Source organism: Dendropsophus ebraccatus, chromosome 5 (assembly GCF_027789765.1).
Source record: "Dendropsophus ebraccatus isolate aDenEbr1 chromosome 5, aDenEbr1.pat, whole genome shotgun sequence".
NCBI lineage: Eukaryota > Metazoa > Chordata > Amphibia > Anura > Hylidae > Dendropsophus > Dendropsophus ebraccatus.
In genome coordinates this window covers 150,895,261-150,945,996 of record NC_091458.1, presented here as the reverse complement: position 1 = coordinate 150,945,996, position 50,736 = coordinate 150,895,261, and the positions used below count along the sequence as shown (strand labels likewise).

Genomic DNA, 50,736 nt, shown 5'->3' with positions numbered 1-50,736 from the left:
GGTGGTATGGGGAGCAGTCTATGAGAGGAGTGGGTATGGGGAGCAGTCTATGAGAAAGGAGTGGGTAGGGGGAGCAGTCTATGACAAGGGTGTTAATATAGATAGCAGTCTATGAGAGAGCAGGTGGTATGGGAAGCAGTTTATTAGAGGAGTGGGTATGGAAAGCAGTCTATGAGAGGAGTGGATATGGGGAGCAGTCTATGGGAGGTGTGGGTATGGGGAGCAGTCTATGAGAGGAGTGGGTATGGGAAACAGTCTGTGAGAGCAGTGGGTATGGGGAGCAGTCTATGAGAGAGCAGTGGGTACGGGGAGCAGTCTGAGAGAGAGCAGTGGGTATGGGGAGCAGTCTGAGAGAGAGCAGTGGGTATGGGGAGCAGTCTGAGAGACAGCAGTGGGTATGGGGACCAGACTAGAAAAGAGCAGGTGGTATGAAGAGCAGTCTATGAGAGGAGTGGGTGTGGGGAGCAGTCTATGAGAGAGCGGTGGGTATGGGGCGCAGTCTATGAGAGGAGTGGGTGTGGGGAGCAGTCTATGAGAGAGCGGTGGGTATGGGGAGCAGTGGGTATAGGGAGCAGTCTGTGAGAGGAGTGGGTATGGGTAGCAGTCTATGAGGGGAGTGGGTATTGGGAACAGCCTATGAGAGAAGAGTGGGTATTGGAAGCTGTCTATGAGAGAGCAGTGGGTATATGGAGCAGTCTATGAGAGGGGAGTGGACATAGGGAGTAGTCTATGAGAGAGCAGTGGGTATGGGGAGCAGGCTACGAGAGAGCAGTGGGTACGGGGAGCAGTCTATGAGAGGGGAGTGGATATAGGGAACAGTCTTTGAGAGAGGAGTGGGTATGGGGATCTGTCTATAAGAGAGCAGTGGGTATGGGGAGCTGTTTATGAGAGAGCAGTGGGTATGGGGAGCAGTCAGTAAGAGAGAGCAGTATACCATTATATATATACATCCCAGCATACCATGGAGCCCTGCAGCCTGGATAGGTAATGTATTCCTTTTTGCATAACGTCAGCGTCAGCCGAGCATCGCTATTACACGTAGTGGTGCTCGGTCGGCGCCCAACGATAATAGGTCAGAACCAGGCCCGTATCTGCCATGAGGCGAAGTGAAGTCTTTGTCAGTTCTTGCCTTAGGCGACAGAAAAGCTAGAATCGGCCCTGGTCAGAACCTATATCAACGATCAGCCGATGACAACGATCATCGGCTGATCGTTGTCTTTATTACACGGAACGATAATCGGCCAGATAGGGCCGATTCGACCGATTATCGTTCCATGTAATAGACACCTTAGACTGGCCGAATCCACCATGAGCGTCAGGTTCAGACGACTAAAGTTTAAGGGCCCTATTAGATGGAGCAATTATCAGCTGAATCAGATATCATTCTATGTAGTAAAGGCAATGATCAGTCGAGGAGCCAATCGTTGGCTAATTGTTGTTTTTCAACATTTCTAAACATCATCATCCGGTGACCATGCAATAGTGATGCACAGCCAATGGCTTATAACAGTGTAAAGAAAATAATAAGTTTATACTTACCTGTCCAGGCTCCCCTGGTGTCCTGCTGCCTTTTCCCTACTTACCGCAGATGCCACTGAAGCCATCTCTGAAGTGACAGGGCACCAATAACTGGCTGTGGTGCTGTCCGCAGCGAGGTGGTTGGGGAGAAAGCAGCAGGGCACCGGAGGGGCCTGAATAGGTAAGTATAAGTTTTTTTTTATATATAAAGCAAGGGCTGCACAGACATTGCTAACAACGCTCATGCAGCTGTATAATAGGCTCTGTAAGCGAGCTCTGATCTAACAGATTGGCACCCGCTTACAACGATCATCTGGCCTTGTAATAGCACCCTAAGGTGTACGGGGACCGTTCACAAAGCGGCAGAGGGGTCCTGCTGATAAATGATGCAGGCTGCTGCTGGTGCTCCTTGCCTCCACCCAATAACACTATAGCATATGCAGGAGGCCTCCTGATGGATAGAGGCCTTGAGCATTTGCCCTGATTACCTCTTCCACCCCCCACCCACTTTCTTCATGCCGGCCATGTGTTCTTCTATATGTATCTCCTTGCCCTTAAATGTGGATGAACGCAACGGAGTTCACTTAACTCCCTGATTATAGCATTGGGGTCCACATGAAACTGCTTTGGTCCCCAGCCGCTTCCTAGTCTGGGATGGGGCTTGAAACGTGACGTTTCAAACTTGCTCAGCCATTTAGCGGCAGAGGCGGGAGCCCGTTACAGCTGCTGAATGGCTGAACTGGATTAAAACGTCATATCTCAGGCCCTGCCTCAACCTAGGGAGCGGCCAGGGACTGGAGTAGCATGATGCCGGCCCCAGTGCTGGGCCATAGATGTAAGTGTATGTTGTTGCTTTCATCCACCCCCTTCCCGGCCATAGTGAAAAAAGGTCTCCCGACCGAGTCGGAGTACCCCTTTAAGGCTAGAGCTACTCAGCAATTTTGGCCACAACAGCCCTTGCACAACCAAAAATCGCAGTGTTGCGAGTTCCAACCCAAGTCGTACTGTGCTCTTCCGGGATGTTGAAGGATGAGGTAGAATACCTGTCCTTGTGTATTGACCTTTGATTGTCTTCACACCACCTTATGCCGACTAGATTTGGGGGACCCGTCCTAGAGGGTGACACAGGCCCCAGACCTTGTTACCTGGGATGAGCGGAATGCTGAGGATTTCCTGCTGACAACCACTCTGTGAGATAGAGTTCCTAGGCTTATAGCAACTTTGCTCTATCTGGATCAGTTCCTAGCTTCTGTGGCTTTTGTGGATACTGCCCTGCTCTGTTACTCTCCTTGTCCATGGGGTGGGTTAAGGTTAACACTGCATAGTGTCGTGTAGCGTTACTGATAAGAAAACCGTTAGCTGAGTCCTGTCTTGCTTCCTACCCATACGGGGTTCTAGCTAAGGCTGACTTAGTTGGGCACCTGGCTGAGGGCCAGGGCCCACAGAGGACCACTGTGGAGAGCTATCTAGCTTGCGTCCTTCCTTCACAACGTCCAACACGAAAGAACACGCACACTTCCTGTACCCATGTGACTTTCTATCTCCCAGGGCATCTAACGTGCGCTGTGAGTGGGTGAAGAGTGCAACAGAAAAAGTAAAGAGAGAGCTGATAGGAGAGAAGAACAGGTTCCAATTGGTCTACAGATTGGTGTGACACACAAAGAAACAATAACCCTTTATACACTTCAACTGTGCAGCTTCCAGATAGAGTGGCATCTAGTGGCGACACTTCAGTACTACTTTCATCACCACACAAGTACAATAAGTACAGACATTTGCGAAGGGTGTATATAGCAGTAACACCCGTGATAGGACACCACACACGTTGCAGCAGTTGCTGCTACATTTGGGTCGCAGTGCATCCCTGTTAACTCACCTTAGGTGGGACACAGCACATGGCTATCTTTAGTCTTATGACCCCTGTTATGTTTAATACTCCGCCTGCCCCCAAACCCAAACCTCAATTCCCATCTACCCTTGCTCTCCCATCAATAACATGGTGTCCAACCTCACTGTCCTCTCCAAAGTCCCTGTGTGGTAGTTGCATCAAGACCTCAGCTATATATTATAGATGCCATAGGCTGTATCCATGTTTTCTAGGCAGTCCTCAGGCTGCATCCACCTTCTCCATCAGGTTGCTGATCTTTTGGGTTCATGCAAACCCGAACTTTTGGCAGGTTAGCTCATTTCTTCTATATATCAAAGCTGGCTCCTATTGCTGATCACATTGATCCAGCTTCTACACCCATGCCATGTGAGCTCTGTATATGTATGGCACTTTGCATTTGTTGCCTTCCTGCTGTCCTCGTTCTAGTGCCGGGTCCCAGATCGCGCCGCCCAGTACACCCGTCCGGCGGCCTCTTCCTGGTGTGAGCTGCCACATGAGACATGGCGTCTCAAGGCAGCTCAGCCATTCAGTGGCCGAGGCGGGAATTTGCTACGAGTGATCCGGGATCCTGCGCTGGAATGGGGTAGGTAAGTGACCTCCGCCCTCCATAACTGAAAAATACCCCCGGGCCGGAGTACCCCTTTAAGTGTTGATGAAGTGATGAAGTCTGTGTAAAGATTTATCTATTGTCTACAAAAGTGTATTGTATCACTAAAAGACTCTACCGTAAAGCTGTAATATTTTTATATCACTGGGACTCAGTCATCTCTTCCTCCGCACCAGCACCTGTACACACTAGCCATACACCTTGGGTTATTTCTCCCCTATCTGTAGGTGGCGGTACCGATAGTCCGGGTTGGTCAATTGCCGCTCAGGACTACTGTGACAAGAGCCCATGGGACCCGCAACAACCCGGCAGGTCACCGACCATTTGGGGAACACTACAGACCGGCCACACCAAAGCAAGTACCAACATCACACCTAGCACTGGCGTCACAACACTACCATCACTGGCCGAGTAGTGCACAGCAGTACAACCATCCAGCAGCTGCTGCACATAGTCACCACAGTAATGCTGGTTGGATACAAGGGCGGCCAGACGGGTGAAAGAGCTGTGTTTTTGGGCAGAGCGCCACATTACAGTATCTCTTTTTCCATATCCCGGATGCCTGCAGCTTGCTCTGCCCTTCTTACGGTCGCTACATACAGCGGGGATGTGGACGTTTTTAAGCCCCGCCACGGTATGAGGTGACTGCAGATTCTCATGTCAAGTTCTGAAGTTTTTCAGCACCCGCCCTATAAGATGACACTCGGCGTTTAAGACGACCCCTGACTTTTGAGAAGAATTAAAAAGTAGTCTTATAGGAAAATACAGTATGTCCTTGTAAAAGGGTAGGTGGTGTTTGAGTGGGCTAGGTGCGCTCTACTGTATCTTACTGTACTATGCTCAGTCAGCAGTTTTCCAATATCAGTGAAAAAAGGTATTTACAGTATAGAGTTTCACAGAAGGCTGCTTATTGTACGCTATAGCCGGGATGTCTGCCTCACATAACATAGACCCTATAACTATACATATCCTTGGTGATTGAACATAGATAGATAGATAGATAGATAGATAGATAGATAGGAGATAGATAGATAGATAGATAGATAGATAGATAGATAGATAGATAGATAGATAGATAGATAGGAGATAGATAGATAGATAGATAGATAGATAGGAGATAGATAGATAGATAGATAGATAGATAGGAGATAGATAGATAGATAGATAGATAGATAGGAGATAGATAGATAGATAGATAGATAGATAGATAGATAGATAGAGAGATAGATAGATAGATAGATAGATAGTAGATAGATAGATAGATAGGAGATAGATAGATAGGAGATAGATAGATAGATAGATAGATAGATAGATAGATAGATAGGAGATAGATAGATAGATAGATAGGAGATAGATAGATAGATAGATAGATAGATAGATAGATAGATAGATAGATAGGAGATAGATAGATAGATAATAGATAGATAGATGATATAAGATAGATAGATAGATAGATAGGAGATAGATAGATAGATAGATAGGAGATAGATAGATAGATAGATAGATAGGAGATAGATAGATAGATAGATAGGAGATAGATAGATAGATAGATAGATAGATAGATAGATAGATAGATAGATAGGAGATAGATATATAGGAGATAGATAGATAGATAATAGATAGATAGATAGATGATATAAGATAGATAGATAGATAGATAGATAGATAGATAGATAGATAGGAGATAGATAGATAGATAGATAGATAGATAGATAGATAGATAGGAGATAGATAGATAGATAGGAGATAGATAGATAGATAGATAGATAGATAGATAGGAGATAGATAGAGAGATAGATAGATGATAGATAGATGATAGATAGATAGATAGATAGATAGATAGATAGATAGATAGATAGATAGATAGATAGATAGGAGATAGATAGATGATAGATAGATAGATAGATAGATAGATAGATAGATAGATAGGAGATAGATAGATAGATAGATAGATAGATAGATAGATAGATAGGAGATAGATAGATAGATAGATAGATAGATAGATAGATAGATAGATAGGAGATAGATAGGAGATAGATAGACAGTAGAAAGCAATATAGATAAAAGGATGGATAGTCGTAGCCTAAGAAACTAGTTTCCATGGTAACCACAGCATGAAAAAGATTCAGAAAGACGGGTGCACGGCTAATGACACACGCATGGTGAAACAAAAAGGACCGGCTCAAGTGCTCAGCGATAAAGAACAGCAAACCAGCCCTGTGTGCTCGCATTAGGAAAAGGGGGAATATACAGCCATGCCGGAGTAGCTTATCACATATACTTCTGTATCTTATCACATATACTTCTGTATATTATTACATATACTTCTGCATCTTATTACATATACTTCTGTATATTATTACATATACTTCTGCATCTTATTACATATACTTCTGCATCTTATTACATATACTTCTGTATCTTATTACATATAATTCTGCATTTTATTACATATACTTCTGTAACTTATTACATATACTTCTATAGCTTATCACATATACTTCTGCATCTTATTACATATACTTCTGCATCTTATTACATATACTTCTGTAGCTTATTACATATACTTCTGTAACTTATTACATATACTTCTGCATCTTATTACATATACTTCTGTAACTTATTACATATACTTCTGCATCTTATTACATATACTTCTGCATCTTATCACATATACTTCTGTAGCTTATTACATATACTTCTGCATTTTATTACATATACTTCTGTAACTTATTACATATACTTCTGCATCTTATCACATATACTTCTGTAGCTTATTACATATACTTCTGCAATGACTGTATAGTTACATGAGACCTGTACATTTCTGTGTATACAAAGTTATGTTTCAATGAAAAAGAACTAATGGAGAGAAAAACTAAAAGACCCATCCTCTATCTTATTCACACACAGGGAAATATTACTAAAAGTTTGAATGAAAATAAAACACGTGAATAGGTGAAAAAATGGTAAAGAATAAGCATGTTAATTATTTGAATGGTCATAATAATTTACGCCGGTTATTGTATATGGTGTGTGCACTGCCGGACAATTTCCCATTCACTTCAATGGAAAGCATTATTATATTGGGGAAAATGTTTTTTTTTACTGCTTTTATTTCTCTGTGTGTGAACATAGCCTGAAAGTATAAAGAGAATCTCTACATATTAGGGGGTGGGAGTCCAATGGTAAAATTTGGTAAAACCATAAATTTGGCTACATTCCAGATATTATACAATGTGGCATTTTCTGCAATTGCAAACTATTTCCCATTTACCTCTATTGTAGGAAGAAAATAAAAAAGTTCAGACATGACCAACTCCTCTTTTGGCTATGCTCTGAATCAGGGCCATGTTACCAGCTGCTGCTGCCCTAGGCACTACACCTGTAGACGCCCCATCTTCACTCACCAAATACCATCAGGATTTTCTAGTTTGTGATCATCATAATGATATCTAATCAGCTGCGTCCCCACATTTACTGTACATCACCACATGCAGCAGATGCCAGACCCTCATGCGGTAACCAATAGGCGTATGGCCAATAATCCTGGTAACAGCATATGACTACTGGGGAAGAAATGGGAGCCTGGTTTTGGCCACATGCATTTCTCTATGTGTAGAAACATTGTCTGAATCACATTTTTCATGGTTTTTACCGGCTTAAATCATAAACAAATTTCCACATTGAATCAATGATTAGAGACGTCTGCATATTGTCTTAGGGAATTCTCACCACAGGATTGGTAGATTGGTAGGTAATGGCTCCAGGTGTCACATTTACCACCGCCACAAAAGACCTGACCAATACGGCCATACTGTGACTGGATAACACCACCATACCAGACCTGACCAATACCGCCATACTGTGACTGGATAAAACCACCATACCAGACCTGACTAATACCGCCACACTGTGACTGGATAAAACCACCATACCAGACCTGACTAATACCGCCACACTGTGACTGGATAACACCGCCACACCAGACCTGAACAATACCGCTATACTGTGACTGGATAACACCGCCACACCAGACATGACCAATACCGCCATACTGTGACTGGATAACAGTGCCATACCAGACCTGACCAATACCGCCATACTGTGACTGGATAACACTGCCACACCAGACCTGACCAATACGGCCACACTGTGACTGGATAACACCGCCACACCAGACCTGAACAATACCTCTATACTGTGACTGGATAACACCGCCACACCAGACATGACCAATACCGCCATACTGTGACTGGATAACACTGCCATACCAGACCTTACCAATACTACCATACTGTGACTGGAGAACACTGCCATACCAGACCTGACCAATACCTCCATACTGTGACTGGATAACACCGCCACACTATTTCTGTAAATGAGTGCTGCACACCTCTACCCACTGGGGTAGGCGCTCAGTGGTCAACAGGTTCTTCAACCAAGATATTGATGATAGTATTAAGACCACGGCACACTTGAAATCATGCGAATGGGAATATTTATTGTACAGTGACAAAATTATAAATTTTTACTCCAACCGTAGTAGGAAGAATAAGAGACCAAGAGACCGTATAAGCGGGCAACGTTTCGGTTCAGCCAGGACCTTCCTCAGGCCGTGAGGTCTCTGTTGTGCAGTAAGGAGGGAGATGAGCCATACTGTGACTGGATAACACGGCCATACCAGACCTGACCAATACCGCCATACTGTGACTGGATAACACCGCCACACCAGACCTGACCAATACCGCCATACTGTGACTGGATAACACCGCTATACCAGACCTGACCAATACCGCCATACTGTGATTGGATAAAAATCGCTATACCAGACCTGACCAATACCACCATACTGTGACTGGATAACAATCGCTATACCAGACCTGACCAATACCACCATACTGTGACTGGATAACACCGCCACACCAGACCTGACCAATACCACCATACTGTGACTGGATAATACCACCACACCAGACCTGACCAATACCACTGTACTGTGACTGGATAACACCCCCATACCAGACCTGACCAATACCACCATACTGTGACTGGATAACACTGCCATTCCAGACCTGACCAATACCAGCATACTGTGACTGGATAACACCGCCATACCAGACCTGACCAATAACCCAATACTGTGACTGGATAACACCGCCATACCAGACCTGACCAATAACCCAATACTGTGACTGGATAACACCGCCATACCAGACCTGACCAATAACCCAATACTGTGACTGGATAACACCACCACACCAGACCTGACTTGACCAATACCGCCATACTGTGACTGGATAACACCACCACACCAGACCTGACCTGACCAATACCGCCATACTGTGACTGGATAGTACCACCATACCAGACCTGACCAATACCACTGTACTGTGACTGGATAACACCCCCATACCAGACCTGACCAATACCACCATACTGTGACTGGATAACACTGCCACACCAGACCTGACCAATACCCCCATACCAGATACCAGACCTGACAAACACTGTCACACCAGACATGAACAATACCGCCATACTGTGACTGGATAACAACGCCATACCAGACCTAAACAATACCACCACACTGTGACTGGATAACACTGCCATACCAGACCTAAACAATACCACCACACTGTGACTGGATAACACTGCCACACCAGACCTTTCCAATACCGCCATACTGTGACTGGATAACACCGCCACACCAGACCTGACCAATACAACCATACACCCCCCTCCCCCTCCTCAAAAAGACCCCAGATTTACTGGCACGTCTGAACGGGAGGTGGGGGACAAATGAGAGCCCCCCTGCTCTGAATGAGGTATCCTTTATATCCCATGCCAAAATGACACACCATATAAAATAAGAGAGTATTCTTATAAATACTTTGTTTTATGGGTTTTAGGAATTAAAAAATCACATTGAAAGTGTGAAAGTGGCCAAGAAAATGTCCTTACTAAACTAAACAAAATTACTGTATTTTCCGTCGTAAAAGACGACTTTTTAACCCCGAAAAATCTTGTCAGAAGTCGGGGGTCGTCTTATATGCCGGGTATGGTCGCCCCATACGGTGGGGGGGCTCAAAAATGGCCCTATCCCCACCGTATGGGGCGACCATTTAAAAAAAAAAAACTGTTAACTCACCCGGGCCCGTTCTCGGCCTCCGCGCGTATTCTTCTCTTCAGGGCTGCGGTCAGGCAGGGGTTAACATTTTCTGGCGTATAAGGCGAATCCCTGACAATCTGATTAAAAGTCAGGGGTCGTCTTATTCATCCAGTCACCTTGTACGCCGGAAAATACGGTACCTCACAAAGTGGGATGGGTTCTCTATCTCTTTTTCTAGAGGCTCTAGGACTTTTCTAGAGCAATACGTTCTGATATTTCGCTTAGTATTTTGTCTGTATTGTGATTAAAAACAACTTTCCAACATTTTGGAGAAATCGTGGCAACAATGGTGTTATTTTACTGTAAACGTCACAACTGCAGTAACACGGAGCATCAAGATAGACATGAGTGGTGGAAAGCGTAAAAGTCATAATACAACAACAAAAAAAGTCGTCTTTGAAAGCTCACACGGACAGAGGTGGCAACAGAGAGCACTGTGTCAGACTGGAAAGAATACACCACTTCCTGCAGGACATACAGCAGCTGATAAGTACTGGAAGACTGAAGATTTTGAAATAGAAGTAAATTACAAATTTCTATAACTTTCTGAAACCAGCTGATTTGAAAGAAAAAGATTTTGCTGGATAATCCCTTTAATCACATATGTAAAAAGTATCCTCCCTTACAACTTGTGTTATTTTGCACAAATTCAATAAATTTTAGCAATACGAAAAGATCTGCATAAAGCCCCATGATTCCAATTATATGCATAGAAAAAAAAAAAACACACAAAGGGCGCTGCATGTGCAGGTGAAAACCCTCTGGAAGAACATGCATGTGTTTGCAAATGCACACTCACCTGAGTGGGTTGTACACAATTAGGCACAACTCTAATGGTACTTTTACACGGAGCGATAATTCGCCCAATCGCACGATTAACGATTTTTAATGAACGATGTTTTTTTTATAACGATCAGCGTTTAGACGGAACGATACATCGTACGGAAAATTCGCTATGCGATCGTTTAAGCCTATCTCACACATAGGTGAAATCGTTGAAAGAATGTTTACACGGAACGATCTGCGAATTTTTTGCGAACGATCAACGATGATTTGTGAACTTGTTGAAAGTTCAAAATGAACGATTTATCGCTTGTCGTTTGATCGTTCGCTGCGTTTACACGTACGATTATCGTTCGAATTCGATCGTCATCGTGCAAATTCGAACGATAAATCGTTTGTGTAAAAGGACCATAATATGCGCTCTGGATCAATAGGAGATGCTGCCCAGCACCCTCCCCCTCTCCAGGATGGATCCTCAGTGTCAATGATTCCAATTATGTTTGCTTATTTACGGAAATTTACTTCCATGTGCGCATCACAGGGTCTAGTAGGACGGTCCTTGACTGTTTGCCTTTGTGCTGTCTTTGTTTGCTGATGCCATAGCTGCAAACATATATATATATATATATATATATATATATATCTCATAATATTTACTAACACTATAGTCCGTAAAAAAATTAAAGGATTGTAATTTCATGACTGACAGTATTAAAGGGGAACTCTGGCAAAAATCTTTTTGTTTCAAATCAACTGGTTTCAGAAAGTTATACAGATTTGTAATTTACTTCTCTTTAGAAATCTCCAGTTTTCCAGTACTAATCAGCTGCTGTATGTACTGTAGGAAGTGATGTCTTTCCAGTCTGACACAGTGCTCTCTTCTGCCACCTCTGTCCATGTCAGTACTCACTGACAGCAGCTCCCTGTGTGCCTTGTAGAGCTAAAATCAGATTCCCCTCCTCCAGGCTGGGCTGTCTTGCTTTGTGGTGTCTATAAGATGGCTGACATGGAGGAGCATGTGGCCATGCCTTGCCCCCCCACCACACACACACAGTGTTCACCACTGCCCCTGTGTATGACTATGGAGGACACTGTGGGGTGGAGCATGGTCACATGCTCCTCCATGTCAGCCATCTTATAGACAGACTTACCACAGAGCAGGACAGCACAGCCTGAAGGAAGTGAGTCTGATTTTAGCTCTATGAGGGACACAGGGAGGTGCTGTCAGGTAGGAATAGAATACACTTATGGTGCGTTTACACAGGCAGATTTATCTGACAGATTTTGGAAGCCAAAGCCAGGAATGGATTTGAAAAGAGGAGAAATTTCAGTCTTTCCTTTATGACCTGTTCCCTGTTTATAGTCTGTTCCTGGTTTTGGCTTCAAAGATCTGTCAGATAAATCTGCCTGTGTAAACGCACCATTACTTATACTACACAGAAAACAATTTTACTATAAAGTAGCCAACCCCTTTAACTTACCCGATGGTCTTCTCCCTATGTTCTTTCATTCAGCGGCTGAGAAAGGACACTGCTTCAGCCGCTGATTGGCTGAGATGAGACTGTTGGAGAGCCAGAGCCCGGAACAAGTCTAGCTCAGTGTGGAAGGCTCTGGTGAAGAATGAAGACGTCGGTGGTGAGTATAAAGATGTTTTATATATATATATATATCTATCTATATATATATATATATATATATATATATATATATATATATATATGTACATGCATAGGGTCCCCCCCATTTTTCATGAGCAAACAGTAGCAGCCTAGTAGTACCAGGATGGGAAGGGACATTCATTTTGGCCCTCCTCAGCCTAATAATACCAGCCTGCTACTGTCCAGTCCTGGAGTGCCAAATTTGATGTTACGGGACCACTGGTACCCATCTCTTCCCGGTACCTCTGGTGCGGTGGGTACTGGGGTAATAATGGGGGGGGGGGGGTTTAGTGTTAGCCATTTTATACCGGCTAACACTAAGCCCTGACATAGTAATGGATTCCCTCTATCAGACAGCTTCCACTGCTAAGTCTGTAAAAAATAAATAAATAAACTTACGACACAATTGAGAAAATCATTTAATAAAAAAAATAGCCACCCCCTCTTGTTGACGATTTTATTAAAAAGAAAACAACAACGCTGATCATTAGCGTAGTCAAACGAATCCGCCACACTCCTCTGGATACCGATATCTGAAAAACAAAAGCGAAAAACACACAAAAAGGGTAGGAGCAGAACACCCATCATTTTGACAGATGTTCTGCACCTTACAGTATGCAACATCTTGGTAGATGCTGCTTACAGTCTGGCACATAAAGGGTTAAGTAAGGATGGCATCAACACTTAACCCTCCTGAGGGCCAGACTTATCTTATACTGTACCCATCCCAGCAAGGAACGGGGTTAAGTGCCCCCCTTCCTTGCTGGGATGGGTGCAATGCTGGGGAGAGGAGGGGGGAGTCTTTATATTCTTCACAGACGTCTTCATTCTTCACCAGAGCTACAAGTGTGCCGGGCTCTGACTCTTCAAAGGTGTCCTCAGCAAATCAGCAGTTGTAGCCAGGACATTGCTGCAGCTGCTGATTGGCTGAGCGGGACGTCCAGATGCTGGGAGCCCCCAAAGCAAGAAGGAGCACAGACCCAGTAATGTATGCATCGGGCTGCGGGGGGTTAAGGAGGCCGCCACTTACATACTCGCACCGGGATGACAATTCCACTGTGAGTATGTAATTGTATTGAAAGCGATTAGATGTGAACCCATCCTAAGGGTATGTTCACACTGAGGAATATGCGAGGAATTTCAAGAGGAATCAGAGATTAATTTGAGGCATTTTATGCTTGAAATTCAGCCTGTAAAATATGTACAGAGCAGCGTCCTATTGTGTTCAATGGGAATTCCAATCTGTTGTTCACATGGCGGAATTTACACCCGGAAAGTTCATGTCAATTCTTTGTGATGATTCCGCTGGAGAAATCCCATAGAGGTCATTGGGGCTTTGAATTTCCACTTTCCGCTCGCAGTCTGCCAGAGCTGAAGAAGAGGAAATTTCAAGCAGAAAACTTTCCTCTTCAATTCCTCAGTGTGAACATATGTGTATTTTGGAGGTACTCCTGGCTAAAATACTAACCAATATGAGGACCAAATACTGACCAAAATACTGCATGTGAACCCCGCCTGAGATGATCAGTAAGTTCTCTTTTTCTTGTTCTGTAGCAGAACCCGACAGCCCCTGTTTGTACAGTAACAATATTATTCATTTACATTATAAATATTTGTCTAAGCTAATAGCGCCCTCTGGTGCAAAGTATTGGAAATACATCTTCATATTCTTGGTTAAAACTGAAACTATTATTTATGCATTGCACTGGGAACATTTAAGCAGCACTTTTTCTTTTTCTGCACAATTTGTTTGCGCTTGCACATTTTTTTCTGTGCTGCGCAAAAAATCACAGACCTTGCTCAAAATGTATCATTTGGCGCACAGGCCATGATGAATCCGCCGCATTTTTTGTGAATTTGCGCAATTTTTTCTCCTTAAAAAGTCATCCAACATGGCTCTATTGCAGCTCATCCTATTCACTCTAATGAAATGAGCTTTATTCCCAGGTACAGGGTTTACCCAATGTAAGGAGCTGTGCCTAGTGGGTAATGCCCCATTGTTCACTTATAGTGCCTATATGATATTGGTGGCCCACCCTAAGGATAGAGTATAACTCCCGTTAAAACCTTTTAAATGATGTACCTTTGCCTTTATGGATGTCCTGCTATCTCCACTATATAAGCATTGAATAGGCCGAGAAATTCTGTGATCCGCTGGTTACAGATTCAAGAGCAGATACGGCTCAGTGTGCAAGGGAACTCTCTATTATAATCCTGGTCAGAAACTGAAATGGCCACAGAAGAGACATATACACTATGCTGGGGCAGAGAGGGACCTAACTACTATACTGGGGCAGACAGGAGCCTAACTACTATACTGTAGCAGACAGGGTCCTAACTACTATACTGGGGCAGAGAGGGACCTAACTACTATACTGGGGCAGACAGGAGCCTAACTACTATACTGGGACAGACAGGGGTCTAACTATTATACTGGGACAGACAGGGGTCTAACTATTATACTGGGGCAGACAGGGGCCTAACTACTATACTGGGGCAGACAGGGACCTAACTACTATACTGTAGCAGACAGGGACCTAACTATTATACTGGGGCAGACAGGGGCCTAACTACTATACTGGGACAGACAGGGGTCTAACTATTATACTGGGGCAGACAGGGGCCTAACTACTATACTGGGGCAGACAGGAGCCTAACTACTATACTGGGGCAGACAGGGACCTAACTACTATACTGGGGCAGACAGGGACCCAACTACTATACTGAGGCAGACAGGGACCCAACTACTATACTGAGGCAGACAGGGGCCTAACTATTATACTGGGGCAGACAGGGGGGCCTAATCTGGAACTTTAAGAAAGTGGGAGGGTATTATGTAAGCACATTTGAGGGGACTATTACATGGGGGTCACAGTGGGGACCTATTTACTACAGAAGGGATGTATATACTATATGGCGGCACAGAGGGACCCAACAACTATACTGGAACACAGAGGGGACCTAACACTATATGGGGGCATATAGGGAAAGTTACATTTACCAATTATACAGGGGAGAAGGATGGTGGCACAATTATGGTATAAGGGGCCTAAGCACAATTTTTGCACAGGGGGCCACTGAAGTTTGTGTCCCCCCTGTATATGTCCTCACCTGCCATGAGAAATGTCCAGGGCCCCCGCATCTGAATTCAGCGGCAGTGAAGATCAACCGGCCGTTCTGTGACAACATGGCCTGACACTGCGCCGCCAGAATAACAGTTCTTTTTTATGCAATTACTGCCAACAGGAGAGAAGCGGATGCCGGGACTGGAGATGGATTGGTGCTGGAAACAAATGGAGTAAGTTTACATGTGGAAGATTTGTTGCAAAAAAATCTGCAACTGTGTCTTTCCTCTGAATGTGGATTTCAGAAATACTGGGCATAATGGCAAAAAATTCCATATCAAGTGGTTTCAGAAAGTTATACAAATTTGTCAGCTGCTGTATGCCCTGCAGGAAGTGGTATATTCTTTCCAGTCTGACACAGTGCTCTCTGCTGCCACCTCTGTCCATGTCAGGAACTGTCCAGAGCAGCAGCGAATCCCCATAGAAACCTCTCCTGCTCTGGACAGTTCCTGACATGGACAGAGGTGGCAGCAGAGAGCACTGTGTCAGACTGGAGAGAATACACCTCTTCCTGCAGGACATACAGCAGCTAATAAGTTATAGAAAACGTGAGATTTTTAAATAAAAGTAAATTACAAATCTGTATAAATTTCAAAAAAATTGATTTGAAAATCTGCCATTTTTGTGCCATTGACATGTTAACTCTTTGAGTGGAGATCTGTGGAGCCTTATACATAACATTGAGACAGTGAGGCAGGTGGAATTCAGAGCAGAGTCCGCAGCTGGGTTTACGATTTGAGTCTCCTCTTCTTTCCCTCAATGTGAACATACCCTAAGGGTACTATTACACGGAACAATAATAGGCGCGATTCGGCCGATTATCGTTCCGTCTAATAAAGACGAGAATCAGCCAACGATCGTTGTCATTGGCTGATCGTTGATATAGGTTCCGACCACGCATCGCTATGTGTAATAACGGTGCACGGCCGATGCTGACGATATGCAAAGAGGAATATATACCTATCCAGGTTGCAGGGCTCCTCTTCATCTGAGCTTCTCACCGGGTCCCGCGTGCTGCAGCTTCACAGCGGCCTGTTTTAGCTGACTGGCTGCTCGGCCAATCACAGGCCAGGACCGCTGAGCGGAGGCCGCTGTGAAGCTGGAGTGCGCGGACCTGGAGAGAAGCACAGAGGAAGAGGAGCCCTGCAACCTGGACAGGTTTGTATACAGTTTAAACAAAGGCTGCAAGGACATCGGTAACGATGTCCCTGCAGCCCTTGTTAAACGATTATCGGCCTGTGTAATAGGCCCAGTTAAGAAGTATTATTGGGCCCCCGTGTAATACCACCCTAAGTGCTTGAGCAAAAACTTGTGCCCTCTCCAGTTTTCCATCAGGTTGCCTATCCTGAAGCTCTGATTAATTTAATTGAGAACTATAGAGCAGTGTCATGCAGAGAAAAAAACTTTTTTTTACTTTAAAGGGAATGTGTCATTAGAAAATGACATTGTTTTAAATATGTTTTTATGTTAAACATATTTTTAAATAAAAAGAATTTTTGGTGACATTTTTAAAATTTTCCATTTTCTATCTATATTATAAAATAATCCTGGTATCTTACAGTTCTCGTTCTCACCACTAGGGTTAAAACTAAGCCAAGACTTCCTGTTGTGTTTGTGGTGATGAGAGGAGGCTGCTGTAAAATGATCTGTACAGTATTGCAGCGTCATGTGGCACCAGTACATAGAGGAGACAAGGTCTCACAGGTCACAGAGCGCGCTCAGTAATGCTTCACATTCATCTCAAGGGTACAGAGTCTGTCTTCATCTATGTCCATGAGTCTTGCTGTAAAATGCCACTAAATGCTGTTAAAAACAGCTCAGGCAAGATGGCCGCCTGTTAAGGTTAAATTTAGATGTTGACCCGTCTCTATGGAGAAAAGTCAACAACCCAGGTATAAGATGGTTTCAAATATATCTACATAGCAGCTGCAGTTCTGCTTAAACCTTAAAATCACGGACACAGACATCTGATGTATGTATCAGTAATGTAAGTTTGGGAAGCGCCCCCTTTATTGATATGTGTTAATTTTTATAGACAGAAAATGGGGCGGTACTACTCATGCGTAGTATATTCATATAAAGTATGTAAACTACAGAGTCTGTCTTCATCTATGTCCATGAGTCTTGCTGTAAAATGCCACTAAATGCTGTTAAAAACAGCTCAGGCAAGATGGCCGCCCCCATAACGTATGATAAAAAAAAAATTATCATCGTCACAATGAATTTCTGAAGTTGTTTTTCCATCAAAGAACACTGCTATGAACTATATTGATATTCTATTCTGTATAAAGATTAAAAGTGTTTTGATTGGTTAAGGTCTGAGCGTTCAAACCCATACGTATTGGGGAGAAGACTGCACTGCCACGTGTCCTCTCCACTCTGGGTAAGAAGAAAAAAAAAAAAAAAGTCTAGTTCCATAGACTTACATTATGAGCTTGACTTTTTTTCTAACAGTGCAGGAGAGGATGTACTGGAACTTTCTGGTACCTGCCCCTGGCTTGTAGTATCTGCCCACCACTGGCTCCATCTGCTTCTGCTTTGCACAGTATCAATCTATTCATCTACAGAGAAAGAAGGGAGGGGGGCAACAGTGTCTCCTTTCCCCTATAGTACTCAGGAGAGGTTGTTGTTTCCTGTCCTTGGCCAGATGATCACTGTATGATGTCAGTGGTAAGTGGTGTTACAGATTAGATGTTACAGTTCGTCTGGTAACATAACAGACCATGTGACCACTGCCTCAGGAAGGAGGAGGAGGACAGAGGAGTGGTGACAGAATGGAGCAGGCAGTGAGGATTTTTAGCAGCTTTAGGGTGTCAGGATGTGCTGCAGAAAAACAGCTTAATTCATGTAATAGAAACCTATAAAACACGAGCTGAAAGATTAAATCTTTCTTAACCAGAGTTCCCCTTTAATCTTAAGAAAATGCCAGAACAGGCACTCTTTCTGGCACAGGCACTCGTTTTTCTGGCAGCCAAATTGGCAATCACCCAAAGCTGGAATAGCTCCAATATTCCAATGGAATTAGCCCAAAGCAACTGGATTACGGCTAATGATAACCTTACCAGCCATCTCCAGGACTCCCACCTCAAGTATGATGCCACCTAGCAACCCTACTCCATGACCCTTTTGTTATGAAACGAGCTCTAATTTGTCTGACAACTTTTGACAACATATCCTTTTTGTCTTGTTTCCTCTTATCCTTTGTGTCTTCTCTGTCTTTTTTCCTCCTTGTTCTCAGGGTGATGGTCCTGGCTAGCTAGGATTCTACTACTAATTGTAATTCTTTGTACCAATAGTGTTAAACACGTAAATTCTCGGGTCCTCGTTACTCGAATCCAGTGCTTGACTCGAGTAACAAACTCCATTGAAATCAATGGAAGACTCGCGCATTTAACCAGGTGCCTGCTACTCGGCAGAGCGGAGGAAGCTCGGTTAACCCATTTCATTTTTTCATTCTATATTTTGTATATTTCGTTTAAACATTCCTTAAAAAAGGGACAAAATATATAAAAATTAAAAGGAAAAAAAAAAAATGAAATAGATTTTTGCGGAAGATATAACTGATGGCCAGTGAAGGTGTATGACCACCTTTACCCAAAGCACCTGAGAAACACAAGGTGCTCTGTTGAGAATCTTTGGGAGGCCGGCCAAACCGCTCCAGCCATCCCTCATGCCGGCCCCCCCTCTTCTGCATCATCAGCTGCTCAGCCGCGATTGGCTGAGCATAACTGTGCTTAGCCAATCGCGGCTGATGACGCGGCAGAGGGGGGGGGGCGGCATGAGGGATGGCTGGAGCGGTTTGGGCGGCCTCCCGAAGACACAAGATGGCGGCCGGGGTCAACAGCGAACACGTAAATATAATGCACCAACACTTCCGGGGTGGGGGGGTGGGGGACACAGCGAAGGGGGCCATTTACTTAAATAACACACATTACAAAGTTGTAAAACTTTGTAATGTGTGTTATTTAGTGAATAAAAGTTAAACACTGCACTACCGCTTTAACTAGTGACAGAGAAGCTGAATGGAATGATGTATCACTTACATTGTTCTGTGTAGCTGATCCAAAGATCTCCTCCTGAATAACATGGACAATAAGTAGTCCTCTCCATTATGTGCATGTGCTCAGTAGTCCTGGATATTCATGAGCTCTAGTAAACTCCGCCCACCAGCTGCTGATTGACAGTTATCTATCCATGCTGTGTGTAGGCAGTCAACTGTTATTCAGCAGCTGGAGGGCGGGGGAGGGGTGGGGAAAGAATCCTATTCTCCAGTATATTAGAAGAACGGCAGAACAGAATGATGTTAGTAATACACCGATCTGTTCAGCATTTCTTATTTAAAGGCACCATATACCTAGTGACAGATTCCCTTTAACGTCTTCTGGTAAATCCCCCTCCTACAACCATCCAAAAAAAACACAGTGCAAAAGGATTTGAAATGTTTTCATAGAGTTATTATTAAACAGAATACATACAGGTAAATATAACTTGGAAAACTAAAAAAAAAAGCAGGTTATAAAGTAAAGGACCTGGGACCAGCAGTAGAAAAGATGACCACATGTTCTCTTTTGGCAATGTCCCTGAAGTCACTTCTATTAAGGCACTTAAGATCTCAATCAATTGTCAGTCAACTCAATACTTTGCAGCTTCTTGAGCGTAGATTTATCTATGAGCTTGAGGTGCGCCATTGGTATACAGGCAATAGGTACGCTTATATTTTGCATAGACTAGGATTTTTAAGAGTTGCTCTCTAGATACATTATCATAACAAATTACACATAATTATTAGGTTTACATTTCTTCCCATTATCTCACGTTGTTCCCCGGTGGCCTAGACAGTTTATTCCAATAAACTACCGAGTCATAAGGGCATTTATTCCCCACCGGGTCTGATACAAAGGCAAAAATTACAACAACAGAAAGTAGAATAGAACTTTAGTATTTGCATAGAATAATAATACCCCATCTGCCCAGCACTAAATATAGCAGGTTATGTGTAGCTCCCTGCTGCCCTGTCTATCCGCATGGTTCAATCACGTCTCCAGGATATTGGTCACCGTATTATGAGAGCTGCAGTATAGGAATATCTCATAACGTTTTATCAGAAATTACATTTTAATGGTGTCATTTAAGGCACAGTTAATTCAAAGGTTCTCTGAAACAAGTGCAAGGTTGCAATTCTCCTTAGGAACCGTTCACACTACAGGGTGTGGATCCCTGCTCACTGCCCGGCTGTGGCCCAAGGACAGTCGTATGATTGTCGTCGTAGGTAGATGATAAAAATACTGAAACCTATCAATCTTCTACAGGACATAATAAATACAAGGCTGGGTTCACACTACGTTTTTGCAATCCGTTTTTTTCCGTACGTTCTTGCAAAAAATAAATTGGAAAAAAAAACCCGGATGCATGTGTGTGCATCCGTTTTGATCCGTTTTCCCATTGTCTTCCATGATAAGAAAAAAAAAAAAAAAAGGGATCAAAAACGCATCTATTTTTTAACGTACACAAAAACAACTACTTTTTTGTGTATGTTAAAAAAAAAAAAAAAAAAAATGCCTTTTTTTATAATTGAAGTCAATGGAAAAAACTGATCAAAACGGATGCACACAAATACAAAACGGTTTGCAAAAACGTATGAAAAAAACGGATTGCAAAAATGTAGTGTGAACGCAGCCTAAAGTTACGTTCACACTATGTAAAAACAATGGTCGTATTACATAATGACCGTTGTGCAAATAATGTCTGTTGTTTCAAAAAGAACGGCCGTTGTTTGGTCAACTGTGGCCTTTGTTATGAAATACAGCCGTTTTTACATAGTATAAGGGTATGTTCACACTAAGCAAATGTTGTGGAATTCCACAGCGGGTTGGCGTCTCTATGGGAGGGCTCGCGCGACATGTCAATTCTTTGAGCGGAGGTGTATGAGCCCTCCCATAGAGATTCGCCACATTTGCTCAGTGTGAACATACCCTAAATTGGAAGCACTGCCTATACCAAAGATTTGCAATGGTCAAACGTCTAGCTAAAGGATGTTTTTGACGCCTTATAGCGAATCTGTAACCCCCTAACCACTTGCCAAGCTGGTTATATCTCTCTAATAGATATCAATGAAAGCATTCACAACCTACCTCTGTTGCTTGTGTCAGTGTTTTTATTTTCATGATAAAACATGTTTTATTTGGGCTGTGAATGGTGTCAAAGAGGCGGGGCCTATTATTCCCTGGACCCTAGCACAACTACGCCTCACTTTCCTGTAAAGTATACACAGTTACTTATGCAGGGGGCGGACATACAGCTGGGTAAGGCGTAGTGGTGCTAGGGCCCAGGGAATAATAGGCTCCGCCTCTTTGACACCATTCACAGTCCAAATAAAACATTTTATGAAAATAAAAACACAGACATAGGGAACAAAGGAATGTTCTGAATGCTTTTCATGGATACCAGCTCAGTAGGTAGTCAGGGGGTCATAGATTCACTTTAAAGTGTTAGAAAAGTGTGACCTATAGGCAAAAGTCAGGGGAAAATCCCCTTTAAGTGTGTCCTCACTGTATATATATATTATCATCGGATTGATACTCTGCTTCTAACACTCTCTACAAGATGGATTCTCGGCAGTAAAAAACCTACATAACACTGATCCCAACACCTTGTCCCCACCCAAAATCTTGGCACGTTTAATCAGACCAATCATCTTCATCAAATTCTGAAGAGTCATCCTCCGAGTCGCTGTACTCCACTGCTATTCGGCGAGATAGGATGGTAGCCACATCATTACCCCCAACGTCTCGCTTTTCATGCTCCATCTGTTCCTCCACCTTGCGGAGCTGGAATCCTAGACAGAAGAAAAAGGGGAAACCATTAAAGATTACAAACTAGAATAACCAGATACGGCAATAGATTTATCCCATACATACTATAAGGTATTTTATTGCAATTGAATCCTATATAGTTAAAGAATTTTCTGCCATCTGGTCCTATACAAACATCCAAGATGGCGTGCCTGCTACAACAGACTGAGAACTGCCTAAAGGCCCCAATACATGTAAGTCAAAAGTCAGCTTTCTACCAATTGTCTTAAAAGGGGTACTCCGGTGAATATGTAAATATATATATATATGTAGATAGATAGATAGATTTGAGATTTTTTTAAATAGAAGTAATTTACAAGTCTTCCTGCAGGACATACAGCAGCTGATAAGTACTGAAAGTGGTATATTCTTTCCAGTCTGACACAGTGCTCTCTGCTGCCACCTCTGTCCATGTCAGGAACTGTCCAGAGCAGCAGCAAATTCTCATAACAAAAACCTTTCCTGCTGGACAGTTCCTGACATGGACAGAGGTGGCAGCAGAGAGCACTGTGTCAGACTGGAAATAAAACAGCACTTCCTGCAGGACATACAGCAGCTGATAAGTACGGAAAAACTGGATATTTTTAAATAGACGTAAATTAAAATCTACATAAATTTTGAACGTGTTTATTTGAAAGAGAAAAAAGGAGTTCCCCTTTAAGTGTATGGGGCTTCCCGACTACCCCATGTACTATAATACCAAGAAGCTACACGCCTAATGTAGACCACCATAGTAAAACATCACAGTGATGCCTGCAGCTGGCACCTTGGTCTAAAAGGTCCCCCCATACACCTTATACTTCCGTCGGCTGGACTCCCTGCTCGTGAAGATAGTCAGTGGATATAAGGGCCCTATTCCACTGGACGATTATCGTTCAGATTATCGTTAAATCGTTCGAATCTGAATGATAATCGTTCAGTTGAATTGCAGTTAACGATTAACGACCGAACGAGAAATCGTTGATCGCTTTATAAGACCTGGACCTATTTTTATCGTTGCTCGTTCGCAAAACGTTCACATTGAATAAGACGTCGTTCGCAGTAGATACGAACGCAATAGCGACGAAATAGCGAATAAAAAACTATCGCAAATACGATCATAAGTAACGATTATCGTTCCATGGAAATGAGTAAACGTTTTCAGGTCTTTCGCAATAGCGGTCGTTTGAGATCGTTAATCGTTAACGATTATGTGAACGATAATCGTCCGGTGGAATAGGGCCCTTAGGGTCGTGTGTGATGGAATTTCAATGCCCAATCCCTTTGTTCTTATAAAGATAAGCCACCCCCAGGCTGCAGCTTGCCCCACCCCATAAGGAACACAGGAATGTTTGGTCATGCCATAGGAGAGATGAGCGTCAGCTGAAATTATCGTTCGTCCTTCAGTTTTTGGAGGTATATGGCCACCTTTACATCTGGGATTAGGTGTTTAAAAGGAGAAGTCCGGCAAAATGTAATCTTTTCTAGCAGGGGGCAGAGGGTGACATAATAAACCGGCGCTACTTTCCTCTCCCTGTGCTCCTGAAGTGCTACATCACAGGCTCCCGGTCCTCCGCCAGAACTCATTACCCCCTATATCATCCTCTGCCTCAAGTTCCCAGGTCCTCACAATTCGGGAGGGAAAATACCTGACCCGGCTGATGGCTTGCCGGATCAGCCAATCAGGGACTGGAGCGTTATACCGCAGCCTGGAGGTGGCTTATCTTTATAAGAACAAAGGGATCGGGCAGTGAAATTCCATTGCCCCAGTCACTGACTGGCTGAGCAGGTAATCCCTCAGCCGAGTCATGGTGTTGCTGGAGAAAGAAATGCAGAAGCCCGGTGGGAGTCCCGAAGCGGTAAGGCAATGCTGCGGAGGCACAGGGAGAGGTAAGTAGCGCTTGTTTACTATGTTCCTCCTTGCTTGCTGGAAGAGTTTGAATTTCACTGGAGTTCTCCTTTAAACACCTTAGTCAACAGGTAAATAAAAATGCTTACAGTCTAAGGATGCAGTGATATAAAAACTGAAAGTGCAAAAGTAGATAAACAAAAAGTACGATATTGCCCTAATTGTAAGGATAGTGAGGTGCACAATTACCTTGCCGAATAGCAGATAAGAGATCGCTCCGAACATCGCTGACTGGCGGCAGGGAAGTCTTGGGCTTAGGCGACTGTGGCAATGAATCTCCTTCCTGGGGTGAGAAAGATGGAGGAGGAGGGGGGCCGGGGGGAGGGGGGCCTGGAGGTGGTGGACCTGGCGGAGGTGGAGGGGGTGGTGGAGGAGGAGGTCCTCCAGCTGGAGGGGCAGGAGGAGGAACAGGAGAGACAGCTGTATAATCCATCACAGAAGGCGCTGGAGGAGGAGGAGGAGCAGGGAATCCCGGAGCAGGAGGGCACTCAGGTGGGGAGGGGGGAGGAAGGTAGGTGTTGTCTGGGAATACACCAGCAGGTGGCGGTGGGGGAGGAGGAGAGAAACTGGGTCTCCCTCCAATAGGAAGACCAGATGGAGACATGGGGGATGGCTGAACGGGGCTAATCAGGCTTGATCGATTAGAGTTTCCAGATGAACTGAAGAATACATAAAAAGAACAGAAAGATTAGTTTCAGTAATCCTTATAATATACTACATTCTAAAAGATTTGCCGTAACTCATAAAAACTAGTCGTTGGCTTTGGACAATCACTATTCCATCTAAAATTTCACAATGATTTAAAAGAAAAAGTCCGGCCTTAGGATTTCTTTTTTTGAAATGGCCTGTCATCCATCTGACCCCCATCGGAAGGCGTCCAGTCACTGACTGGCTGAGCAGCCAGCCCATCAGCAGCACAGGAGATCCCGGCGAGGGTCCCGAGGACTGTCAGATGGTGGATTGTGGGCACGGGGAGAGGTAAGTTAATGCCATGTTGCTTTTTCCCCTGTGTCCGGCCATTAAAAAAAAAAAAAAAAACCCTGAGGCCGGAGTTCTCCCTTAATAGACTGGGGAAGGAGGGGGGGGGGTGTCCACATCTTGTTGGAGAAATAAGATTGTTCACATGTCAAAAACCTTTCCAAAATAGAGGACCTGATGCCTTGAGGCATCCTGGAACCCTTTAGTGCCTAGCCATCCCGTGGATCCTATTGGAATACCCCGGGGAACCTTTGTTCCTTACCAAGCCAGGTATCGGCTTTAGAGGGGTTGTCTGCATGTGACGTCCAATAGCTGTACAATGCTGCGGCAACATTCTGCACGGCCATAGGACATCACATGCGGGCCTGGCTTTGCTCCCATACGATGATTGATGATATACTGCCGTCCCCTCATGTCTCCGCAGGTATAATTGAGGCATGAGAAGAGGGGGAGAAAGAAGAGCTAAACGCTGGGAAACAGAAAGCATGAGCTGTATTCTGCTCCCTGAACAATCCCTTTAACCTACTGCCCCCTACAAAGAACATAGAAATAGCTCCAGCTACAACTCTAACCTAATCATAGTTTATAGATTAGATCAGTATGCCCAGCACTAGTGAAAGGTGTGTCTGTTGATAAAACACTATTTTAAATATGGTGGTATAATTTATTTATTCATGTTTATCATACTCATGTTCCCCAGTCCCCTGCAGCTGCTGTTCCTCGCTGTTCTCACTTACTGCTTCTTCCTGGTTCCTGTGATGTCACAGGTTCAGCCAATCACTCGCTGAGGCCGGCCACTGCTATAAGCTGGTGACTGACTGGACAGGGCCCTTAAAGGGGCCGGGTTACATATCCACGGTGGAATGAAAATTCCTCTGCAGATATGTGACCCCATAGACCTTCACACTATCAGGATTTTCAGCGGATTTCGTTGCAAACTTGCAGCATAAAATCCGCTGCGGATCCTGCACGTGTGAACGCACACTAATAGTAATCAAAACCATTAGGGCCTGCTTAGTGGTCTATTTACATCTAATGACTTGCTCCATGTAGGGAATGTGTGAAGGATCAAACTTTAGTTAAAAATTTTCTTACATACTTTAATGACCTCCAAACGCGCCTAGAACTGTCGCTAAATAAAAGCATTATTATTGATTTTTTTTTTTTTTTTTTTACCCGAATTCCATTGGCGGAGGCGGCAAAGCGTCATCAGACACTGGAGGTGGGCTGGGCATTACATCCTCACTCGGGGGTGGAGGAAGGTAATGGTGCATATCTCCCATGTCTATGGGGCTGACCGATCCATTGTGAGTTACTTGGAACCTGAAAAATACAAAATAAACAATCTTAGAAGCGGTTCTTCTATATTTTTGGTTTGGCCCGCTACTGCGCTGTACAAACTATTAGAATATTCCACTTCTTAAAGCAGAAATCAGAAACATACTCGGGCTGTTGAGCTTTGGCATCCACAAATTCCGGCCCCATCTTCAATTGTTCCCACTGATCTTTCCGCGTGCGGATCTTCCGGGGATTCACATTCCCGCGGTTGGGATTATCTTTTTTTTCTCTCTAAAGGAGAAAATAAAAATGAAAATTTTGTACAATAGGTTTGAGGACTTAAACCACAACCTTTATGGTCCTTTATAGTAGGATAGAAGGTTTCCATACACACTATATCATGATATCTCCTCACATCGCTATTGCGCTTCATTCTAGTCATGTGGGAGGAGGTATCAGTGCACTAGGCCAGCTCAGGTACATATACATTTATTATTTATATATATATGGCAATAACTTTGTGATGCTTTAAGCCAGGGGTAGGGAACCTTGGCTCTCCAGCTGTTGCAAGACTACAACTCCCATCAGGCCTGGACAGCCAAAGCTTTAGCTGTCCAGGCCTGACGGGAGTTGTAGTTTTGCAACAGCTGGAGAGCCAAGGTTCCCTCCCCCTGGATTAAACTATCCAAGCTTCCATGCTTCCTAGTGTAGGGCCTTAGGCATGATACAGAGGCAAAAACACTACAGAAAGCGTACCACCACAGACGTTATCTGGCTCTCTTCACCTGCACACTATCTGCCCCCCTGGGTGCACGGAGGGGTGAGCTCACCATAGAACAATGGAAGAGAAGTTCCAGCACACCAAGGGTCCTGAACAATCGTTTCTTTATTGAAGCCAAACCATGTATAACCCTGACAGTAGCTGACGCGTTTCGATCCTAGTCGTAGTTACCTCTGCTAGTAATGGTTGAGGGGACCTATCTTTTATGCTATGTCTGGAACATGGCCACCACACCCTGGAAGCCACCACATTGGATCAAGCACACGTTTTTCCAATGGGAAGGTGGGTGGTCATGTAGCCTATGAAATAAATCGACTGCAATCAGGTCTGCAATATCCCATTCCACGGAGTGATAATTGGCCGATTCGGCTGATTATCGCTCCGTGGAATAGAGACAATGATCAGCCGATGATCGTGTCATCGGCTGATTGTTTATTTAGGTTCAAACCTAAAATCATCAGGCACAGACCGCGCATCGCTACGTGGAATAGAGACCACAATCAGCCGATTGTGTCATCAGGCACCGACCGCGCATCCCTACGTGGAATAGCGATGCGCGGCGGGCGACCGACGATTACACAAGCACCATACTTTACCTAGTTGCAGGGCTTCTCCTGCGCTCCATCTTCCTCCCGGTCCCGCACGCAGCAGCTTCGGTGCGGCCTGTCTTAGCTGACAGACCGCTCAGCCAATCACTGTCCAGTACCGCCGCGGCCAGTGATTGGCTGAGCGGTCTGTCATCTCAGACAGGCCACACCGAAGCTGCTGCTGCGAGCGGGACCGGGAGGAAGAAGGAGCGCAGGAGAAGACCTGCTACTAGGTAAAGTACGGTGTTTAAACAAGGGCTGCAAGGACATCGGTAGCAATTTCCCTGCAGCCCTCGCTAAACAATTATCGGGCCGTGTAATAGACCCATCGATTACATTATTGATCGGGCCCCCATCGGCCCGTGGAATAGGACCATTAATGTTATCAACACAGAAAGCGGCAACAACCAGGAACTTTTCGTGATGTTCTGTATTTGATGTGCTGTCTATGATGCTGAACACAGGGCTGAAGCCATTTTTCTTTCATACCTTACACGATCACCTTCCCACTTGCCCTTGACCCATATGTGACCATCTTAGCGCAATTCTTACAAACCTTCCTGAACTGCATCCTGTCTGTATGGACAGATTTCCTATGGCAGCTACTCACCCTATGCTTGCGCTTTTCTTTCATGATATCCTTGGTGTCTTGCAACATCTTCTCCTTCCACAGGTCAAAGAAATAGGAGGGGTCAGTGTAAAATTTAAGGGCCTCCTTCCCATCATCCCTGTAAGAGAAAAGAGGTACATACTGTTAGGGAAGAGGTGCACCTGGATGGTACCTTCCTAGGGTTTACCTGTCTAATAAGGTTTCTCTACCTGTATGGAGAGAGGATGTCGAGTGGTGGCGGCGGGTCACAGGTGATATAGGTTTCACAGACGGGAATAGATAGGGAGTCCCGCACAAACAGTTGCTGATCCTGCATGGTGTTACTGTGGAACGCTTTTCTTGTATTTATACCTTGTAAAGAAACTGAGGGGGGGGGGGCAGGGGAAGAAAAATTTTATAACCAATATAAAGAAGTCACATTAGCAAACATTAGAACTTAATTTAACTTAAAGGAGCACTCCAGTGAATAACGAGGTTTTCAGATCAACTGGTGTAGGAAAGTTATATAAATTTATTTCTATTAGAAAATCTCCAGTCTTCCAGTACTTATCAGCTGCTGTATGCTCTGCAGGAAGTGGTGTATTCTTTCCAGTCTGACACAGTGCTCTCTGCTGCCATCTCTGTCCATGTCAGGAACTGTCCAGAGTAGTAGCAAATCCCCATAGAAAACCTCTCCTGCTCTGGACAGTTCCTGACAGCAGAGAGCACTGTGTCAGACTGGAAAGAATATGCCACTTCCTGCAGGACATACAGCAGCTGATAAGTACTGGAAGACAGGAGATTCTTAAATAGTAGTAATTTACAAATCTATATAACTTTCTGACACTAGTTAATTGGAAAACAGTTTTTTTTTCACTGGAGTTCCCCTTTAATAAACTAGGTACCATCATATACAGTCACAGGACATTGTACTAAAAGAGAAATGCTCTATGGTACGAGATAAGCCAGCTATTACATGGCAGGCTCTTATAGTCACCGATCTGATGGCTTTTCACTTACCTTCTTCCTCTTTAGGATCCAGCTGGGTCACTTTGACCTGCAGCTTCTCCACTCTCTCACCCAGTGTTCCCACCCGCTGCGCAAACAGACTCGCTTCTATGAACAACTCTCCGAATATATCTTCTGCATAGCGACCTGCAGAAAAACATAAAGCAAACTTATCAATGTCACACCAAGATATAAGTAGTCTTCATATACGTATGTTCCTATATCAATTACACAGAACTGACATAGGCGAATTGTCCCTATCTGGCCGATTATCGTTCCGTGTAATAAACACAACGATCAGCCGATGATCGTTGTCATCGGCTGATCGTTGATATAGATTTGGACCTATAATTGTTAGCCACTGACCGCGCTTTGCTATGTGTAATAGCGGTGCACGGCCGGCGGCTGACGATTTGTAAAGTAAATACATTACCTATCCATTGTCCAGGGCTCCTCTTGCGCTCTGCTTCTCCCCAGGTCCTGCGCGCTGCAGCTTCAGAGCGGCCTGTCTTAGCTGACAGGCCGCTCAGCCAATCACAGGCCGGGGCCGCCACGGTCAGTGATTGGCTGAGCGGCCTGTCAGTTAAGACAGACCGCTCTGAAGCTGCAGCGCGCAGGACCTGGGGAGAAACAGAGCGCAAGAGGAGCCCTGGACCATGGACAGGTAATGAATGTAAATTTTGCAAGGGCTGCAAGGTAATCGGTAACAATGTCCATGCAGCCCTTGTTACAAGATTATCGGGCCGTGTAATAGGCCCAGTAAACGAGTGCCAATCTAGCAGGTATCTGAAGGATATGAAAGGAGAAGTCCGGCGAAAATTTTTATTACATCATTGTATTGGCCCCCAAAAGTTATACAAATCACCAATATACACTTATTACAGGAAATGCTTATAAAGTGCTTTTTTTCCTGCACCTACTACTGCATCAAGGCTTCACTTCCTGGGTAACATGGTGATGTCACTTCCTGGGTAACATGGTGATGTCACTTCCTGGGTAACATGGTGATGTCACTTCCTGGGTAACATGGTGATGTCACTTCCTGGGTAACATGGTGATGTCACTTCCTGGGTAACATGGTGATGTCACTTCCTGGGTAACATGGTGATGTCACTTCCTGGGTAACATGGTGATGTCACTTCCTGGATAACATGGTGATGTCACGAACCGACTCCCAGAGCTGTGCGGGCTGTGGCTGCTGGAGAGGATGGTGGCAGGGGGACACTGAGGGACACAGGGCACTGGAGGGACACTGAGCATCCCCCTGCCATCATCCTCTCTAGCAGCCACAGCCCGCTTAGCTCTGGGAGTCGGGTTGTGACATCACCATGTTATCCAGGAAGTGACATCACCATGTTATCCAGGAAGTGAAGCCTTGATACAGTAGTAAGTGCAGGGAAAAAAGCACTTTATAAGCATTTCCTGTAATAAGTGTATATTGATGATTTGTATAACTTTTGGGGGCCAATACAATGATGTAATAAAATTTTTTGCCGGACTTGGAATATAAAGCCGTGCAATAGTGACAAGCTGCCCAATGAGGTCACTTTGCTGTGGTGGACAATAGTACTCTATAAAAGTAAAAAAAATTAAAAAATGGTGTTTATATGACCCCTAATATAATACTCTATAGCAGGGGTAGGGAACCTCGGCTCTCCAGCTGTTGCAAAACTACAACTCCCATCATGCCTGGACAGCCAAAGCCAAAGCTTTGGCTGTCCAGACATGATAGGAGTTGTAGTTTTGCAACAGCTGGAGAACCAAGGTTCCCCATCCCTGCTGTACAGTCTGCAGCGTGGGTTACGCTATGGATATCTACACTATTTAAAATGAATCGGTATCTACCTGACAGCATCCTCGAACCTTCTGTACTGTTTTGTAGCTTTCCTCAATGTCTTGTCTAATGGTGCCGATATTTTGGTAAAAAATGTATTTTATTCTGGCGGTGTGGTGTCAAATAGGCGGAGCCTAAAGCATCTGTGTCCTAGGCCCAGATTCTCTAGGCCCTGCCTTTTTAACACTACACCAGCGGAATAAAATAAGGTTTGTACTCATCAGTGGCACCAGGAGACAAGGCAGGCCCGGGACCAGGCATAGATTAAGCACACAAACAGCATCAGAGTGTCGGGTCGATAAAGATTCGCTTTAAAAGGGATTATCCAGCATTAGAAAAACAAGGCCACTTTCTTCCAGAGACAGCACCACTCTTGTCCCTAGTTCAGTTGTGGTTTGCAATAAAGCTCCATTACTGTCAATGGAACTGTGCTGCAAAACCTGCACCCAAACTGGAAACAAGAGAGTCGGGCTGTCTCTGGAAAAAAGCGGACATGTTTTTCTAATGTTGGAGAACCCCTTTAAAGCTGCTCATACACAAAACATAAATCTTGGGTACCTAGTCTGACCGGATCATCAGAAACCTAATGTGTACCGGTGCATCTCAACTGTCTCTGAAAATGGAGGATTCTGCAAGATGCATTTCCACAACCAATCTTTTCTGTTGCTGGACATAAGCCCCTCTCATAGAAGTGACTGGCAGCAGCTTGCCTCTGTGTATGCTCCCACTATGGAATACGCACAGAGATTTCAAGCGGAAGCCGCGTGGTGGACTCCTCTTGAAGTTCCGCCTGTCCCACTGACTGATTGAGCTTGAGAACATCATTGAGTCAATGGGACAAGTGGAACTTCAAGAGGAGTCCACCACGCGACCTCTGCTTGAAATTTCTGCGCATATTCCATAGTGGGAACATACCCAAAGCCAGAAATGGATTTGAAAAGAGGAGAAATCTCAGTCTTTCCTTTATGACCTGTTCCCTATTTATAGTCTGTTCCTGGTTTTTGTTTCAAAGATCTGTCAGATAAATCTGTCTGTGTAAATGCACTATTAGGCCATGTTCATACAACATAAGTTCTGTACTAATCACGGCCGTTGTTGCAATGGCTGTGATTGGTACGGAACTTAGGTTGTGCTGCAGGCTGAGAGACTCCTTGCCGGAGTGTATACACATAGTACATATATACATACACATAGTATACACTCCAGTCAGGATCCCTAGAGGCGCCGTAGAAAACGGACATGCCAGTTTTCTGTGGCCGCTATTCATTGAATAGCGGCCGCAGAAAACCCTGTCAGTGCACAGTGTGGAGCGAGCGGCTTCAGCTGCTTGCTCCATAGTGTGCAGTAAGGAGTTCTGATGCGGGCACGCATCAGAACTCTTTGGCGCTAAAAATCATTCGGCTGGTACTGCAGTACCAGCCAGGATGATCTTTTCTGAGAGCGGCCATTCCGTGACCCGGCCAGGTCATGGAACGGCCGGTCTCATACTAAGTGTGCACATAGCCTTATAGTGTACTTCATTCGCTCAGGGAAAAATTTTGCTCCATTTTCGTGATAGTCAGAGGTCCCAGTGGTCTGACTCCCACTAACCAGCCTGTTATCCTCTATCCTACCAATAGGGAATAACTTTTGGAGACGGCAACACCAATATCCCTTTAAGTGTTGCATTTTACATACCAGTTACAAAACAATCATCTTTAGGTTGTGTTCAAACTTTGGGAACAAAGCGGGGAAACGCGTCCCGTCTCGTAATATAGACGCCCGCAAATAACGTTCATGATTATTATTATTCGCAGCTGTGATTATAATGAGACAGCCGCTTGTCCCAGCTAGGTCCCCCAAGAGGGAGCATAGCCTTAGGGCCCTATTCCACCGGATGATTATCGTTTGCATTATCGTTAACGGTTTCAAACAACCGCTATTGCCAAAAACGTTCACTATTTCCATGGAACGATAATAGTTACTTATGATCGTAATTGCGATAGTTTTTTCTTCGCTATTTATTCGCTATTGCGTTCGCATCTATTGCGAACGACCGAACGATGTCTTATTCAATGCGAACGATTTGCGAACAAGCAACAATAAAAATAGGTCCAGGTCTTACAAAGCGATCAACGATTTCTCATTCGGTTGTTAATCGTTAACTGCATTTCAACCGACAATTATCGTTTAGAGTCGAACGATTTAACGATAATCTGAACGATAATCGTCCGGTGGAATAGGGCCCTTACACTGCCGAGGAGCTGTCCCCCCATCACTTACTCAGGCTTCCCAGTTGGCGAATGACATTAGACAGTGAGATGTTGGTCATACATTCCAGCTCGCTTCTGACATTAGGAAGTTTCTGCCGACACACATAGCGCGGCTCGATACAGCGGGCAACCAGCGGCATTCTGGGGAAAAAAAGAGTGACCTATTAGTATGCAGATCTATCCTGCTCCCTTCTATAACAATAAGCATACATAGACCTTCCAAACAGAAGTAAATTACAAATCTCTTTCCACTTTCTGCAACCAGTTGATTTGATCTTTTGCTGGAGTACCCCTTTAACTAGGAAGTCGTGTACAATCTTTGTTTGATACACTTACTGACAGGTTTACACATGGCAATGTGTCAGTAAGGTTAAAGTGTCACTGTCGTAATTTTTTATTTTTTGCAGAAATCAATAGTCCAGGCGATTAGAGGAAACTTTGTAATTGGGTTTATTAGGCAAATATGCCATTATCTGCATTCACAAAGACTTTTCCCAGGTCCCCCCCCCCCCCCTTCCTCCCTCTCAGTCACTGCTCATTATCAGGAAATCTTGACTCTTTTACATCAGTCGGCCCTGTGCAATCTATGGAGAGGGGAGAGGGGAGGAGGGAGATTAGTCACCAGCAGAGAACAAAGTATTACACAGCGGGAAGTATATGAAAGCTAGTATTCAGAGGTCAGAGAGGTCAGTGCTGACTGTCAGAGGAGATAGCCTGGTGATGTAGCTGTAAATTAACTCTTTGTTGTCCTGTTTTGGTGCCTCATCTCCCTCCACCCCTCCTCTCTCCATAGAGAACCATTAGACAGGGGGGAGAGCTTCAAACTGCTTTTTCATGATAAAAATGCTTTTTTCAGTTAATAAACCCAATTACAATGTTTCTTAAAATCGCCTGGACTATTGATTTCTGCAAAAAAAAATTAAATGACAGTGACACTTTAAGAGTTCTCCATTTGTATCCGCACAGCTGAGCATAAAGTGCAGGGACATCCTGGCATGTTTTATATCTATGCAGCAGATGTAGGGAACCTTCGGCTCTCCGGCTGTTGCAAAACTACAACTCCCATCATGCCTGGGCAGCCAAAGCTTTAGCTGGAGAGCCAGCGTTCCCTACCCCTACGGGTTAATAAATCAATCCTGAAATGCTCATCTTCCAGGGTTTTGCCCTAGGACAAGAACTCACGCATGCACTAGGACTATCTGAGATCAGGACTAAGGCCTCACGCACACGTCCGTGCACGGAGTTCTACGGACGTCCGCATTAGCCCCGAGTACAACATTCTTTAAATGCAGCTCAGAATGTGTCAGAAATGTTGGAAGTAAAAGTCACATGTACTGATGTAGCTGTACAAGCAGCGACACGCACAAGTACAAATGGACTCCGAGCGGTTAGGCTGACGTCTCCTTGGTAACAAACATTCTGCACAAACTTGTGGATTCCTACGTCAGGTCTGGTGGCGATAATCCTCCCGCACACCGACGTATTCCACAATCTCCGTCCTCAAGGGGGTCTACACCCACAAGAGGAGCAATCTGACTGCAACTAAATGAACCCAAAATGTTTCTAAAGGATTTCGGTGATCCTGCCGAATGACTAAGCCATATTACAGATGTCATACTGCAGTACGGGGACGTAACGGCCGTGCTCAGAGGGGACCGTACTTACAGCAGGACACCCATGGGCTGCTGCCTGGAGTGGCAGGATTCGGGAAGTGAACCGTGTAAGGGCACATTCACACATACAGGATCTGCTGCACGGATCAATGTAACGGAATGATAGAACGCAGAACAAATGCTGATAGATCCAGCAGCTGGGGGGGGGGGGGGTGAGAGGTCAGCAGGGCTGAACTGTCAATCATCACATACACAGTAGGACAGCATGGATCACACTGCGGCTCTTCTTAATGTCAGGCAGCACTTACAGCCAATGAGAAGCAGCTGCAGTATATCTGCATGTATATGTGTGTACTGTATGTATGTATGTATGTATGTATGTGTGTACTGTATGTATGTATATATGTATATGTGTGTACTGTATGTTTATATGTATGTGTACTGTATGTATATATGTATGTATGTGTGTGTACTGTATGTATGTGTGTGTACTGTATGTATATATGTGTGTGTGTACTGTATGTATATATGTGTGTGTGTACTGTATGTATATATGTGTGTGTGTACTGTATGTATATATGTATGTGTACTGTATATATGTGTACTGTATGTATATATGTATATGTGTGTACTGTATGTATAAATGTGTACTGTATGCATATATGTATGTGTACTGTATGTATATATGTATGTGTACTGTATGTATGTGTACTGTATGTATATATGTATATGTGTGTACTGTATGTATGTATGTATGTATGTATGTGTACTGTATGCATATATGTATGTGTACTGTATGTATATATGTATGTGTACTGTATGTATGTGTACTGTATGTATATATGTATATGTGTGTACTGTATGTATGTGTACTGTATGCATATATGTATGTGTACTGTATGTATATATGTATGTGTACTGTATGTATGTGTACTGTATGTATATATGTATATGTGTGTACTGTATGTATATATGTATATGTGTGTACTGTATGTATATATGTATGTATATATGTATGTGTACTGTAAGTATGTGTACTGTATGTATATATGTACTGTAAGTATGTGTACTGTATGTATATAAGTATGTGTACTGTATGTATATATGTATGTGTTATGCTGTATGTATGTGTACTGTATGTATATATATGTATGTGTGCACTGTATGTATATATGTATGTGTGTACTGCATGTATATATGTATGCTGTATGTATGTGTACTGTATGTATATATGTATGTATATATGTATATGTGTGTACTGTATGTATATGTGTGTACTGCCGTATGTGCTGTGTGTTACACGTGTACCCAAATTTTCAGAAAACAAGACATTATCTTTTAGTATTGTTTTCTCTGAGTATGCCCCTATACTATATTTCCACTCTATACAGTAGTTAGCCACTATACGGTATATCCCACTGCTGTTAGGCTTCTATACTGTAAGATCTCCTGTAGTTAGGCCTCCATACTGTATATTCCCCCCCCCCTCCCTACACTGTATACATCCCCTGGTCCTGAAGAGGTTAATGAAATCGGTAAGCAGCAGAGAGAAACCACACTTTCAGTCTTGATTGGAAATCCATATTCACACACTGGGGGGGGGGGGGTATATATTTATAAAGGGGTTATCTGGCGCTACAAAAACATGACCACTTTCTTCCAGAAACAGCACCACTCGTCTCCAGTTCAGGCGCAGTTTACAATTAAGCTCCATCCACTTCAATGGAACAGCCCTCTGGCTGGAGGGTCAAAGGTTCCCCATCCCTGCTTTTAAGGGATGATCCAGAATTACAAAATCATAGCTGCTTTCTTACAACAACAGTGCCACACGTGTGGGTCATTACAACCGAGCTGCAATACCGCACACAACCTGAGGTCAAGAGTGGTGCTGTTTCTGGAAAGAGAAAGATTCCTTGTTTGCTTTTTTTTTTTTTTTTTTAATTTAGGCAATATAGGTGAATGCTGGTAGCAAATGCTATTTCCTGTTTATACCCCATTGTATAGGACTCTGTATATAAGGTGCTATTGATACAGAGAGAATACGCTGGTAACACACACTGTGCACGCTATACAGATACTGTGCATCATCTCAGAGGTAGAAGGGGAGAGAGTGAAGCAGAATGTTCTGGATAGCTCTGCGGATAGACAGGATGTAATGCTCTGCCAGGGAGGCGGGAGGAGAGGAGAGTCCCTGCCGGACATCCTTAATTAGCAATTCCCAGCATGCACTGTTAGCCACAAGACTCACTAATCGGCTGTACACACGACAACCGGCGCTTTATAAACGGCCACACAAAAACCTGCGTCTGCCCTGTGCACATCATAAACCTGTGACCGATGGAGAACGGCCGTATTATTCCAGGAACCAGAGTCCGTTCTGTATACTGCCATCGGGAAACAAGCGCACATTGTCACCGAGGAACAATCCGAACTGAACAATAGAACAAGGAGGGATTCATTACCAGGAGGACTCGGGAAACGGCCGCCACTTACTTGGCTTTTAGTCATTAAGTAAACAATGTGGGGTCTTCCGATGCTGCGATACCAGTCATATTGTATGTGCATAAACTACACATCCTAGTGCCCACAGCTCAGACACAGGACAAAACCGCCATCCACACAGGTCCACTGCACCCCGCCATCCACACGGATCCACTGCACCCCGCCATCCACACGGATCCACTGCACCCCGCCCTCCACACGGATCCACTGCACCCCGCCATCCACACGGATCCACTGCACCCCGCCATCCACACGGATCCACTGCACCCCGCCATCCACACGGATCCACTGCACCCCGCCATCCACACGGATCCACTGCACCCCGCCCTCCACACGGATCCACTGCACCCCGCCCTCCACACGGATCCACTGCACCCCGCCCTCCACACGGATCCACTGCACCCCGCCATCCACACGGATCCACTGCACCCCGCCATCCACACGGATCCACTGCACCCCGCCCTCCACACGGATCCACTGCACCCCGCCCTCCACACGGATCCACTGCACCCCGCCCTCCACACGGATCCACTGCACCCCGCCATCCACACGGATCCACTGCACCCCGCCATCCACACGGATCCACTGCACCCCGCCATCCACACGGATCCACTGCACCCCGCCCTCCACACGGATCCACTGCACCCCGCCCTCCACACGGATCCACTGCACCCCGCCATCCACACGGATCCACTGCACGCCGCCATCTAACACAGGTCCGCTGCACACCCTCTATACAGGTCCACTGCACCCCGCCATCCACACGGATCCACTGCACCCCGCCCTCCACACGGATCCACTGCACCCCGCCCTCCACACCGATCCACTGCTCTCCGCCGTCCACACGGATCCACTGCGCCCCGCCGTCCACACGGATCCACTGCGCGCCGCCATCCACACTGATCCACTGCACACTCTCTATACAGGTCCACTGTGCGCCGCCATCCACACGGATCCACTGCACCCCGCCATCCACACGGATCCACTGCACCCCGCCATCCACACGGATCCACTGCACCCCGCCATCTAACACAGGTCTGCTGCACACCCTCTATACAGGTCCACTGCACCCCGCCATCCACATGGATCCACTGCACACCCTCTATACAGGTCCACTGCACCCCGCCATCCACACGGATCCACTGCACGCCGCCATCCACACGGATCCACTGCACGCCGCCATCCACACGGATCCACTGCACGCCGCCATCCACACGGACCCACAGCATCCCGCCATCCACACGGATCCACTGCACCCCGCCATCCACACGGATCCACTGCATGCCGCCATCCACACGAATCCACTGTGCGCCGCCATCCACACGGATCCACTGTGCGCTGCCATCCACACGGATCCACTGCACACCGCCATCCACACGGACCCACTGCACCCCGCCATCTAACACAGGTCTGCTGCACACCCTCTATACAGGTCCACTGCACCCCGCCATCCACACGGATCCACTGCACGCCGCCATCCACACGGATCCACTGCACGCCGCCATCTAACACAGGTCCGCTGCACACCCTCTATACAGGTCAACTGCACCCCGCCATCCACACGGATCCACTGCACCCCGCCATCCACACGGATCCACTGCACCCCGCCATCCACATGGATCCGCTGCACCCCGCCATCTAACACAGGTCTGCTGCACACCCTCTATACAGGTCCACTGCACCCCGCCATCCACATGGATCCACTGCACACCCTCTATACAGGTCCACTGCACCCCGCCATCCACACGGATCCACTGCACGCCGCCATCCACACGGATCCACTGCACGCCGCCATCCACACGGATCCACTGCACGCCGCCATCCACACGGACCCACAGCATCCCGCCATCCACACGGATCCACTGCACCCCGCCATCCACACGGATCCACTGCATGCCGCCATCCACACGAATCCACTGTGCGCCGCCATCCACACGGATCCACTGTGCGCTGCCATCCACACGGATCCACTGCACACCGCCATCCACACGGACCCACTGCACCCCGCCATCTAACACAGGTCTGCTGCACACCCTCTATACAGGTCCACTGCACCCCGCCATCCACACGGATCCACTGCACACCCTCTATACAGGTCAACTGCACCCCGCCATCCACACGGATCCACTGCACGCCGCCATCTAACACAGGTCCGCTGCACACCCTCTATACAGGTCAACTGCACCCCGCCATCCACACGGATCCACTGCACCCCGCCATCCACACGGATCCACTGCACCCCGCCATCCACATGGATCCGCTGCACCCCGCCATCTAACACAGGTCTGCTGCACACCCTCTATACAGGTCCACTGCACCCCGCCATCCACACGGATCCACTGCACACCCTCTATACAGGTCAACTGCACCCCGCCATCCACACGGATCCACTGCACGCCGCCATCTAACACAGGTCCGCTGCACACCCTCTATACAGGTCAACTGCACCCCGCCATCCACACGGATCCACTGCACCCCGCCATCCACACGGATCCACTGCACCCCGCCATCCACACGGATCCACTGCACCCCGCCATCCACACGGATCCACTGCACCCCGCCATCCACACGGATCCACTGCACGCCGCCCTCCACACGGATCCACTGCACCCCGCCATCCACACGGATCCACTGCACGCCGCCCTCCACACGGATCCACTGCACCCCGCCATCCACTGCACCCCGCCATCCACACGGATCCACTGCACGCCGCGCTCCACACGGATCCACTGCACCCCGCCATACACACGGATCCACTGCACCCCGCCATCCACGCGGATCCACTGCACCCCGCCATCCACGCGGGTCCACTGCACACCCTCTATACGGGTCCACTGCACCCCGCCATCCACACGGATCCACTGCGCCCCGCTGTCCACACGGATCCACTGTGCGCCGCCATCCACACAGATCCACTGCACACCCTCTATACGGATCCACTGCGCGCCGCCATCCACACGGATCCACTGCACGCCGCCATCCACACGGATCCACTGCACGCCGCCATCCACACGGATCCACTGCACGCCGCCATCCACACGGATCCACTGCACGCCGCCATCCACACGGATCCACTGCACGCCGCCATCCACACGGATCCACTGCACGCCGCCATCCACACGGATCCACTGCACGCCGCCATCCACACGGATCCACTGCACGCCGCCATCCACACGGATCCACTGCACGCCGCCATCCACACGGATCCACTGCACGCCGCCATCCACACGGATCCACTGCACGCCGCCATCCACACGGATCCACTGCACGCCGCCATCCACACGGATCCACTGCACGCCGCCATCCACACAGATCCACTGCACGCCGCCATCCACACGGATCCACTGCACCCCGCCATCCACACGGATCCACTGCACCCAGCCATCCACACGGATCCACTGTGCGCCACCATCCACACGGACCCACTGCATCCCGCCATCCACACTGATCCACTGCACGCCGCCATCCACACGGATCCACTGCATGCCGCCATCCACACAGGTCCACTGCACCCCGCCATCCACACGGATCCACTGCGCCCCGCTGTCCACACGGGTCCACTGCGCGCCGCCATCCACACGGATCCACTGTGCGCCGCCATCCACACAGATCCACTGCACACCCTCTATACGGATCCACTGCGCGCCGCCATCCACACAGGTCCACTGCACACCCTCTATACAGGTCCATTAAACATCCTCTACCCAGGTACACTGCATATACTCTGGACATAGGGGATGGTACGGGTATTTGTCCCAGTACGTAACACAGCTGACAGTTCGGGCTCTGGACACACATGTATACAGGCCGGATGACCTCAGACCTGGGCAGGCAGAGGGGACACCCAGTGCGTATCCCAGTCTCTAGGACTTTCTGGTCATCGATGACAAGGAATAAGTGTTCCACACACACATCCAGATTGCGTCCTTTTGTTTACTGTTGGTATCTGCCTCATGTCTATGGGAGGGGTTCCTATATCCCCCCTCCACCTCAGAGGCCAGCGCAGGCCTGATCACGCAGGCGGAGGCTGCGGGCCCTGGAGGGATTAACAGAGAGACAGAAAGCTGCCAAGAGATCCAGGTGTGAAGGCTGGCACACCCCTTCTCCACATCTCATTGGTTACAGCTCGGAGCCGGCAGCCAGATACTGCAGCTGTAACCCCTTCACCACTACAGTCAGCGCCACACTGCAAAGAGTCCCAGCCGCACAAACAGCTCCCACAGTCAATGTACAAACACCGTATGTAGGAGAAACCTGCAGCCTCACAATGGCAACGCAAAACCCGTATGCAACGTCCATGCGGCTTACCATTATTTATTGCTGCATTGGTTTAACCATCACAGGTGAAATATGTTAAAAACTTGGTGGCCAATAAATACAAAACATGAGCAATTCGCAATAAAACTACCGCTATGTACGTGTACATGCATCCTTAACACCGTATATGAAGACCAGCGTACGTACGCCTTCTAGTAAACCGGCAGCGCTCGCCCAATAGGCGAGCGGGGATATGAATCTGTTCCTTATATATGTCCCATTGACTTCAATGGCAATATGTGTCATTATACCTACTTAGAGGAGAAGTCTGGTGATTTTTAAAATGTGTCAGCCGGCAGGGGGGACATAATAAACAATCAATACTTACCGTAACCGGGCTCTTGGATCTCCTCAGCTGGAACGTCACAACCTGGTTGATGGACGACTGCCTGATTAACCAGTCAGTGACTGGGGCGGGGCACTGCTGTTGTCACCGATTGGCTGACCGGGCAATCCATCAGCCAGGTCGGGCATTTTTCCTGTTGTGACATCATCAGAATTTTTTTTTTTGCTTTTAAGCAATAGGCGTTTACATAATAAGATAAGTCGATAATGGATTGTAATATAACGCTGATCGCTGCAAACGACGAGTGTTTAAAACGGGCGACTTGCAAACGATTTTTTTTTTAACTCTCAATTTTATTCAATTTTCCAATTTTTATAAAAACCAGCAGGGCAACTGACACCCGAAAGGGGGCAAAGGCAGAAAATCATAAGAACTACAGTATAACAAAAGTGATGCACTCCACAGCGCCCATGAGGGCGGTATTACAGGTATATGGGAAGGTAGGGAGTGAGCGAACACTCAATCTACGACCAAAGAAAAAGAAAGAAGAAAAAGGTAGAGGGGAGAGGAAAGGAGAAGAGGGAGGAAGAAGTACAAGCAGGCGAACAATTAATACAAACAACTTTTCTTTCAATGTTTGATCAGTGCCGCGTTCACACCAGAAAATTATTGCTTAAATGTGAACGATTTATCCTCTGTATGGAGCTGCTCAAATATAACAACCATTAAAGGGGCTACTCCGGGCCATTCTCCGGGGCTGCAGAGAATATAACAAACATCCTATTCTTACCTAACCACGCTTCCCCGGGGTCCTCCTGCGGTGTCTTATAGTGTCCTTGGCGTTACAGCTTTTAAAACCAAAACCAACAGTAGATGTGATATAAAGAAAGAACAGGAAGTCCCGAATTTCCCAGGTCTTCTGCACTCACAGAGAAGGCAGTCATGTGATTGATGGACACATTGAGCCGTGACACTCTGTACTGGCAGGGACTTTATGTGTTTATAGTCTCTTTTTTAACCAGCACAAGACTAAAAAGATTCAGGAGACTGGACCTGGATACAGTAAGTATAGCTGTTATATAGCTGCCTTCAGAAGACTGGACCTGGATACAGTAAGTATAGCTGTTATATCGCTGCCTTCAGGAGACTGGACCTGGATACAGTAAGTATAGCTGTTATATAGCTGCCTTCAGGAGCCTGGACCTGGATACAGTAAGTATAGCTGTTATATAGCTGCCTTCAGGAGACTGGACCTGGATACAGTAAGTATAGCTGTTATATAGCTGCCTTCAGGAGACTGGACCTGGATATAGTAAGTATAGCTGTTATACAGCTGCCTTCAGGAGACTGGACCTGGATACAGCAAGTATAGCTGTCTTAAGGAGACTGGACCTGGATACGGTAAGTATAGCTGCCTTCAGGAGACTGGACCTGGATACAAGTAAGTATAGCTGTTATATAGCAGCCTTCAGGACACTGGACCTGGATACAGTAAGTATAGCTGTTATACAGCTGCCTTCAGGAGACTGGACCTGGATACAGTAAGTATAGCTGTCTTCAGGAGACTGGACCTGAATACAGTAAATATAGCTGCCTTCAGGAGACTGGACCTGGATACAAGTAAGTATAGCTGTTATATAGCAGCCTTCAGGACACTGGACCTGGATTCAGTAAGTATAGCTGTTATATAGCTGCCTTCAGGAGACTGGACCTGGATACAGTAAGTATAGCTGCCTTCAGGAGACTGGACCTGGATACAGTAAGTATAGCTGCCTTCAGGAGACTGGACCTGGATACAGTAAGTATAGATGTTATATAGTTGCCTTTAGGAGACTGGACCTGGATACAGGTAAGTATAGCTTTGTTTTACATGATGATAATGAAAGAAAAAAAAAAATAATAAATGTAAATTGCTGAAATTCCTATAACCACAGTGACACTATAACGTTCATAGTTATCGGTCACACATCGATAAATTTTACAGCTGAACAAAAGATCAAATCAGCCAACGGGCAGGCGTTTACGGACTAAACGGGCATTCCTAGGGACTCCGATTAGCTATAATAGTCGGCCATGTATATATTACCTTCGTGCTGAATCGACTTCTGCCTTTGACACGCCTGTAAGCCTGTTACCACAACCGCGTTCGGATTACGTTCCAAAGTCAGTTCCATTCGGCTGAATGAGTTTGTTTCTGCTGCATGTGCATGGATTTCTCTAAGCTTCATCTAACCAAGTGAAACAGTTGTAGAACTTTCTGCGACAAATCTGCTATGTGTGAATGTACAGGGTCGGCAAAATTAAAGGGATTGCCCCTTAAAGCAAAGTTGGTGACATCAGATGTGTAAAACATACATGTATGTGAAGGAGAAGAAATGTGCTTTATATTAAAGGGGTAGTCCGGCGGGGGGCATTTTTTTTCCTGACACCGGGGAGTAGGTGGCTGAGGGAAACGACGTCCACTCACCTCCCCGGTCCAGCGGCGGGTCCCGCATCGCGGCACTCTGTTCCCCGGACGCTTCCTGGTGTCTGACGTGGGCCCGAGACGTGACATCTCAGGTTCGCTCAGCCAGTCCGCTCAGATCCCACAAAGTGAAAACCAGCTGTCAGTACTAAACTTAGGGCCCTATTATACAAAGCGATTTTTAGCGATTAACGATCACAAACTAGATTGTTTATCGTTAACCTGAAATCGTTCACCATATTACACGGATAGTCGCTAGTTATGATCATTTACTCCATCTGATCCAAGCAAATGAGGGAACGATGTGGAATTACGCTGCGTTTACACAGAGTGATAATTCGCTCAATCGAACGATTAACGATTTCAAAATAACCATGTGGTTTTTATAAGGATCAGCGTTTAGACGGAACGATATATCGTTTGGAAAGGCTTAAGCCCATCTCACACATAGGGTGAATCGGTGAAAGACTGTTTACACGAAGCGATCTGCGAATTTTTAGCGAACGACCAACGACGATTTGAGAACATGTTGAAAGATCAAAATGAACGATTTCCCGCTTGTTCGCTGTGTTTACACGAGACGATTATCGCTCAAATGCGATGCGAAAATTCGAACGATAATTGTTCCGTGTAAACGCACCATTACACTGAGCGATTAGCGATGATTCTTGTGTCACCCCAAACGAACGATGAGCGATTTTTCGTTAGTCGTTTGATTGTTGCCTGCATTTACACAAAACGTTTTTTTAAGTTTGAAAAATATAACGATAATTTGCACGATAATCGTATCGTGTAATAGGGGGTTGACCCCAAGGGCAACAGATCATCATAACAATTACATATCATTGTACCACTTGTGGGGTGTAATTTAAAGGGGTATTCAAATCTCAACTAATACAGTTAAACTTGTAGGGCTCAACATACTGATTTTTTTTTTGCCTCCTTCTCCTAATATGCTGCTCTTTTAAATACACCCCAATGCTCAGAGAAAAACCCAAGAGCAGGCTCTACAGGCCATAGCATGTTAAATATTTAAAGGGGAACTCCAGCGATCCCATTAAAAAAAAATAAAAATAAACAAAAGGCATATAGGAGCACTCACCGATCCCCCACTGATTGTTTGACACCTTTCCCACTTGTCTATGCTGTTCCTAGCCCCAAAGTCAGACTTTTATAAATGATCCCATCATGGCACCCGGCCATGAAACTATATAACCCAGCATGCATTGCACTTCAAAACCAACTGCCAGGTACCTACCCCTCTCTCGTAGTATACGCCCACCACTGGCTCCATATGCTTCTGCTAAATCTATCTATTCATGTACACAAATTAGAAAAGAGATGAAACAACAATGTCTCCTTTCCCCTATACTACTCAGGAGCGGCTACTTTCCAGGTGATCACTATGTGATGTCAGTAGTGGGTGGGGTTACAGCTTGCCTGGCAACAGAAGAGGCAGAGGTCATGTCTGACTTCTGTCTCAGAAGGGAAGGGGGGGCAGAGGAGTGGAGAGGATTTTCAGCAGCTTCAGGGTGGGAGTCAGGATGGGCTGCCGACAAACCGACCAATTCTTATAATAGAAACCTATTACATACGGTCTGAGATTATGGTTGGGGATTGATTAGGGTTAAATCTTTCTTAACCAGAGTTCCCCTTTTAAAGTTTCAGTTTTGTTCTGGACCAACATCTTGTACTGCAGGTTTTTGACTCACAGCATATCATTTCTTTGTGGATTTTCCCCACTGACTGCATAGGACCATGTAACCCAGGCCGATAGAGTCACCGCTATGCCAGGTCAGAAGTTTGTTTAAATGATAGTTACACATTAAACACAGTAAATTCTCTTACAGAAACAACTCCCTCCCGTCACCCACCGCTTCCTCTTCTGAGGTCACATCCTTACATTGGTGTGACACAATCCAGGAGCGCTCGATACTTGCACACTCAGCTCTCAGCGCTCTGTCTGCAGTCCGCTCAATATGCTGCTAGTCAGAGGCTTCACTTAGGAACCTTTGCACAATTTATTAACCTGGTGTGTTCTGCCACTAAGTACAACAACGGCCACTGTCCCGTCTATTATAGTTATTGGTTTGCCACATAATGATAGTGTAACTTTTAGGTAAGTAGCTATTTGATTTGGTTTTACATATCTATGGAACGGTTACATCTTACGGCCCTATTACACCACATGATTAGCGATCGGCCGTATGTGGCCAATTAACGGCCGATAATCACTTGGTATAATAGGTCATGTTAAAAGAACAACAATAGGAGCAGAATTCAAGCAGAATTTAAGCCTCCATTGACTTCTATAGGATTCCTCTAGCAGAATCCACCCCCAAAGAATTGACATGCAGAAATCGGATCTGTTCTGCTCGGAAATTCTGCAGTGTGAACAACAGATGTATACAGTATGGGGGCTGCCTGCAGAGGGGGATGTATACAGTATGGGGGCTGCCTGCAGAGGGGGATGTATACAGTATGGGGACTACCTGCAGAGGGGGATGTATACAGTATGGGGGCTGCCTGCAGAGGGGGGGTCTATACAGTATGGGGACTGCCTGCAGAGGGGGGTGTATACAGTATGGGGGCTGCCTGCAGAGGGGGGTGTATACAGTATGGGGCTGCCTGCAGAGGGGGGATGTATACAGTATGGGGACTACCTGCACAGGGGGGATGTATACAGTATGGGGACTATCTGCACAGGGGGGATGTATACAGTATGGGGACTACCTGCAGAGAGGGGATGTATACAGTATGGGGGCTACCTGCAGAGGGGGTGTATACAGTATGGTGCTACCTGCAGAAGGGGATGTATACAGTATGGGGACTACCTGCAGAGGGGAGTGTATACAGTATGGGGGCTACTTGCAGAGGGGGGTGTATACAGTATGGGGACTGCCTGCAGAGGGGAGATGTATACAGTATGGGGACTACCTGCAGAGGGGGAGGTATACAGTATGGGGACTATCTGCAGAGGGGGATGTATACAGTATGGGGGCTACCTGCAGAGGGGGATGTATACAGTATGGGGGCTACTTGCAGAGGGGGGTGTATACAGTATGGGGACTACCTGCAGAGGGGGATGTATACAGTATGGGGACTACCTGCAGAGGGGGATGTATACAGTATGGGGGCTACCTGCAGAGGGGGATGTATACAGTATGGGGAGGCCTTACTACAGGGGTTAAAGTCAGCTCAGTCAGTCTGTGGCCGAGGTGAGTATCTCAGCCTCTGTTCACACCTCCGTCGTGGCTTCTGTGATGAAAACCATGATGGCAGCGCCGGGCCCGTCACATGACACCGTGCCCCATGGCCGTCACAGACTATGGATCAGCCCGAAGCTCTAAGGGCGACTACTGCTCCTTATACACGACCTGATGTGCGGCAGAATATGGCTGCAAACAGCCGCCAATCCCATCAATGGCGCGGCCGCACTAATGATCACTGCATCCTTCCTGCAGCCATTTAAACGCATTGTTATCAATCATACAGAGAGATGTGCAGCAAATAATGATTACACCAGTTGCCCAAAAGATCCATCATCCCCAGCTCACTGACTGTCTCCTCTCCATACATCCCCAGCTCACTGACTGTCTCCTCCATACATCCCCAGCTCACTGACTGTCTCCTCCATACACTCCCAGCTCACTGACTGTCTCCTCCATACATCCCCCAGCTCACTGACTGTCTCCTCCATACACTCCCAGCTCACTGTCTCCTCCATACATCCCCAGCTCACTGTCTCCTCCATATATCCCCAGCTCACTGACTGTCTTCTCTCCATACATCCCCAGCTCACTGACTGTCTTCTCTCCATACATCCCCAGCTCACTGACTGTCTTCTCTCCATACATCCCCAGCTCACTGACTGTCTTCTCTCCATACATCCCCAGCTCACTGACTGTCTCCTCCATACATCCCCAGCTCACTGACTGTCTCCTCTCCATACATCCCCAGCTCTCTGACTGTCTTCTCTCCATACATCCCCAGCTCACTGACTGTCTTCTCTCCATACAACCCCAGCTCACTGATTGTCTCCTCCATACATCCCCAGCTCACTGACTGTCTCCTCCATACATCCCCAGCTCACTGACTGTCTCCTCCATACATCCCCAGCTCACTGACTGTCTCCTCCATACATCCCCAGCTCACTGACTGTCTTCTCTCCATACATCCCCAGCTCTCTGACTGTCTTCTCTCCATTCATCCCCAGCTCACTGATTGTCTCCTCCATACATCCCCAGCTCACTGACTGTCTCCTCCACACATCCCCAGCTCACTGACTGTCTTCTCTCCATACATCCCCAGCTCACTGACTGTCTCCTCCATACATCCCCAGCTCACTGACTGTCTCCTCCATACATCCCCAGCTTGCTCACTGTCTTCTCTCCATACATCCCCAGCTCTCTGACTGACTGTCTCCTCCATACATCCCCAGCTCTCTGTCTTCTCTCCATACATCCCCAGCTTGCTGACTGTCTCCTCTCCATATACTGACAGCTTGGTGACTTCTGTCCGGATATATAACGCTGCTGACACCCCTGGTTACAGGACAGGCGCTCAGTTATTGAACACTCAGCCCTAATAGTTCAGTAGTAACTTTTTCACAGCATCACTCGCCACTTTACGGCTCTTTATACTCATCTACCCCCGGTATTTATCTATGGAAACAATCAACAAGTTGGTTACAAGCCCTCCCGCCCCCTCACCTTCACCCCGGGGTCTCCGCTCCTTACACCGGGGAACCACCAAGACAACCAGCCAGGACACCGCCCCGCCAGAACCCTCCCCGGGAACACTGCCATTGGCTGAGCTCATTCTCTCCGTGCGGTTGATAGGCTGCGCTGGCTTGGTCCTTGCTTCTGATTGGTTTACAATACTTCCGCCATGCTTCTGATAGGCTGCTGGCCGCTTCCTTCCTGACACTAATTGGCTCTCTGATACTGCACTGGGTAGGTGCTGCGGTTGGTTAATAATTTATTTAGCGATCTGTGGGGGAGTAGCCATTTTATCGAAGACCAAAATATTATGGATCGCTGCGGGGGAGAGCGCTGACAAAATGGCTTCCAGCCGGAGGTGGTCCTGACGTGCTGCGCTGCCTCGTGCTCGCCTCGTGCCCGGGAAGAAGGGAGATAGGTGGAGAACAGCAACAATTTCCTGGTGTATCTAACAAATGGAGAGCAGCAGTGCAGTGTGAGCCTGGAGGGGTTGTCACCCATCCACTAGCTGATCCAGGCAGTGTAGATCTTATCCAGCAGGGTGAACTCTTATAAACTTCTGGTAATCCGCCTTACAAGCAGAAGATAACGAACAAAAAGTTACATAAAAATTATAGATACACGCTTTTCTGGAAAAAAAAAAAAAAACCTACCTAGCTCTATGATGACTGGTTACCTTTAAGGAGCCGTCAAGTGTTTTTTAAAGAAATCAACAGGGGTTGTGATCGCAGGCAGTTTTATATAACATATACAATATACTCTATTGTGGTGTCCTACCACGGGTGTTACTACTATATGCACCCTTCATAAAAGCCTATACTTATTGTACTTGTGTGGTGATGAAAGTAGTAATAAAGTTTCGCCACTAGATGTCGCTATATTAGATGTGTGTATATTCAGATGCTGCAAAGCTAAAGTGTATAAAGCATTATTGTTTGTATGTCACATGGGTCTGCGAACCAACAGGAATCTGTTTTTCTTTTCTCCTATCACCTCTTCTTCTATTGCACTCTTTACCCACTCACAGCGCATGGTA

General features: G+C 46.1%; 1 protein-coding gene across 1 annotated transcript; it reads right to left on the bottom strand.

Annotated features, from left to right (window-relative positions):
* Positions 1-20,183: 20,183 nt before the first annotated feature.
* On the bottom strand, positions 20,184-49,779 carry WASF2 (WASP family member 2). Its single transcript, XM_069971634.1, has 9 exons — positions 49,692-49,779; positions 33,808-33,938; positions 29,724-29,858; positions 28,934-29,087; positions 28,725-28,842; positions 26,913-27,037; positions 26,645-26,791; positions 24,680-25,149; positions 20,184-22,586 (listed from the first exon to the last, which is right to left on the bottom strand). The coding sequence occupies exons 2-9, from the start codon at positions 33,935-33,937 to the stop codon at positions 22,429-22,431; spliced, it is 1,437 nt and encodes a 478-aa protein (XP_069827735.1). The 5' UTR covers position 33,938; positions 49,692-49,779; the 3' UTR covers positions 20,184-22,428.
* Positions 49,780-50,736: the final 957 nt, after the last annotated feature.

Excerpts from the sequence above, each read along its gene's own strand:
- WASF2 (XM_069971634.1), bottom strand. The coding sequence starts at position 33,937 with ATGCCGCTGGTTGCCCGCTGTATCGAGCCGCGCTATGTGTGTCGGCAG. Across the intron at positions 28,843-28,933 it reads GACATCCTCTCTCCATACAG|GGATGATGGGAAGGAGGCCC; the intron begins GTAGAGAAACCT and ends TTTCTCTTACAG. Across the intron at positions 22,587-24,679 it reads CTTATCTGCTATTCGGCAAG|GATTCCAGCTCCGCAAGGTG; the intron begins GTAATTGTGCAC and ends TCTTCTGTCTAG.